Source organism: Chiloscyllium plagiosum, unplaced genomic scaffold (assembly GCF_037043375.1).
Source record: "Chiloscyllium plagiosum isolate Xiang-an unplaced genomic scaffold, Cpla_swu_hap1 HiC_scaffold_19, whole genome shotgun sequence".
Lineage (NCBI taxonomy): Eukaryota > Metazoa > Chordata > Chondrichthyes > Orectolobiformes > Hemiscylliidae > Chiloscyllium > Chiloscyllium plagiosum.
Window position 1 is genome coordinate 64,747,823 of NW_028270157.1, and position 62,267 is coordinate 64,810,089.

Below are 62,267 nucleotides of genomic sequence, written 5' to 3' on the forward strand. Positions count from 1 at the left end.
CCAAAACGTCAATTTTCCTGCTCCTCAGATGATGCCTGATCTGCTGTGCTTTTCCAGCACCACTCTAATCTTGACATGAATATTCCAGTCAAGGCGACCTCCTGAAAGTGAAGAGGTTCAGTCCAAATGAATTACTTTCTCATGAAAGGCTTTGTTTGGAGTCTGACACAGTTTGAAACCACTGCAGTCTCATCCTTATCTACTTAAGAGCTAAGAATAAATACCAGCTCTTTGAGAAAGATTCGTTGGTCTCTTCAAGGGAAGATAGCAGAAAAAGTGTATTTGGATAGCAGACCTCAGATGTTTTATTCCCTGTCATGATAGAACAATAATTTCTTGGGGAAAGTCATGCTCCATGTAAAAACTAATTGTTTTTGTAAACAGCTTAAATTATTTACGTTAAATACAGTGTTTTTTAGCCAGCTATTCTGTTGCTACTGCATCATTTCTTGCCACAGCACACTAAAAATTATGGATTTTGCATCATAGTGGATACTGTACTTGCTTACCTCTGCAAATGTGCACAGTAGTAAGCACGACCGAACAAAGCTAGGAGAGAGTCAGATTTTAACAGAGCTTAAGAATGTATCTGAACTGGTGACATTCACCCTCAGTGGTCAGTTTACCTCCTGTGTGATGCATTTTCCTTTGTGCAGAGAATTCATTAGTCCTGCCGTGCTGAGACTCAGAGGGATGTTGTGTTTAGAACGGGTTTGTGAATCTCCTGTTCATCACCCTCTCCTTGAAGTTTGGTAAAAAGTGGAAAAAGTCCACAAATTTCCTCTCTTGCCAGAAAATGGCAATATAAACGGCAATAGCCTGTGTGGAGTCTCTGAAAATGCTTTCCATCCCATCAATGGTCATCGCTCCCTTTTTATTCAAGGAATATATGGGCAAATGCAGAGCTACTCTGGCAAGGCCAGCATTTACTTATTCATCCCGAACTGATATTGAAAAAGTGCTGGTAAGTTTTATTCTTGAATCACTGTAGTCACATGGCAAAGGAACTTCCTATCATTCTTATTAGGTAATTGTTGTTAAGTTCCATGATGACAATAAAGGAATATATTTCAAAATCAGGAGACTTGTGAGGTGAACGTGGAGGTGGTGTTCCTCTGCACTTGCTGCTGGGTCCTTGTAAGAGGTGGAGATCAGGGTGTTGGAAAGTACTGTTCAAGGCACCAAGTTGCTGCAGTGCATCTTGTCGGTGATAAACACTGCTTCCACTGTGCGTCATTGGAAAGGAGTTTAATGTGACAGATGGGGGTGCCATTCAAATGGGCTGCTTGCTCTCAGTGGTGTTGAGCTCTGACTGCTGTTGGAGCTGCACTCATCCAGGCAAATTCCATCACACTCCTGCCTTGGGTCTTGCTGGTGGTGGAAGGCCATTGATCTGAAATGCCATCTCTTGTTTCTCTCCAAGATGCTGCCTGACCTGCTGAGTTTTTTCAGGTGCCTTGAAAAAAATTATAACTTTTAGCAAACCAGTTAAAAGTACAGTGCACATGAATGCCGCTTGAAGCATTTTACTGAAGCCGACAAAGGTAGAAATGACCACTAGAAGGCCTATGTGTATGAAGTGTAGGACACAAAAAGTCAAGTTTGTTGAGATGTTTATGGTGGAATGGAGAATAAATGGAGTGGAAATAAAGATCTGTCCTAATCTCCTTCAATGGCAGAGCAGAGCAGGTTTCGAGGACTGAATTGTCTTTCCGTGTTAAGAGTGTTCTGAAAAGCAGATAATGTTTGCTGTTTTGGCTGCTTGCTGAATTTCCAACCGGCGTAACAATTTCTATTTACATCAGGGCAGAACAGAAATGATATCCTAAGGAATCACAAATCTAAAATTCCCACCTTCTAAGTCACTAATTTAATTTTTAAAAGAAAAGAATCCTCCAAAGTGGTCCACTGAAAATTCCGCAGTCAGGTATGGAGTCACATTTCATCCTGGATTATAAAAGGCAATTCAAATTGCAAAAGACAGAGGCAAAGTGAAAAATCAGGGAGCGGGGTGGTGGGTTAGTTTTATTTCTGCTACAGGACCCTAATTTTTGAGAGAATATTTTATTGTCTTGTTCCAAACATACATTTAATGGCTATAAACATAATCAATGTACATCCAGAAAACGGTGATATACCATTTCATGTAAAATCTGAAATGTCTCAATAGCAGAGTAAAACTGCATCCCTACATATTGCAAATTGACACAACTCACATTCAATGCAGATTAAACAGATGACAGCATAGAACACATTCCCCGAGGGAAAAGAGGACCGTACGAGCTACCGTATAATTAATAAGATTGTTGCCCTTCTCATTTCATAGCTTTAGTAAAAATACTTTAAGTGTTTGAATGTAAGCAAGGCATCAACAGTGTAGCTGTCTTTACAATTCAGACACAAAAACATTTCCACAATAAACATCTTGAGCAATTTAGCAATGATTGTACCACTGGCATGATGTTCCATGCACCCTTAAGACACTGCTTTTCTCAGGCTCCCAAACTGGTTCAGCAGATGAAGTTCAATTTCCCTGAAGTCTGAGATGTAATGAGAACCAGCATAAGGACATGTCTCTGTACAGAATATAATATGCAAGAATGTGGCAGTGTTACACACACCACCAAGACGGTTTTTGTTTGTATATTTTATCAAGACTGTGAGAAGTATGTATTGTAAACTGCAAAACTGTGCAAACTTGATTGTGGTAGTAATTTACTCATGCGTCTGCCTCATTTGTGGTAAGATGCCATGGCCTGTGAAGAGAAATGAGCCCAAGTCAGTTAGTTCAGCTTTTCTGTTCAGGGTACCTTGTACAATCCATTAAACTGAAGCGGTCAAGTACTGTGTGCAAATGTCCTACTGAAATATTCTGGCCAACTGTCATTTCCCTCAAGCCAGTGATGGGCCATATTGTCAGAATTAAGCAAATACCAAACGTCATACTCCAGAGATGTGCAATCCAATGTAGGACTGAGGGAGTGTTACTCTGTCAGAGATGCAAATCTTTCAGTTGAGACATTAAACCAGGTCCCACCTGCCTTATGAAGTGGAGGTACAGATACTACGACACTATTTCGGAGACGCAAAATTCCCTTTGTCCTGCTCAATATTTATCCATTAATTTTTCTGTGCAGAAACTGACTACATTTCCTATATTACGATGACATATTGTAAGTGGTCAATTGGCCATAGAATGCTTTGGGATGTTCCAAGGTTGCAAAAAGACCTTCTGGTGCGCAGCTATGTGTTCTGTGACTCAGAATCATCTGTAACTGCGTGTCTGTGCATTATATTGGCCATTATGTTTTCTTCATGGGAAGTTTGTTTGTTTAAGATGGAACATGTAAGAGGAAACTGTATAGGAATGTAAATATAATCTAAACAACCACGGTTCAATTTATGATTCACTGCTTTTGTGAGACCCTCCAAATTTGAGAGTGCGACACATGTCCAGGAGCACAAATCTGATCATTGCAGGGACAACCCAGGTCACCCCAAAGGGCTCACAACCACAAAGAGCAAGTATGGAACCAGCACATTTGAGCTCATGGTGCATAAGTTAAAAAATAATTGCACCTCTATTTCCAGCCATTAGCAGCAGCTTCTCAATTCTTAAATTGCTGAGGAGGCTCACATTTTCAAAGTTTATATGGCTTGATATTTTAACATATTTCTTGTTGAAAAGTTGCATCAACAACTATTATTTAAATATCACCCTTTGCAATTGCTCTGTTGATCAAAATGATTGCACTTTAAAAAAGACTGAATTTTAATTTCAGTTTAGCCAATTTAATAGAGTCACGTTGGACTCAAAACATTAACGCTGTTTCTCTGTCCACAGCTGTGGCCAAACCTACTGAGTTTCTACAATACTTCTTGCTTTCACTTCAGATTTCCGGCATCTGCAGTATTTTGTTTTCGATTACATATAAAAGCCTCAGGATGGTTAGCTGTTGAAGTTTTGGCCTCTTCACATGTTTCTACCTAAAATCAAGGGACTGGTGTTTTTCATCTTATTGACAGCTGCACCATGGCTCTGGCCCCATGATGCATGTTTCACTCACTCAATATCTGGAACTGGAGTGGTTGAAGCAAGTTGAAGCAATTATGGCAAAGCTACATAAGTACACAAGGGATGAACAAGGGATTTGCTGATTAGAAAGGAAGACAGGTTTATATAATGCTTTTCAGAACCACAGGATGTCTTCAGGCACCTTTTTTTTTGTTAGTTTGAAGACCCAGCCCATTCCTAATTTTCTTGAACTATGTGGCTTGCTCAGCAGTTGGAGGGTAGTGACATTACTGCAGGTCTGGAGTCACATATACTGAATTAGTGATTAATTGTAAGATATTAGTGAACCAAATGTATTTTTACAACAAGCAATAATGAGTGCCTTGAAACCTTTGCTGGAACCAGGCTACACTGGTGGGATTTGAACCCACATTCGCCAGAGTCTCTGGAATAGGAGGTCAGTGACTCAAGATGTCACCATCTCTGCTTTTAAGAGAAAGTCAATGTTGTAATGTAGCAAACATGGTAGCCAATGAGTGCCCAGCAGACTCCCACAGACAGCAATGAGACCATCATCAAATAACATCTTATTTTGGTGATGTTGCTTGAAGGTTAAGTGTTGGCCAACACACGGGGGAAATCGCCCCTGTTGATCTTCAAAATAATGTCACAGGATCTCCGACACCCACCTGAGCAGTTAGTTAAACTTGGTTTAATATTTCATGCTAATGAATGCACTTCTGGCAGTACAGCACTCATTCAGTACTGCCCTGCGTGTGTCAGCCTTGATGTGTGTGCTCAAGTCCTGGAATGGGACTTATATATAGGACCCAGTGAATCAGACTTGCTACAATGTAAATACTACGTTAAACTCAAGCAGTGATTTTCATTAAATCTAGTGACTAGACCAATGCTGCAAGACAGCAGTTATGCTTTGATCTACTCCAAAGATTAAAATAACCGGGCAACCACATCCAATTTTCCATCTGCTCATCCATATTGGAAATAAGAGCTATTGCTTTTGGAAAGCGTGAGGTGGGCGGGGGGGAAATAGATGGGAGAGGTATAATAGTCGAGGCAAAACTACTGCCAGACTAACATCAGAAGCGTTGAACTGAAAACATAGCTGCATGAGGAAACCTCAGCGTTGGGGGATTTTTTTGTTTTTCTCACAGTACTCCGCATTCCACCAGACAAGTTGCTTAGATCAGCAGTTTGAATTGAACAGTTCTCTCCATTAATAGCATCAGATGGCAGATAACCATTCTACCCGTTTCACCAGCTCCCTGGTGAATCTGCTTTCATCACTTTTTCAGCCAGTGCACTCCAGCTAATGAGATCCTAGCACATTTTCTTTTCCCCTTTTAAAAAAAATACTTCCCAGGTTACTTGTGTGAAAGAGGTTGCAAATTATAGAAATGTGCAGACCTTAAAGTTTGGTTTACAGTCAGAACATATGTAGAGCTATTTACAGAACAAGGATTGCAGCACATCAGCTACAGTGATTCCTGAGGAAGGGCTTATGCCCGAAACGTCGATTCTCCTGCTCCTTGAATGGTGCCTGACCTGCTGCACTTTTCCAGCAACACGTTTTTCAGCTCTGATCTCCAGCATCTGCAGTCCTCACTTTCTCTCAGCTACAGTGTGACTTATTGTCCAATCGTGATGTATTTGTACTGGTGTATCGGTTTACTTAGAGTGGGCTTTTGTTTTGAAATAGCCAGATGGAATTATTTTAGGATAGGAGATTATACCTAGATGCGTAGGTTGATTGGTCTGTTTTGTTTCAATCCTCAAACACTTCCATTATCTTTTGCCCCTTTTTCTTGCCCTCTATTATAACTGACACATACAATCTTTGCTCCTCAGTGTTTGAACTGGAGCAACAAGGAGGCATTGGCAGGCTTTTGAGTTATTTTTTTTAAAATCTATTCTAATCTAACCTTCCAACTCTCAAAGTGGAATGTTTTTAAATTCTGTTGATGTAAGCACTGGTAACCTCTACTTTGATATAAATACTATCTTTAATTATGGACACCACCAACTTCTTGAGTCTAGTCAGCAATTTAATTCTTTATATTTAGACATAACGGCCATTTTGTCTGACTGCGACAGGTCAGAAAACCAAGACCTTCAAAAATATCTCTAGTGACTATCACCCAGAAGTAAATGGTTGATCTGGAAAAACCAGAGAGAATTTTCAAATTAAAAGCTGCTTAGTTAAACTAGGAAATTAATTTAAATACTGGAGTTAATTTCTCAGTTAAACACATTAGAAAATGACTATTTACAGAATTTATTGCATTGATAAATCTGATCTGAAAGCAATGTTTTAATGGAGGTGTTTAAAAAGGTTGGACAAAGAAGAATCATAGTAAACTCAATCCTGACTCTGTTTCTCACTTCATTGATGCTGCTAAGTTTCTCCAGCACATATAGACGTCGAATACTTACAATATCATTTAGCACGATGCTACAGCGTAGACACACAGCTAATATCAGAGTAGATGTGCAACATTTATAGCGAACTACTGACTTTTAAAAAATCGCTAAAACAGAAAGTGAATGATTTTAAGATGTCATAGGACTATAGTCATGTCACATGAGCAAGCAAATATTTGGCAGCTAAGAGCACAGTGGGTGAATATCAACAGAAAGATTAGAAAAGCAAAACCTTACTTAAAAAGTGGGGAACTACAGAACGCTGTAGTTGAAAGATCTAGGTGCCCTCACACATGAGGCACATTAGCATGCAGCTATAGCAAATAATTAGAAAAGCAATGGAATGATATGACCTCTGATGCAAGGCGAAGGATTAACAGTAGGGAAATCTTGCTTCAATTGCACAGGGTATTGGAATAGATCACGCTGAGGGAGCTGACCATATTGTGTCTCTAATTAATAGGCATATGGGTGTAGCAAGCCATTTTGGAAAGGTGCTATTATATGGATTGAAGTGGCTGCCTTCTCAGGAAATGTCATGTTGGGTGGTCAGAAAATACTGGAATTTAAGAGGAATGAAAAGGTGATCTTATTGAAACATTAGACACAGAAATCTTGTATCTTATGAATTATCATGAAACTCTACTCCAGAAAGTTGTCAAAGTGGACAAAGATCTTTGAACTATGAAAGGGGACAGCAAGAGCATGATGCAGAATGATGGCAACAACATAGGACTTGGAGACTGGTGATCCTACCTTACCTTACTCAAAATGTAAAGTACTATAGATGCTGGAGAAACTTAGCAGCATCAATGAAACGAAAAACAGAGTCAGGATTGAGTTTACTACGATTCTTCTTTGCCCAAAAGAAGAGTCATGTCAGACTCTATAATGCTACCTCTCTCCGTAGATACTAGAAGACCTGCTGACTGCCTACAGCACTATTTTGATTTCACCTTGTCTTGGTTGTTGATGAGCAGTGGTTATCCTCAAGCTATAACAGATTGTCTTCCTTTAATGGAGGGGTTTGGTTACAGCCCTCTGTGGACCTAGAGCTAATTATCTAAAATTAGGGAGAGAGTAGAGGGTGATGAGAAACATGGGAGACAGGTTGCTGACCAATGATTATCTTACAACTGAGAATTCTGAGAAGAGAATGCAGCAGGTCAATATGGACTCGTTGGGCCACACTGTAGGGACTCTATGCTAGGAGTACAATACTGGTAGAGGACACTCTTCCGGATAGCAATTTAAGCTGTTTCCCCATGACAGCACAAAAGCTTTCGGAATTTAAAGAACAAGGGAATTATCCATTAATCAATGTGAAATAAAAAAAAACATTGTCACATTATGGTTTGAGAGAGTTTCCAAGATTACAATTGTAACCACTCTTCAGGAGTTTCACTGGCTACGAAAGGGCTTCCTGAAGACAGGACACTTGCATAATAAAAAGGCAGACTTATTTGAACTAATTGGACCCAGATAGGAGTATTCAAACATCTCTCACAGCCAAAACGATATATGCTCAGCTGGCAAGACGGAGTTTAGACAAGTTTAAAATACATATAGCAACTTTACCTCTTACTGCGAGCTGAAATTCAATTATTCATTCAGTTAAAGGGCTTCAAGATCCTATTTTGTGTATTGCTTAAAATTTATTTTCAGAATGTGAAGGACATCCTGGCCACTAGCTTAAAACGTAAATCCAACATCAAATGAAAACTCTTGTATGCTTTGGGGGAAAAAGGATAAAAGGAACAGAGAGAGAAGTAGTCAAGTGTAGTAAAGATGCAGTAGATGGATGGGGGTCTTAAAATGTTTTGAGTCAACAATTTTTCCAACAGCACCGGTTCACAGTTTCAGACGTTCTAGTTTGGCTTTCTTTTTAGTTTGCATCATCGTCTCTGCTAGTGAGAGTGAGTGGGAAGGAGGGCATGCCTACAGAAACCTGAAGGAACAATGCTAATGGAGAAATTTCAAAAGATTATAAAAGATACATTAGCAAAGATCTTTTGAAGGATTGGTCAACATTGAGAGATTTGGCAAATTAAACATTGTTAAAGTTGCAAGTGATTTAATTTCTTTTTTATCCTTCTAGAATTTTGGTCATCTCAGCTGCTATGGTGGAATTTATCACATCAGTCAAAATGCAAGCAGTATGTCAGAGCAGGTTGAACATGGACGGGCCCAAAGTCTTATCAGTGATACAATAAAATCTGGAGGAATTGATCTTCAATTAGACCGGGAAAAAGCAAAAAGAAGAGTTACATAATTAGATAATGTTGAGTAGTTTCTGCATTTGTTACCCTGACTTTAGTCACCTGCTCCTACAGTAACAATTAAATGCTCAAGTTGCAAAGAAGTAGGTAGAGATGTACTATATCTCTACCCACTGCCTTTCAAGCATACAACACAACCATTTAAATAGTTACTGCAGCTATACAAGAAAATAGTATCCTGCAGTTTTTTGTCACATTGTTGTTTTTAATATTTGAGATTTATGTAGATCCTGTAAGAACAAAAAGGCCGACAAGAAAGAAGAAGAATATTTTCCTTCTCTCTCTCCACAATTGGTTTGTACTCTGTTAAACTACTTAGCTGCATTGCCACACCTTTGGAACATCCAAGCTGTGCTCCAAGTTGCACACACAGGATCTACAGTTCCTATCGGCTTCGGGCAAATCGAGCAAAGTGAGAATGGTATGCACCCGAGCTAGAGGTTGAGTTTTCAAAAAGGAGGAAGAATGATCATTCCTTAAGGTGGAATTGTCACGAAATGATGCTAGCCCAGTGGAAAAAAAAATCAATGCTGGAATCAAACAAGTCTATTACACTACCCAAGCTCAAAACTTGAGCTAGTCAGTCAATGAATAAACCACTAAAATCAAAAATATATAGCCAACTTTTGAAAGGGTGACATCGGATGCTACCTATTCCAGGCCTGGCCAAAAAGGAATAGACCAGAATGCTTAAACCTGGGAAAAGACTGACGCAGCTGTTCTTGTTGTTCAGCCTTCAAAATGTTTAACCTTACTGTATCCACTTGTATTTCCATAGCTTTAAATGAATAGCAGGGGTGCTTCCCTGAAACAAAAAGTGAGTGGCACACAAGGAGATATTGGATCAGATCATCCTAAAAAAAAAAAAAAGTAGTCAGTGCTAGATTTCGCTCAAAAGGAAAAAGTGAAGGAGGCAGAGAAGTGCAAGGAATAAAAAGTTCCGGCCCTTGAGCTTGGGGTTTGGGAAAAGGACAGCACAGGCAATGGTGGAGCAACTGTAATTGGGAATGCATGAGAGGCCAGAACCAGAGCGACGAGTCAGACGGGGATTAGAAACAGGAAGGAGATCTTTAAAAATAAGGGCCAAGCTCGGAGAAGAATCAATCCTAGAAGGAACAAAGAATTGCAACTGTGCGTATGTGCACATCAAGTGTGGAAATGCACCAGCCAATATAGATAGGGCACAATATGACCATGCACGTTTGTATTTTAGTTGTTTATTGAAGGAGCACAGAGACAAGAATAGCAACTCAGCACTTATTTTCTCCTGCTGCCACCCCTACAACATCTGTAGGCTATCCTACAATTTTTTTTAAAAGGAAAAATACAGGATAGACACCCTCCTAGAGAGCATGGCATCACATCTGTATGACTGCTCCAGACCTTTTCATAAATGGATCAGACACAACATCAGGTTCCATATCAGCACAGACCACATCCATCCAAAACTGGAAAGGAGTCTCTCTCTTTTTGGGGAAGGGGAAGGAAGAGAGAGACAGGCAGGGCAGCAGCAGTAATTTCCTGCAGCACAATGAATTGATCACTGGGGAGCTCTTTAGAGAAAATGGTGCCTTCTCGATGCAAAACCAAGGGACTTGGGAAACAAGGGTGACAAAAGATGGAAGAGCATGTCTAGTTTTCCATAACTTTTTAAAACCTGAACTCATTCTTACAGTTCTGTGCCTACTGGTGCTAGGACTTATGGAGTCAGATGTACAGCATGGAAACAGACCCTTCGGTCCAACCCATCCACGCCGACCAGATATCCCAACCCAATCTAGTCCCACCTGCCAGCACCCGGCCCATATCCCTCCAAACCCTTCCTATTCATGTACCCATCCAAATGCCTTTTAAATGTTGCAATTGTACCAGCCTCCACCACATCCTCTGGCAGCTCATTCCATACACTTACCACCCTCTGCGTGAAAACGTTGCCCCTTAGGTCTCTTTTATATCTTTCCCCTCACCCTAAACCTATTCCCTCTAGTTCTGGACTTCCTGACCCCAGGGAAAAGACTTTACCTATTTATCCTATCCATGCCCCTCAATTTTATAAACCTCTATAAGGTCACCCCTCAGCCTCCGATGCTCCAGGGAAAACAGCCCCAGCCTGTTCAGCCTCTCCCTGTAGCTCAGATCCTTCAACCCTGGCAACATCCTTGTAAATCTTTTCTGAACCCTTTCAAGTTTCACAACATCTTTCCGATAGGAAGACGACCAGAATTGCACGCAATATTCCAACAGTGGCCTAACCAATGTCCTGTACAGCTGCAACATGACCTCCCAACTCCTGTACTCAATGCTTTGATCAACAAACGAAAGCATACCATAACACCTTCTTCACTATCCTATCTACCTGTGACTCCACTTTCAAGGAGCAATGAACCTGCACTCCAAGGTCTCTTTGTTCAGCAACATTCCCTAGGACCTTACCATTAAGTCTATAAGTCCTGCTAAGATTTGCTTTCCCAAAATGCAGCACTTCACATTTATCTGAATTAAGCTCCATCTGCCACTTCTCAGCCCATTGGCCCATCTGGTCCAGATCCTGTTGTAATCTGAGGTAACCATCTTCGCTGTCCACTACACCTCCAATTGAAGTCCATATAGATCACATTTATTGCTCTACCCTCAATCTTCTTTGATACTTCTTCAAAAAAAAACTCAATCAAGTTTGAGAGACATGGATTTCCCACACACAAAGCCATGTTGACTATCCCAAATCAGTCCTTGCCTTGCCAAATACACGCACATCCTGTCCCTCAGGATTCCCTCCAACAACTTTCTCACTGGTCTATAGTTCCCTGGCTTGTCTTTACCACCCCTCTTAAACAGTGGCGCCACATTTACCAACCTCCAGTCTTCTGGCACCTCACCTGTGACTATCGAGGATACAAATATCTCAGTAAGAGGCCCAGCAATCACTTCTCAAGTTTCCCAGAGTTCTCAGGTACACCTGATCAGGTCCTGGGAATTTATCCACTTTTAACCATTTCAAGACATCCAGCACTTACTCTTCTGTAATCTGGACATTTTGCAAGAGGACAAGAACAACTGCACTTTGTATTTTTTTTATTAAAAATTCAGGAGGAGATAGTCACTGTCCAGCATTTATTGCCTGTCCCTAATTGCCCAGAGGGCAGAGAAGAGTTAACCACATTGTTGTGGGTCTGGAGTCACATGTAGGCCAGACCAGGTAAGGATGGCAGTTTCATTGAGATGTTCCTCAAAATAAAAAAAAAAAAAAAAAAAAAAATCGAACAATAGATTCATCATCATTACACTCTTAATTCCAGATTTTTGTTGAATTCAAATTTCACCATCTGCCATGGCAGGATTTGAACTTCGATCCCCAGAACACTAACTGGGTCTCTCACTTAACAGTTCAGTGAGAATTAGGTCACCACCTGCCAAGGTGATCAATACATAGATTCTAACCTGCTGAGATGAGTCCAGGACAGACAAGTAACTTTAGCCTGTTCATTTTATGTTAACTCACTCCTCAAATCTGAGGAGACTAAAGCAAATCCTTGAAACAATTGATCGGATATCTTCCAGAAGATATCCAATCAATTGTTTCAAGGATTTGCTTGCTAAATTTAATATGCTGGAAGATGTTCAGTGGCCAAGCTGCTTAGCTCATTTTAGGTGAAATCTCTCTCAAACTGTAAGGCAATGTTAATTATACAATCTTTGGCTGAGGGGTGTTACCTTCAAGGTCTTTTTTGAAGGAGAGGAATGTTTAATGAGTGCACAGATTGTTCCCAAAGCAAGCAAGGTTAACGTTTAAATAATGGCCTTTAACATCTAAGTAAAGTTTTTTTTTCAGTAACTTTTTGGCAGACTCCATTTTATTTCTGTATCTGAGGCATTGGGAGCATTTATCAAAACTACTGTAATGTTTGTAATGGCATTTTAGAATGCTGTGACAAATGTTTCACCCTGGTAAATTTTACATTTTTGGTTGCTGTGTTTGCTTCTGATGCATAATAGCCACTTTGGCCCTTTTTTAAATATATCAACACTAGCTCAGGTAAAATTCAGTAAGTCAGTCAACATTAAAATTGTGAAGGTGCAAAATATTCCTTAAATTTTACTTGTGCTGATAGTGGTTTGCTGCAAAATCTATTTCACTTAACATTTGCAGAGTTGTCAACTAATTTGTCAAATGCACAGGATTTAGCAGCTATACTGTCCATTCAAAACACCAACCAACAGTGCAGAATATCTTTATTGAGGCACCATGAGGCATTGTAAATAGCAGGATATCTTGCTAAGGGAATCTATCCAATTCAAACAAACAGTCACAGAAAGTTGTCTTCGACTGACAAGTGAAAGTCATAACATTCTGTAACAATATATTCACAATTCTACCAGCAAGGCATCACAGGTTAAAGTGCCCAATCAGTGCAAACCCAAATTCCACAAAACCACTGCAATAGTTTAACAAGTCATCTCTGGCAACTCTCTTCAGTGACCCTTAGAGATACAGTGATCAGAGTGCAAAGCATTTTAGCTATTCAAGCACATTGTTTCAGTCCTGATACAAGAGGTAGCCAGAAAAGGTAGAATACTTCCAACTGCTACCGTAGATGGCACCTCTGTGCAATCGAAGCCAAATCTGATCTCCCTGGAAAAGCTGCAGAACAGCATGGTTGCTGGCAGTCTCATGATCTGGAGCACCATCATTGGCATAAGCTGAGCACAGGACTTCATCATTCTTCATGAGGTTTACATAGAGTGGGACATTCACAGCTAGCTTCAGCATGTGAAAGATGAAGACATAGGTGCCATTCACAGGGCAGGTAAATCGCCCCAATTGAAAATCAAATGTTTCTCCAAGGTTATTGAGCAGAAGGTCAAAGATAATGGGCTGGTCCAGGGATCCAGGGGTAAAGTTAGAGGTCCTTGCAGTGGAGAAGGCCACTCTCATCTGCTGAGGAAGAGGGTAGACATGTACAGGCAAGAGGGTGGCAGCTTGACTGGTCACTGGCATATCCACTGGAGTAATGCTTCGTGAGTCCCCTTGTCCAGAATCCCCACTGTTGTTGAAGTGCTCACTGTCTTGCTCTGGACTGCTCATCTGAGATGAATCGCTCCACCCTGCAGTTGAGTAATTAGGACCTGCTAAAGGTTGAAAAATCTTCCACTCTGCTAGACAAGGCAATAATCACATTCTGATCCAGAAACGTTAAACCCCCCACATCCCAAAAAACCTTCCAATTTGTCCCATTCCTCCACCCAAATCCTGCCCACCAACCACCCTCCTCCAAAGTTAAAAATCAAAATATAACTGCTCACTAGATTTTAAAAGACATCTTTCAGAAGCAAATCACTAAAAGCCCCTTTGGTAAAATAGATTTCTTGCAAAGACTGAAAAGGACACTTAAAAAACCCAGTATTCATGATTTGCTTCCTGCATCATGCTAGAAAATTCAGTCTTAGTCTCACTGGCTATTAGCAGCTAATTCTACAAAAATGTAGACTGCCATTCAAAAGTACACACAAGGGTTCAAAGGACAAGAGCAATTCTTGCTGAATGGTGGAGTGGGCTCAAAAAAAGGGCCAGATGGCCTACTCTTGCTCAGCGTTCATGAGCAATTTGCAGAAAGTGGCTTTATGGAGAATAGTGCAATTCATCTTAACTTGCACTTTAGCAATATTTGAATATGGAAATTTTCAAACCATGCTATATACTAGCAATTTGTTCAGTAGAACTAGGGGCAGTTAGTGTTGAAATGGTCTGCCTACCACAATTGGTACCAGGGCCAAATACTGTTGCACAACACAAATCATTTCTCACTAAACAGTCATGAACATATATTCCTGGACAATACCCCAACAGGAACCAAGTTTATTTCCCTGATGTATTGATAGTAATTCCACTGAGATGAAGACTCACTTCTGAAAGGAATTGGGTTACTTTCATGTATGAAAATACTGTGTCAACAGCTGCAATGAAAGCTTCAAGAGATTTAGTATACATTCACAGAATGAAGAATAAAAAGGGAGAATTTGATCTCTAAAAATCTGGCCAGGGACAACTTCCAGAGTCATAGTAATAAGGGATTTATAAAATCAGGCACAACTGGTGATCAAAGTTTAAAACTTGCTTCAGGTAGAGGGCAAGAGAAAGATGCAGGCAATTCACAATCCAGAGCTACAGTGCATTACCAGTGGAGGCAGCAAACAGTTAACATTTGACTAAACAGCTCATATCCCAAGTTCAGAAAACAGCAGAAGTGGGTTCAAGTATGACAGTACAAGTGAACAATGTATAAGAAAGTTCAAAGTTGAAGAAAGGTCAAATCAGATCAAAATAAAATTGACAGCTCTTTCAAAGGCCACCACTTTTCTGGACTGCATCACTGTTTATCCAAGGCAATTGCTCAAGATGTCCCAAATGATCAGAGCCAGAAGATCCAACTTCCTTCCCTTCAAGAAAAGGTGTGGAGGGTTGATGGATTCCATATAAAACCATGAAAGCTTACAAATAGATTTAAAATCAGACACTTATCAGCCTTATTCAGGAATAGTGCATACCCCAAGTAAACAGCAACTCCTGGAAAGACGGAAAATCCTCGATGACAGCCTTGATCAGGCCAAGATAAGCTTCAAGTTAAGTAATTCATCAAGGATTAATAAGATTTAGAGAATGGAACAGAGCTCACTGACTTAAATGGTATTCATTTTTTGGTATAGATGCACAATCCTGCACCTTCAGAAGTTTTAAACACTACACCTTGTGGTGCAGAGGGACAACCAAGCTCTGACTGCAACAGGTCTTCAGAAAGTGGGGAGCAGACAATATAATAGCCTAGTTAGTAATGGCATTCTGGGCTCAAATCAAAGAGGTCAATTTTCAGGCCAAACAGTATGTTGCAACAACAAGGCACAGGCTATTTCACGAAAGGGTGTTTCCACATGCATTTACAGAAACGAGTCAGATAGCCACAACTGCCCTAGTTGGTGCTTGAAACTCTAATGAAATCCTATTTACTAGGGGACCACTGCGAAGAGGGTGTCTGGCAACAAACTAAATTTGAGATTGCTCAGCTAAAACCTTAGTGACAAGATGGCCACACCAATATAGATGTCAAAGCGTCCAAACATTCTCAAAACACCCAGAAAACCAGTGATGCCAACAAATTCAATTACATGAAATCTTGCATTCTACAAGCCAGATAGCCAGTATGCTAACTGCATCACATGGATGATGTTGAATATCTAGATCTGCAAATTAGTAGCATTCAAATCCAGAGTTTGAATCAGAATTCACCTGTAGTTTGGACACCAGACATAATTCTGTGAAATAGCACCATTTTCCCCTTGGAGGTGTTCTGTAATTCAGTTGGAGAAATAAAGAATGTCTTGTTCAAGGTCAGTTTGTTATTAATCATCCACTTAGAAATTAGATACTGGTACAAATATCTACACGTGATAGAAAGAAGAACTAAATCAGGAGTCTGCACTGATCGCATTCAAGTTCAAATTGAACACTTACTAGTTTAAAAGTTTCGTAGTTTCATCCTTAAACATGCCAGACTTCTGGATCTTTAAACTGCTTCAAATTGCAAAGAAAAAAAGCAGTAGAAACACTAAGACAATAACTGGACATTTGAACATAAATAATTTATATGTCCAGGGCCCAAGTCAAAAATTGTGCAACTAAGGGAAATATCAAATTCAGCTGTCATTCCTGCACAGATTTATTGTTCGAACATGAAGTCAGAATCTTCTAAATACTAGAAATTCCAAGAGAAGGAATTGTGGGAGCTGTAGATAAGAGTGCAAGCTGCTACCAAACTGTGCCACCACCTAAATGCACACAAGGCCAAAAGCTGGCATCTAACAGCTTGTTTTTGAAGCATTTGCAGGAAAAGATTTCTTGGCGCTGATCTTGAAATTAAAGTCACCGAGTAGTACAGGAGGGGGGCATTTCACTAAGGTAACTGGACCTGTTGCCCAAAGTGAAAGTAGCATATTATGGAAATACTACTGTGCTCAAACTAGCGACTCCAGTTGGATTTCTACTAATGTTTTGGCAAAGCAAGAAGCTTGGTACATTCAAGGATGAGGCGATACCACAAGACAAATCTCAATGCAAATATTCCAAGCAAATGGAAGCCAATAAAACGGATGTGGCTTTTGCAGACTCCAGGTGACTCAAAACTGCAACTTGATTTTCCTAAAGCTTTTCATATGCAAAGTAGTTTTACCAACTAGTCACGTGCACATTAAAAATTATTCTACTAATTAATCCAGCATTAGTTTTCCCATCTCCATATCAAATAAAAAGTCAGAAATAAACCAGATTGGTCCCATTTAGTAAAACTAGTAGATTTTTTTAAAACCAACTTTCACTTCAATATCTATTCAAGTTGGAGTCGGAGGATTCATGAAGCCTTGTTGAGGGAAAATCCTCAGATTATTAGGATGCAGCTATGTCTCCATTTCAGCTTTTGTTAATATTTCAATGCTTTGTAGAATAGATGGCAGGCAAGTGCAGATGAGACAAAACCAGACGGACTTTATAAGAGAAGAGGAGGTAGTGATCTTTACAAATGATACTTTTCCTGGGACAGGTTCAACTTACTTCACTGATTTCTAAGAGGCATCTAACCTAGCAATGGAGCTAGTTGAAACGATAAAGAGTAAAAATTTACATTGCGCAATGTGTTGGCATGTAGCCAGGATGAACATGTTGCTGCTGTCACATCCACCCAATGATATGGCAGGGGTGATACCAAAGAGAAAACAGCCTAAAATAATGTTAGCCAACAACTCACTCAATTTGTCCTTTTTTCAGGAAGGATTTAGAGAATTGCACTACTTGGTTACCATATAGTTGAGACCAATTATTAACCTACTTAGGTTTGACTACAAAGCAACTAATATGGTTCTTAAACCTTAGTCCCAAGGATAACATTAAGCATTACATAATTACCTCCTCTCATGGTCCCACGAGGCCCAACTCCTGCACCACGTTTGTAGTTCTGCTGGTAACCAGACTCCTGCAAAACAGCAGACATTGTAGTCAAACAACGGGGAACAGGCCCATCCAAGATTAAAACAGAATTTGGGGAGCAGAAGACCTTGTTGATCATCATCTGCAACATATTCTGCATTAGTTAATGCAAAAACTCCATCGTCTGATTCGATGCTTTCCAGTTTACACTGTAAATGCTGTGAAAACACCTTCAGACACTTTAAAAGGCATGGCATCAAAATCCAACAGTAACCCACAAGACTTATTAGGAAAGGATGAACAAAAAAGTTGGCCAAAGTAGTCAGTTTTCAGGTAGCACCAGCAATAGTATTGTCACAATGAACACCCTATGGCATGCAGGTGTATGTTGTCCTTTTTCTGGACGTTCAGAGGTTCCAAGCTGTCTATTTTAACCCAATGAAGGCTTGAGGCACCTGAAGATTTTTTTTAAAAAGAAAAGTTGTAACAATTCAAATAGCAAGCTCTCACCCAACCAGGATTTTGAGTTTGAGTGTAGTTTTAAAGCAGTTGTTGGGGTCTTGAAGCTGGATGTGGAAGCAGTTTTGCCTGTTCAGCTACAAGCTGGAATCCTCTCCGTCTTGCATGCACTTTTAGCAGCAGGAAGTCTGTATGACTATGTGCCTTTGCAAAGTGTTTTGATTGGACGTTAACATTTCGGAACAGTTACTGTTTAGCAGTTAAATCAAAGTTTTCCAATATATAGTTAATTATTCCATTTTTTGTTGTATTTTAATGGTAAAGAATACACTTTAGAGTCAGAGACCAGTAGTTTCACCAATTGAATTGCATCCAGAGCAATTTCTGGCACATGCCTTTAAAATAAGAAAAAGTTTCAGGCCAGGCTATTTTGATGGGCTTTACTCGCTCATAACACTATGGATGGAAGCAGAAGTGAAAAATTAGGATGGGGTGGGGTGTCAGAATGCAAGCACAGATCCAGATAAATTTGGATGAAAAACAAAAAGATAGTGAAGCCATGGGAGCAATTCCTAAACACAAGGACAGAGCATCCTAAAATGAAACGTCAGATTGGAAACCTAAGAACGAGCACAGTCACAAGCAAAAGGCAGGCCAGACGATGGAGTTAGAATTCTAAAGGTCCCCTATGATTTTGCATTTCAAATCTGTCTGTGTTGGGTTTTGCCACATGGCTGGAATTACGATTCCTTTCCAGACCACCTTGAAACCATCACCAAATAGCTTCAATAGACTTCACTGCTCAAGACCAAAAACAACTTTTAAAAACTGCTTCCAGGAAATTCGACTCCATTCAAAAATTTCTTGGGATGTAAAGATAAACACAGCAAAATAATTAAATTGTCACATTCGTGTTAATATCAATTTTTTGCCAGTTTGCAATAAGGCTAAAGTAGGATTATCAGTCAATTTTTAACGTATTGATAGTACACCAGCGGCATCCAGAGATTAAGTTTCATTTGGGAAGCAAATGATACAAATCCAAAAAATATTGGCATCTCAGACAAAATATATTTGCTTCTAGAGATGGAGTTTAAAATTGGATTGTCAAGTGGAAGGAACCAATATAGTAAAAATGGATTGTTCCTAAAAAAGATAATGAAGTAAATCGGACTTTCCATACTCTTCACAGTAATTTAACTAGAGATATTAGTGTAGAATCTACCAAGCATTTCAAATCTTCAGCAATATCCAGGATTTATGGCAATTTTGTAGGAATGATCACAATTGAAGGAGTGAAAGAAAGAAAACCCCTGGAGCACATAGAATGGCCTTCTTTTGGATCTGGTCAAGCAGCCTATTTTTAACACCTTAGAATATCTGCAGTATTAAGGACAGTTAATGACACTGCAAGGCAACAGAAAGATGGATGGCAATATCTGCCTTACAAGTCACAAAATCAAGACAGCATTACTGCCAAGCTGCAAATCACTTCAAGATTCCAAAACAGTTTTTGGCAGTGTTGCAATCAGTGGTGAGAACTGGGTGCAGAAAACGTTAAAATAGATGACTGGGATCTGGATTTAAATCAGTGCAGAATCAAAAAGTCACAATATATACAACATTGGAAACACTAGGATACTTGGGCAGTGTAATACTTTAAGATACAGCAGGAATAAATGGACACAGACAAGAATTGAACCCAAGACTCAAAAGCTCCTCACTTTAGGGGCTGGTTGCCCTCATGTCTGCACCAGTCAATAACTTAAATAATCCTATCATGTAAAATGGAGTGCCTACACATTAGGAAGGAATCAAAGCATGGCTTTACTAGAGATACTGGCTCATTTGAGATTTGACAAACCAGCGCTACATTACCAGCACTGGCATTTAACCAGCTTAAGCACCTAAGAGCAACATTGAAGAATTTTGAATTCTACAAATTATTAAATTTTAAAGTCTGCAAGAAGCCTCTTGGATAGAAAATTGGATGGAGAGAAAAAGGCAGGTGAAGCAGCATTAGGTCACAGACCAGCCATAAGCTTATTTAATTGCTAAACAGGCTAGTGGACTGTAGCATGCCTCTAGCATGAGCCAGAAAATTCAAAAAATCTAATGCAATTTATGCATCCTAAAAAAAGTCGACTTGAAGATAGAGTTTAAAAAAAAAACAAGTGAACAGATGCAAGTTATACTGACTGAATCAAACTCAATTTCTACAAGTGGACTTTGTACCAGGAGTAAAGAGGAATGTAATACAAGTTAAGTGGAAGTAGCCCATTTGGCCCAAGCAGCCTTCAATTCTGTCCTAACTGATTTGATTGTGAACTTTAACCCTAGGCTCCACTGCAGATATAAAATCATGGGTCCAGCCTCCAATCCATTGTTGTGGATATTTTTAGAATCAAGTACCTCATCGCCATGTTAAAGTGGGGGAGCTATTACTTTTAAAAAGATGTGCCGCTGTTTTAGATACTTCTAAAGTAAGCCATTCTCAGCATCTGCTGTGTCAAGCCATCTACTAACATTGTCACACAAGAATAAATTGATAAGGCAGGAGGGCCTAACATTTCCTGAAAAGGCACCAGCCAAGGTAGGAAATCAGCAGAGAGAACCTTCTGAGCCATTCCCTATGCAAATCTGTCCTCAAGGATGAAAGTGTACATAGTACTGTTTACACCTTTGCCCCGTACAGGTGTACTACAATACTTTTACACAAATGACACCTGACATGACTTCAAGGCCCTAGGGAATCAAAGACCCTCCAGTGGGTGTTTGTCAAGTACAAGCTCCCTTAGTAACAAGCAATACCTGGAATTCACTACTTGAATCCTCCATACAGGAGACTTATCGGGGCCCTCTTGTGGCACAGCAGTAATGTTCCTACCTCTGGACAGGAGGCTAGGTTCATCTGCTGCAGAGGTATGCAGTAACATCTCTGAACAGTTTGAAAAGTGAAAAGGATAAAGCAGACCTATTTGGCCTTAATAGCCTTTGCACATAATATCTAACTGGTTATACAGTGTTATTTTAAAAAAAATTGGTGGTTAGTCAGAAAAAAACATGGAAGTCCAATTTGGGTGGTGGGGAGTCACTCAAACATAAACGCTGGTTGTGGTTGTCCAATATGGGCTTTGCTTCTAAATCTGACTAGATAGGTGTTTTACTAATGGTGGTGGGGCAGTCACTCAGTTGAGAGTGAGACCACTGCTGGGTAAAAGAAAAAAAGAAGAGACCCAAAAAGGCTTGTGGCAGTGGTACTATCCCTGCCTCTTGACTATGAGGCCCAGATTGAAGTCCCACACCTTCCAAAGAGGTGAAATAGCATCTGGACAGGTGGATTAGAAAATAAAGCAGACCCATTTTACTGGCTAGTGGTTAAAAAAGTCAGTGATTTGGCAGCAGGGAAAATTCAGCAAGAACACTTATTTAAGTAAAAAAGTGCAGATCAATGGGGGGCTCTTGTGATGTAATGGTAGTGTCTCGCATGTGAGTCAGGAGGCCTGGTTTCACATCTCATCTGCTCCAGGTATGTATAATAACCTTAGGTTATTTTAAAGTCAACCTATACAGCAGACCCAGGGATTAGTCTGCAGAACTGCTTGTACAAGGCTGCAACTGGTCCAGGTACACCACTGTTAGTGGCTCTATTTCAGTGTTGAGAAATTAAAATGTTCCTTTCTAGTCAAGCTTCTAGTTTAAGATTTTAAGAATTTGCAATTCATATATAAAGGAACCTTTGATCCCCACATCCTGTTGTTATCTAAATATTATACTTCATCTGATTTTTTAAAAACCTGCTTGCTTAAGCAAATTGTAGACTGTATCCTCAATTTGCTTTCAAACCTTCAGACCATCAGTAGACTTTGTTGCAATCTACAAGGGGCCCTCAATATTAACATGGATAGTAAATATTGGAAGCCCCAGAAATGCTTCTGGTCAGAAACTGGAGCACCATAAGGATTGTACATTTAATAAAAAAACTATTTAGACTGTATTCAATGGTCCATTGCAGACTATGTTACATACAAGTGAATTTGTTCACTGTTTGAAAGACAGGGTATTTTTTTGGGGGGGGGGGGGGGGGTGATGAAGAAGGAGGAGAGGAAAAGGAAAGTGGGGGGGAAGGAAGAGGAGAAGCAGGCATGCTACACTTGTGGATTCCAATGCGGCCCTTTTTAGAAGGAATAAAAAAGGCACAGTTCAAAAAAAAACAGGACTCACTGTATCATGAATTCAATAGATTGATCTAACCAGTAAACAAATCATCTACAAAAACTAATTTGTCTTTTATTCATTCTGGGCTCGAGTTGAGAAAAATGAAGTTTGCAAACGCAGGCAGAAAAGTCTACAGAATTGTTAACCCAATTTGTTATTTACAATGGTATATGGCAATCCTTACCCTTGGAGTATATGGCATCCCAGGGTACTCCCTATTTGGAAAAGGTCCATATGTTCCATTGCCAGGTATGGGAATTCCTCTGTAGGCATCAAATCCTGAAAAAAAAACAGCGACAAAGGTAGTGCTAAACCTTTAAGTAAAACCAACTTAATGCATACACACAAAATCAAGGTAGTTCATTGGGAGCCTTTAAAAACTAGAAGTCTCCTCAAACATGTTTCACTTTTTGAACAGCAACCCATGGTGCAGCTCACCATTGTCTGAAAGGGATGGGACAATTTTAATAATATCCAACTGTATTCTGCTGCCCATCCATAACAGACCAACTTGCCCAAGTTACTTAATGCGTGCAAAAGAATTCCTGCATCCTGATCGTCAGCTGGATAAGTTTACTGCAAATCATTATGCTACCTCACCATAACAGCAAGGAGAAAATGATTTGTTGAGAGACAGTATTATCAGAACCTGCTTTCCACAAGATGGCAGGACACCAGAACAAGTTTACATGGAAGTGAGCCAAACCTAGAAAACTCAAAAGAAGAAAGCAAACTGGCTTGAGCTAAAGTGTCAGTGACACAGATGTAATACATATCTTGAGTAGTTTCGAAGGCCATGGAGGAAGAACAATTTAATTCATATCACAGCTAAGGGGGAAAGCCTACTTCTCTACCTATTCCTAAAGACTGTATTTTGCAAGTTAGAAACGGGAGACCATTCAGTCAACAATGTAATTTATAATTTATTGTTATTTGTTTACATTCCTGACCACCACTGTAATCTTTACTTTCCTTGACCAATCGACACCGCTCTGCCTTATGAATCCAGGGCCCAAGGCAGAAGAACTCCAAAGTCTTTTAACTCAAACTCTCATGCCCTGAAAAGGTGACACCCACCCTTTCTAAAAAAAAAAAAGGGGCTCTAGTTCTGGACTCACCCATGAGAGTAAACATCACTTCCATTGCTATTTGTCAAGGTTATTTAAGATTTTTTATACTTCCAATCCATTCCTCCTTCACTCCAATGCAAAGTAGTTCTCAGCCAATCTGATCTTTATTAGATTTAAGGAGACCAAAACATCTAATTCAAGATGCAATCTCAATGCCCTGGAACTGAAGCACATCACATCCTTATTTTTACATTCAATCCAACAGAGCCAGCATTGCATTAGCCCTCAATTACATGAGGTGCCACCGTACTTTAACTACAGCATCTGGATCCTCCATCTCAGCCACGGTCCATTCTTTTCCATTCAGGTCAGGCTGCTTTTCAAGCTCTTAGTGCACTACTTCACATTTTTTTCCACATTATATTCTGCCAGATTTGTACTACCACATCCCATAATGCATCTGCACCATTACATCATCTTCACTACATACTTCATTCGTTTGCTAAATTTAGTCAATGTCTCCTTCACAATTTATATCAATGAATTAGGTGAAGGGAAAGATTGAAGTCAAGACAGCTGTGGGACCCCATTGGTCTCATGCTGCCAGATCAGGAAAACAAAAATCCACCTATGCATAATCCAGCTGCCTGAGAGCCATCTAGTTATGCCAGTCCAAAGCCCATTACATAAACACAACCTAACTTGGATGGCAACTTGCCTTCTGGAAATTAAGATACAGTAGAATGTGTTCATCATCCACACTGCAAGTTGCTTATTCAAACAACTTACTGACTTTTTGAAGACAGGAAGTGGCTTTGTGAAAGAAACATAACCTTGCAGTTTCTCTTCACCCTATTATCTCCTTACAGAAACTTCAATACCAGCACCATGATAAGACAACTGAAATGGCTTTCCATCACCATCCCTTTTCAAAGAGGCATTATATTTGCCTCCAAGATGGAACATTTCTAGAATGTAGTGAGTTTTGGAAAATTAGCACTAACACACCATCACCTCATTGCCCTAGAGTTTTGAAGATGGCTAAAGTCCATAAAGACCTGAAAAACTGATGAACCCTCAAATCCTACTTGCTGAGTACCACTTCCCTAGGAGGTAATGTCACCAAGTTCCTCTCTTTCCACCTCTTAAATATACAGCTATTTCTGGGACATTGTGCAGTCATGGCAACAGACATTACAACTATCATTTCCTAATTGACCATTAACTCTTCTCAAAAAGAGAAGACTTCCTATTCAGGTACAAACCACCTTCACTATTCATATCTTTCTAACCTGCTTAAAATTTGTCAGATCATCAAGAATAGAGTCATTTGACATGCCAGCAGTATTCCAGTGAATTGATCTGCACTGACCTTGGAGATTCATTCTTTCAACAGTAACTTCCTGAATCAAAAAGATAATTAATATATCCACAGATTAGAGTATGCAGCCTAATCAATAATCTTTACTAGTAGTTTTTCCTTCCAGTTTGAGGCCCTCTTTCACCTCAATTAACCAGAGATCATGCACCATCACTTTGGATTACAGGAGGATGATAGTCCAAGGGATGCTTCTGAATACTTTATCAGTCTTTTAGCCCAATATCCCAGCACACTTCAGGGCAACTATTGTGAGGTTTTAAGGCTTAGCTAGCTGAAGTCTAAAAATATTTGACTTCGATCAACATTTCCACCTTTCAGAAAGTGAAAAATTTGTATGATTACTTCTACCAACAGGTAATGAATCAAATTGTGCAACTAGTAAAACAAAATACTCAAGTGCCCTTACACCTGTAGGCAAATGGATAATAAGTGTAGAACAATTGTTATTTTTGCCTCAGGCCTGTAAAATAAGTCATCTTCGAGACTGGGAATGTGAACTGCAGAACCAGCTAGTACACCAACAGGATAACGCATTCACAACTGGCACTCTATTGTCTTGTCTACAGACTGAAGATGGGCAGGCCATGGATGGAGCAAGAAGTTTAGTGATCAGATGAAAATAATTTTGGGAATTCATAAAACAGGTGCAGAAAGCATTGAAACTATTAAAACGTTAAGCTCGCCAAGTCAACATTTGAAATAGCAGCTCTGGGTAATCCATAGTTTACGTTTGGAGTAAAATTATCACTGGTTATTTAAAACTCCCACAGACCTTACATAATGTTGGATAGTGCTACACAGAATTTGATGTGAACTTTAGAAATCAGACACGGAAGGTGCATGTCAGCAGTAAACCCTTCTAAATATTAAATTCTACATACTCCACATCAGAGGTGAATGTCCAGGGCAAGGTACAGTTAGAAACTCAGTCAGTCCCCATGACTCCACAACCACTTATGCACATTAGCAGCTCCACTCCAGTAACTGAGTCAGTTCAGTTCAAAGGCCAAACCAGGGAGACCAGCATTCAGACTGGTGTCCACAAGGCTGACCCATCCTTTTTCCTCAGACAAAAAGGGATTGACAGATGCATTCCTAGAGACTATGGGAGGTGTGCAGGTCAGCATCAATTACTCAGCAGAATAGGAGGCCGATTTCCCTGTGAACAGTGGTGGTGGCAGACAAAAACTGGTGGCAGAGCCCCTTCATCCTATTCAAAGATATTACACTAAAGAAAAATAGGTAGGTGATTGGTAGGTATTTTATGTCTCAATTAAACTTCTTAAGAGAAAAGTTAGCAACGTCACTTTCAAAATATTTAACATGCAAGTTAATTAAATAGGAAATGGTTGGGCAGGTAGCAGTGTGTTGCTGGTGGACTCCAGTGCACACATTTGGCTGATCAGGAGCCTCAGCTCAATTATAAGATTTGTAACAGTCTACGATGGACAAAACATTTGACAAAAATCAATGGGACTTAAGATAGACAATTCAGCAGTACCTGATGGCCTGAAATCAAAAAAACGTTTCTAAAAACAAAAGAAAGTGGCTAGAGCTTGAGGGAATTGGTTGAAACATCCCACAACTCTCAGGGAAGGTTTCAGTGGACTGGAAAATTGCTAATGTGACCTAACATTCAAGACAAAGCAGGAGATTACAGGTTAGTTGCTTAAATCTCATGTTGGGACAGTGCTGGATTCCACTAAAGGAGATGGCAAGGCATTTACAAAAGCTAATACAATCAACATGGTTATATTAAAAGGAAGCCATGTTTGACATTCATTGGATACTGAGGATACAAGCAGAATTGAAGCCGAACCAGTAGATTTGCATTTGGATTTCTAGAAGCCAAAAATAATAGAAACAAAAGATTTTGCCAAGGATTAGGGTGGTTAGCACTGCTGCCCCAGCGCCAAGGACCCAGGTTCAATTCCCACCTTGGGCAACTGTGTGTGGAGTTTGCACGTTCTCCCAGTGACTGCATGGGTTTCCTCCCAAAGATGTGCAGGACAGCTGAATTGGCCAATCTAAATTGCCCATAATGTTGTTAGGTGCATTAGTCAGGGGTGAATGTAGGGGAATATGTCTGGATGGGTTGCTCTTCGGAGGGTCAGTGTGGGCTAGTTGGGCTGAAGAGCCTGTTTCCACACTATAGGTTATGTAATCATTAGAGCTCTGTTTGGGGTAATGCACCAACTTGATCAAAAATTGTTGAAGACTAAAGAAAGGATGGAGCTTAAGATGTGAAAGATGAACTGGTGTAATCACGCAGCCATCATGAAATGCTGAAGCATCTGTACAGAACACACACACCTTCCAACCAATTGTCTAACAAGCCAGTAAGGAGATTCCAACCAGGCTCCATAATGCTTTAAAATAAATCAAGGCCATCAGTCACATATGAACATCGATACTTCAAAACTGAAGATAGGTTGCACAAGAGTTTTGTTTTTACAAACTGATGGGTAACGTTAGAATCTGTCATCAAATTATAGCCAATTCAATTAACATTTAACCAGCTCCTACCGTCAGTGTGCTGCACTGGCAATTCTCTAAACATGGTCAAGTCAAAGTCAAAACTAAAATATTTCCTCACCCAATTTCAATCTTCATATGGAAACCAGCACATCCTCAAGACTGGTCTTAAGGTTTTCCATTCCAAAAAAACTTTCCTTTTTGAAAAGAAATTGTCCTAGCATTTGATATTTTGTCTCGGTCTTCAGAGGAAGGAAGAGTAAAATCTGCTGTTTGATTTCCAACTCACTGCATCACCTACATTTATGTTCCACTTCAGTGGAAAGATTTTTACAAATAGTGAAGAGAATTGCTTAAGGGTGCCCTCCTTGAGATCACCCAAGGATCCCTTATGTCCTTTTCAGTTTGAAAGACTTAGATTGGTTGTTCTGCATCCATCTGCAAGATCTTATGCTTGTACTTCTACAAGTCTTTGTAATGTTATTCTCAATTAGAGAATTGAGAATAAGAAGTCATCTTAGTTCAGCAGTAAACTTGCGCTCGAACTTTATCCAACATCCTGCTTTACCCATTCTGGCCAATTCTTCACTTTCTGTATGATGGACATCTATCCAAATTCTACTCATGAAAATTAGCATCTTAACACTTGACAAATATCTTCACATTTTGGATTGCTGTTTGGGATGAGGGCATTTGTTTAAAGCTAAATAGTGCAACATGCCATTCTACAACAGCTATACCGCGAACTTTGATCCACCTCAAATCAGATGTCAAACTATTTCAACATGCAAAACCAAAACTGGGGACCAATATCCATTCCTCTGTTGCTTAAAACATGGAGTAATTAAGCAACCTGAAATTCTGCTGGTTTATCACACTGGTGAAATGAAATTTCACAAATGCAGGCCAGTGAAACAAGAGTGAGGGGAAAAAAAAAACTAAGTTCATTCTATAAATCAAACCACAAATCAAACACAAAAATAAACATATTTCATCTCAGCAGGGTACTGAATTACTCCCTCCCCCACAAGTGGCCATTCTAAGACAAACAGGCGATTCAACCCTCATAGTTGCGACTACTATAACTGAAAATCCCTTCCCACTAAGCGATTCTATCCCAAATATATCCTTCTGTCCTTTGTTCCCTCAAATAAAAAAAGTGTCTGCTTTACCCCATACACTCCCAACCCAATATAGTCTTAGTAATTTCCAAGTTTTTCTCCATTCCTTAGCTAATGAAAGTTATCCTTAACTCGATCACACTTTCTGATACTCATACTTATGGCCTCCAGTTCTGGTCTCTCCACAAGGAAGAGTGGAAATTACTCCGTCTTAAACCTTTCACTTAAACTGCTATCATGCGTCAAAGATTTGAAAGTTGACTGGCACGGTGCACAACACAATGTGGGTGATGCCACCAAACACCAAGTGTCGCAAATAGTACCTGCTGGTTTCCTCTGGATGCTCCAGTTTCCTCCCAGTCCAAAGATGTTTGGGGAATGTGAATTGACTATGCTAAATGCTAGGTTTCAGGGATAGAGGGCTAGGTCTGGATGGGATGCATAGATGGTTGGTGTGGACCCATTGAGCCAAATGGCCTCTTTCCACACTGTAGGGATTCTATGAATCAATTTTATGGTCTGACTCCTTGCTTCGGAATGAAGTAACCAAGGAGTAAAATATCTCACCCTGAATTGCACATAATTGAACCAGAATGTCATTTCAAGCAAGGAAATTTGCCAAGTGAGACATTTTTAGTAAGTACATTGCAAGTCAAACAGTACAAGTACCAGGACTGCTCAAGCCACATTTAAAATAAAATGCAATTCAGGAGAAGAGCAAATCAGGAAGGAGAATGAGACAAATTAGAGGTGACAAAATACATGGCAACCTTGAGCAAAAATAAAAAAAAGGTGAAGTCACCTACAGCTTTTGTAATAGAGAATGTAGGATTCATAACATCCACTCAAGGCCTCGGTTTAAATGTTAAGACTTGTGCATCCTATGTAGAGGATCAGATCTCTAGTGGGACTTGAGCACTGACTCATAAGAATTTTAACAATTTAGGTTTAGTAAAACAAAATTAAGCAGCCATTTTGTGCTACACATTTTATACTGTACCTATTTGTACACCTTTATATCCATTACTGGAACCACGGTACGCATTAACGATTCCTCTGCCACCTCGTGCAGCCCCCCTTACAGCACCTCTGCTTCCAAAGTAGGGTTGGCTTGGTCTTGGTAAAGGATTATTTGGCTGACTGTGGGGTAGAAAAACGGGGGTCCCATTGGCAACTGATGTAGGTTCTTCTGACGAGAAACAAAGCCAGGGTCAATTTAAACAGCACTCGAGCATAAATCCTTAATTGACAAAAAAACAACCAACCACATTAGTGCATCTAACTAGGTCAGTAGGAAGGAATGTTCTAAAGATATGTTATAACTATTTCATGAAGTTAGACCAGAGAGATATTCATGTACACTTTCAAACAGAAAAATTTCCTATAAACTCAAATTCAATACCTGTTAAAGATTCCTGCGTCAGAGCATTTTGCTCTACAGCATGTGAAGATTGGACAGACACAGGCTGAGGTGGAGTCTGAGTACTTGCTGTAATCAAACTTTGATTAAAGGCAGGTGAATATGGAGCATCAGATTTCACTTCCTGTTCACTTCTTGGAGGAAGAGGAGCATTCACATTGAACACCTGCAAGACAACGAGTTTTGTTTTTCATTTCATTATGCATTTAAGTTAAAGTTAATTGTGACTAGGCTGTGAATTGAACTTTGAAGCCATAAGGATAGGTAACACTAATCTAGCCAACAATATGGTCATCCTGTGAAGGAACAAAACCTATCATAACATTAACATTTGGGGCAGCAACGTGGCTGTGGTTTGAACTGCTCCCTCACCGCACCAGAGGGTCTGGTATGATTGCAGCCTCATGTGACTGTTTGTGCAGTTTGCACATTCTCCCAGTGTCTTGTGGGTTTCCACCTGGTACCATGATTTCCTCCCACAGTCCTAAGATGTGCAAGTTAGGTAGATTAGCAATGCGAAATTGCCCATTGTGTGCAGGGACACAAGTTAGGTGCATTAGCCATGGGAAATACAGGGATAGGGAATGGGTCTGGGAGAGAAACTCCGGGTCAGGTGTGGACTTGTTGGGCCAAATAGCCTGTTTTGATACTGTAGAGATTCTATTCTATAATTCTTAACATTAACTCTAATGGGGTGTTGGGGAACCTTAGAGGTTTAAGAAAGGTTGAGGGGGTGTGGACAGGGTGGATACAAAAGCAGCTGTTACCTTGTTAGCGACCTTTCAATTTCATAAAAAGGTGAAAAAGCAAGAGATGAGGACAAAAGAAGTTTCACCAACGGTAGTTGAACTCTGTAATGGAGTGTGCAGGAAGGGTAGAGAAAGGAAACCTCACCCTCTTCACAAAGAAGGAACCTGGACAAGCACTTGAAGTGTTACAGTATTCAAGACTATGTGCCAAGTGCTGGAAAGCAAGACTAGTGTAGGTGGGGATTTTCTTTTTATAAAGACTGTCGTCAGAGGAGACATTGGGCTAAAGGGTCTCTTCAGTTATTGGCCATTGAAACCAAGTGAGCTTCAGAAATGCTGAGCCACCCACTGTTCATTTATGCCTAGGACATAAGAATTTGACACTGCAAGTCTGTCCACTCCCATTATTCAATTTTGGAAGAGTCTTTGCAAAACCATGAGTCAAGTGAAGACCAAAAAAAAAGTACTTGAACATGTTGGACCCTTGTACAGATTAGACAGCAGACAGCATTAGTCCATACAATCACAGCAAAATTCTTAAGTTAGCTGATGGTTTCAGTATTAAAGGTGTACAATTCAGTGAAGTTAGATTTGCCTCAACAACCCCCCAAAAAAACCAAACAAACACATTCCAAAGGAGACAGCAAAAATTCTATCACACCAGGATGGACAATTCAGAAAAAGTGACAACTTTCACTGGCTCTGCAATACAAAGTGGTCAATTAAATTTCCCCCACTCAAACACTTCAGGATTTAAACATGCTGTTGAGTCAAAGAAACCCCTAACGCTTGCTTCACTACTAAGGTCACAGCAGTGCAATTTGAAAGAGTAGACATCCTAAAGCTGTTCCAGTCCCACAGCCTCCTCCAACAGCTCCCTAAAGTGTGCTTTCCTCTACCTCAGAATCCCTGCCCTCTGATGGCTCAGATGGTCAGTTGCACAAAAGTACTTTATAAAGAAAAGATCAATGGTCACCAGCAAGCTCTTCTAGAAGCTTACTTTATTAAAATCAAAAAAAGGTGCAACTAAAAACCAAATGTGTTATTCATGGAACTATTAAGTGCCTCAGAGATGTATATCCCTATACCAGAAAGCAAACTGATGAAACAGCCCACAAACATACTTGGAGCTAGAGAGGGTACCCTGTTTGATAATACAGTTGCCTCTGAATAAATTCAGTACCTCTAAAGTACAAACAGATGGAAACCCACCATTTCCTTTAAGGCAGGAGTGCCAAATGTCTATGCAAAGAAAGAGAAAGGACAGTTTGTCCAAGTTAAACCAGTCTCAGCCACTCACAGTCTGCATAGCCTGAAAAGGTGTGGTCTTCATGCTAACTGGAGAATTGCTTACTGGAGTCTGGCGTCCCAGTCCTTGGGGTGTTACCATTATTGCATCATACACAGCAGTCTGGTTGTTGGGCAGAGTAGTCACCTGGTGGAATTGACAGACAAGCAATCAAGAGATCCTGTAATAATGTTCTTTCAAACCCACTCAAGCCACTGCCAGGTGTCAGCATTTTTAATTTTTTTTAAAAAAAGCACAAAACCATTAGTCACCAGTGTCAGAAACAAGTGCATGCTGACTGCAAGCAACCAGAAAATCTATTTAATGCTGAGTTAGTTTGTTTTCCTAAAGCGTCAGAAGTGTGAACAGTCGACTCCTGTCCTGTTAAATGTTGAAGGGAAATGGATATCCTGAAGCTTCTGACATGATTGCATAGGGGAAAGATGCATTGAACAGGAAAAGTCAGAATTCACTAGATCAAGACTTCACATGTGTTTGAATACAGGGCAGGGCTGATTTGTTACACGAAGAGACAGTGCTGCTGGATTCTGCAGAGAATCAAGCTTGTACTTCAGACAATATTCAGTAGTTGCTGCATATAGCATATTAGCCAACTGTGGGGTCAGGACTAAATCAATTGGCAACAAAAACAAAGATTCACGGTGATCACCTAATGTTTAGCCTGATGGAAAACCTGAAGCTACACTGCCCCACCCCAACATCACTTTTACACAAACTACACAGTTCTTAAAAATCAACACAGTATACCAATGTGACAGACTAGCCTATTTGAATTGATTCACTTGTGATGGATACTTTCTTCAGCCATTTATTGCAAGTTTGGGCTCTCAGTTAGAGTTAGTGAACTGTGGGTTTTCAGCGTTTGGTTAATAATTCACATGCAATTATTTCTGCAGCCATGGAGATTTATTTTCAAGTAGGAGGGGGGCTAATTTTAGAAGAAATGAATGCTCGTGCGATTTTTGTTTCAAAGCTTTAATTGTTTTGCAGTCCCACAATTTTAAATAACAGGACCTCCGAGAATTTTGAAGCTTCAACCGTGAGGTAACACCCATCACATGGGCAGGAATTTTCTGTTTTATTAGGTTGGGAGCTCCAATTACTCCTTGGAAGATTAATGTACAGACTAGTACTGAGAGAAACAATGAACTAGGTTACATTAGAAATGTTAACATTAATGCCATACAAGTAGTATGAAGAAAACTTGAGGTTACTGGATGAGTTTAAACTCAAGTAGATAACTCCATGCAAAATTCATCTACAGTTCAACCTACACTATTGGGACCATCACTTCAAAAATGAGAAAACATTGAATTACAGTCCAGAATCTGAATTTAGAACAACAGCTGATTTTAAAAACAAAAGACTGATGTTTGCTGTTGGGAATTGGCCTAAACCATAAGAATGCAGGTTAGATTTCTGCTCTAAGGCACTGTAGAATTTTTGGCATTAAGATGTTGCTGTGCACATGGACTGGCAGCTGGTTGTATGTTACACTGGTTGGCCAGCATTTGTTCTCATTTGATTGACCAACCACAAAATTGAAGGAAAAAACCAAAACAAGTGAACTGGCTCACTACATTTTGGGCAGGCAGTAGTTCTGTACTGGAAGCTTTCAGATGGAGTTATCCACTTGCTGAAAGTTAGGAGGGAAAAACCTCAGGTCTGTAAGTAGTAATTTGCATGTATTTACTGTGGAGAAGGACATGGAAGATAGAAATGAGGTAAACTATAGATGGTGACATCTTAAAAGTGTCCATATCACAGGTGGTGGTGCTGAATGTCTTAAAACACAAAAGTAGGTAAATCCCCATGACCTGATCAGGTGGACCCTAGAATTCTGTGGGAAGATAGGGAAGTGATTGCGGAGCTCCTTGCTGACATTTATATTGATAGTCACAGGCGACATGCCAAAAGACTGGAAGTTGGCTAACAGTGCCACCATTTAAAGAAAGGTAGTAAGGAAAAGCCAGGAAACTATAGACCAGTGAGCCTCAGTGGTGGGCAGGTTGGAGCAAATCCTGAGGGATAGCAGTGGACGTGATCTATATGGACTTCAGTAAGGCATTCAACAAGGTTCCCCATGGGAGACTGGTTTGCAAGGTTAGATCTCAGAGAATACAGGAGAACTAAGCATTTGAAGATCGAACTGGCTCAAAAAAGGAAGACGGCAGAGTGGTGGTGGAGGGTTGCTTTTCAGACTGGAGGCCTGTGAGCAGTGGTGTGCCACAAGGGTTGCTTTTCATTTATAAAAAATGATTTGGATGTGAACATAGAATATACTTAAGTTTGCAAATGACACCAAAATTGGAGGTGCAGTGGACAGCAAAGGTTACCTCAGTACAGCTGGGGTAATGATTGGATGGGCCAATGGGCTGAGTGGCAGCAGATGGCGTTTAATTTAGATAATGGAGAGGCATTTTGGAAAAGCAAATCAGTGCAGGACTTCTGCACTTAATGGTAAGGTCCTGGAGAGTTTTGCTGAATAAAAAGAGACGCTGAGTGCAGGCTCATAGTTCCTTGAAAGTAGAGTCACAGATAGGATAGTTAAGGTTAAGAGAATGGTACTGGAAAAGCACACCAGGTCAGACAGCCTCAGAGGAGCAGGAAAATCAATGTTTCAGGCAAGAGCCCTTCATTATGTTAAAAAAATCAAAGTGTCAATTCTCCTGCTCCTCTGATGCTGCCTGACCTGCTTTGTATTTTCAGTACCACACTACTGATCTCCAGCATCTACAGTCCTCATCTTTCTCCATCATGAAGGTGGTGCTTGGTATGCTTTCCTTTATTGATCAGAATGGATTAAACTAGTTGGGGAGATCATGTTGCAGCTGTACAGTACATTGGTTAGATGACTTTTGGAATACTGCGTACAATTCTGGTCTCCTTCCTATCAGAAAGATGTTGTGAAACTTGAAAGGGTTCAGAAAGGATTTACAAGGATGTTGCTAGGTTTGGAGGATTTGAACTACAGGGAGAGGTTGAATAGGCTGGGGCTGTTTTCCCTGGAGCATCAGAGACTGAGGGGTGACTTAGAGGCTTATAAAATCATGAGGGGCATGGATAGGATAAGTAGGCAAGGTTTTTCCCTGGGGTGGGAGAGTCCAGAATTAGAGGGTATAGGTTTTTTGGGGGGGGGGGGGGGGGAGGAGGGGGGGGGGAGGAGGAGGAGGAGGAGTGGAAATATTAACAAAAGGAACAGCTCTTTCATAGAGGGTGGTGTGCGCAATGAATAAGCTGCCAGAGGAAGTGGAGACTGGTAATTACAACATTTAAAGGCATTTGTACACGTATACAAATAGAAAGGGTTTAGGGGATATGGGCCAAGTTCTGGCAAAAATGGGACAGATTTGGTTATGATGACTGGTCGGCATGGACAAGTTGGGCTGAAGTGTCTGTAAGATTTGGATTCTAAAATGAGGAAATGTCCAGAGGACAGCCCAAGCAATACAAAGTTACTTGAGAATATGAAATACACATTGTCCAAAGATTATAATGCCTGATATTACTTATTGAAACTACTACAATCGATCCAGCTAATGACTATTTCTTTCAAACTGATCTCTTAACTGCATCTAGAGAGAGAAGGAATGTCAACTTTTCAAGGAAGACAGATTTTAGATTGCAAATAAATTGCCTTGTAGTTTCTAGTCTGTTAAAGTTAAATGAACCTAGTTTAAACTATATCCTTTTCATAAAAAGGAGAAAAAGGATTGCAGATACTGGAATCTGTACTGAAAACTTCAAATACTGGAAGAGACCCACACAGAGAGACAAGATCTCCAGCATTTGATGTGTTCAGCTCACTTTATTTATTAAGTAGAGTTAGGAACAAATTCATTGAATGCTTTATTTTTCACTGTTGCTGAGGTGGATTTGGTTTAGCTCCTATCCACGTGTCTAACACTAACAGTGAGTGACATGAGTGAGAGTGGACTGTACAAGGGGTGTTACAGGGTACTGAACTAGGGATCTGTTAAGTGCTAAAGCGGTTTTTCTTTTCAATTTATTGAAGTGTTGTACTTTTAACTGGGCATTTACAATGGTTTGCTGAATGTGTTGCAAGTAGTTTAGCTTCTTCTACTAAGCTTGTTAAAGCAAATTATGTAGCATTGCATAATGTTCGAGACAGACCACTTTGTAAAGCCAAGAACAAAAAAAAACCAAGCCAGGTTTCAATCTGGGATCTGACTTGCCCAGTAACATCAGCTGGGATCATACCATGATAGAGAAAGGCAGCTCAACATTATACAAGGGCAACCCAAGTAGTTTGGTGCAACAGCCATTTCACTCAAGCAGAAGTTAGTCCTGTAGCAAGGTAACTACCTTTTGGATTCAGGAATCCTCTGCCCAAGGGTCTCACTATTAGGAGCATACCCACTTGTGGCCATTACAACTCAAACAGTACTGAATCACCAAATCACCCAACACTTCAGGGTATCACTGCTAACCAGATCCACCAGGCAACCCATGTCCATTCAAGATGGAGTCGGAGGACAAAACCCTCAGATTTAGAAGTAGTGTCAGCAGAGTCACAAAAGAAAGTGATCAAAGTTTCAACTTCAGAGAAGTAACTGCTCTCAATCTATACAAATAACGGAGAATGGTAACAACTTAAAACACTTCCTGGAGTACATCCCTCCCAAAAGGATAAAGCAAGTCTTCATATAAAGTAGTGTAGAGACTGAGCCTATTTGGATTATAAAGAACTGAATCGAAGTGAAGTTAGCCAAAATAATCAAGAATCTGAACAAGAGGGACTAACCGCTTAAAAAGCTGAACTGTCAACATGTAACCCATTTTTCAAAATGAATTCTTCTTCCTCCCCATCCAAAACCCAATTTTCTAAATTAGACGGTCAATAATCAAATGTTGAATTAGGATGCTGGTTCGTAATATGCAGCATGAGAAATGCAACTTGTCAGACAGCTCAGATTATACAGTCTGAATTGCAGAAGAGACTTTGAACTTATAGTAAAGCCACAAGAGAACTCACCTGATTTGTCTCCAAGGCCTTTTGTGTCAGGGACTCAGTAATGGGTGTACTTGTTTGGTATATCTGCGGTGGCGGAATGTATGCTTCACTTTCTGAATTGCGTGTAGCTGAACTCTAGAGTAAACACAATAGTCAAGGCCAACTATTCTCAACATTTGTGTTTCACTTCAATGTTAACAGGTTTAATTACTTGACTACATCCAAACTTATGGCTGTGTAGCCGTGAGCTTGTTCATCTTCTGGCAAAAGCAGGAATATAAAATGTCAGTGTCCACCCTGACACTGATGAGCAGGAGATTCAAGGAAAGGAAAACTTAAATCCTCAATCTGGAATGGCTGCTCCAAGATAATGCTTTGACAGATGACAGAGGCGACTAAAAATAAAAGTGAGCAGTTACTAGATTTAGCTGTGGCTGCATTGAAAGATGCTTCAGTAAGTGTTCCTTTCATAACACTTTACTTCCTGTCTCTCAAATGGTGGGCTGCTGATGAGATGCATTCATAAAGGGTGCAGTTTTGAAAGGGTAACTAATTTTTGTTACATGCATCAACTATAGGACAAATACATTAGCTTGCAGTTCAGAGCATTTCTTTTGAACTCCAAGTTTTACAGAACACTTATTTTGCACTTAAAAACAGTATTTACAATTCTTGCGTTTTATTTGATTGAACCTATTACACAAGGCATCTTGGGTTTGGTTAAAAGTTGGTAGGCTTGATGAGAGTAAAAGTGGGCTTCATGGTCTAAAGTGACTCATCCATTCCACAAAATCAACTGAGGAGTGTCATGGCAGCAACATGGTATACAAAAACCTGACTTTCCTCCTTCCAGATGCTGCTAGTACTAATATTTATTGTCATTTAAAAATGGGTTCTCCAAAACAGATGGGAGAAACTCACATACCTTTCCAACACCGAGAATGGCCAGTGAAATAAGCTAATTAAGATGGATAGGAAATGAAGCACATCACTCTACATTTAGCAAAAATATAGAATCAAACACCCAATAACTGTTTACTTACTATGAAATGGTTCAGGTTGCATCAGGTCTAGAAAATTAGAAGTTAGCACATGGGATACTAGACAAAGTACTTTATTGATAGATACATGGAGATTGCATTATGTCACGTGCCTGGGTTTTGCTCATGTATAGAAGAAGAGTCGACTGCTAAAAGCACTGGCAATCCTCTGGTTGATGGAAACAGATCATGCCACAACCAAGTACCACAACTATAGTAGTGATTATTTGCAAGGATTAGGCAGGAAAGTTGATCATTTACAAAGATCTTACCTGCGGAGTTTGCCCTGAAAGATCGTTTGTGGAACCAGACAGTGAAGACTGGTCATCAGAACCCGAACTACCCCCAACACTGGAATGGACAGTCAATTCTGAAGTAGGCTGTCAAAGTGGAAACATTAGTTCTTAGTAGACTTTTCAATTAAAGCAAAAAAAGGTTCTTTTGTGGGGTCAGGGCAGCACAAACAGTTCTCACCAACCCATTTAAATAAGCTCCAGCTAACATACCTCAAATCTGGGCTAGTGAGAACTAATGCAACATCTTTGCATAACCCAGGTAAGTCAGTAATAATCAAATGCTATTTGCCCCTCAGTTCAAATCACTTGCCAGTACAATGGCTATCCTGGTGTACATACTGGCTGCAAAGAGCCATTCAGTTGGTTACTGTGAAGACTCCTTAGCTACTTGCCCAATAAGTTTCAACTAGGAAACAAAAAAGCACGCACAAGAAACAAAAAAAGCAATTGGTCAAAAAAAAAGTCATTTTGATCAACTGAAATAAACTGGGCATTTTGTGTTTGGGTAAAGCAAAATAAATAATATTTTCCTTTCTAAAATGGGAGTGGCAGAAGCAAGATACATCAGGATTTTCAGCAAACCAAGTCAAACAAATGCACCCAGGGAAAAAAAAAGTTATAGGAACAGGAGGATTGGTGGATAGCTTGAGGGCCAATATGCTAAATGGATGAAACAGCACTACTGCATTTTTATAAAAAAAAGTGCAAATATTTTAAGACACTGATGACATTTTACATTGTAGTGTCCAGTTATTGTACTGTGATTAACACCACACCAATGCAAGAGAGCTTTCATAAACATGGACAGAGGCTCTACTTGGGAGGGCAGAGTTAAAAAGCACTTCCCCTGCACCCCCAAAACTTAAAAATCACCTTGAACTTTATAGTGGGAAACTGCACTTTAGCCTAGAGATTGTTTGAGCATCAAGGGCAGCGAGTTGCCAAGTGTTCACTGTGCTCCAGAAGGAGCCAGTTAACAGGTTGCTCTAACTTTCAAAGAGAAGTATTGCAGCCACTTTCAAGAAGTTTCAACTGTAGTAAGTAAGTAGTTCCAAAGGTTTGAAACATGAACTGCTGCACTCTCCACAGATGCAACCAGACCTGGCAAGTTTCTCCAGCACTTATTTCAGGTCCCCATCATCTGGAGGTATTCCCCTTCCATTTCAGAGTATCAAAAGAGACAAAGTCCCAAATAGCTGTGAGGAAGAGACTAAAGTCAAGTTTCATGATATGAACACCTTGCTGGATTCTGAAATTTTATGTAGTTTGTCCATAGTTAAAAAAGACACAGTAGAACAACTGCTTGAGGGGTACATGGAAACTATAAACCTGAAAGGATCATGAATGGGAGTGGAGTACACCCAACAGCTAGCTTTGCATTCATAGGTCAAGTGAGAGCTCAGTGCAAACAGGTTTAAAAGAATTACTTCTAAACAAAACTACTTAACCCAAAAATCAAAATACCAGCAGCTCCCAAACTAGCATTTTAGTTCCCAATGAAAAGGCAGGTAATACTATATCCATTGAGTAGCAGGTCACTGAAGCCACTGTCTGGGAAAAAAAAAACGCCTTCCGCTCTTTTAGCGAGTCAAGCTTATCGTTCTCACCTTGGGTGGGGATGGAATGGTGTCATTCTTTTGCTGCTTCTGTTGTTTTGGAGCTAGAAGAGAAACACATTAAACTGTTATAGAAATAAGAGAAGCACCCAAGACTTGTTATAACCACAAGTCACAGCAAGAAAAATGTAGCTTCCACACAAGAGATTTTAAAAAGAAAAGTATTGTCAGACAAGTTAAACATTTGCCTTCAGGGTCATTGTAAAAAGATGGTTTAAAAAAAAAGGATTGCGTTCTTGTGTTATGTATTATTTAGATTAGAGAGTGGTGCTGGAAAAGCACAGCAGGTCAGACAGCATCCAAACAGCATGAAAAACGACATTTCGGGCAAAAGCCCTTCATCAGGAATAGAGGCAGGGAGCCTCTGCGGTGGAGATAAATGGAAGGGGTGGTGGGGCTGGAGAGAAGGTAGCAAAGAGTACAATGGGTGAATGGGGGTGGGGATGAAGGTGATAGGTCAGACAGGAGGATGGAGCAGATACGTGGGAAGGAAGATTGGTAGGTAGGACAGATTAAGGAGGATGGTGCTGAGCTAGAAGGTTGGAACTGGAGTAAGGTTTTGGGGGGGGGGGGGGGGGTGGAGGAGAGAAAGGGAGAAGGCCCAGTACCTGCATGTTCTCAGCAGAGTAGGAGGGGGAGTTGAAATATTAGACCACAGGGCGGTGGGGTCGATTGGTAAGAGTGTCCCAGAGAGGTTCCCTTAAACACTGAGAAGGGCATCCAGTTTCCTCAGCTTAGAGGAGACCGCAGCAGGAGCAACTGATACAATAAGTGGCATTGGTGGATGTGCAGGTGAAACTTTGATGGATGAGAAAGGCTCCTTTGGGGCCTTAGATGGAGGTAGTGTGGGTGCAGGTTTTGAGACCCCTGTGGTGGCAGGAGAAGGTGCCAGGAAGGGAGGGGGTGGTGGACCTGACCAGGCAGTTAGACGGAACAGTCTTTGTGGAAAGGAGAAAGGGGTGGGGAGGGAAACATATCCCTGGTGGTGGGGTCAGTTTGGAGGTGGAAATGTCGGTGGATAATACAGTTTATGGGGAGGTTGGTAGGGTGAAAGGTGAGGACGGGCGGGGGCGGGGGAAAAAAAAAAAAGAGGTGTTCGGTCCTTGGTATGGTTGAGGGGTGGGGTTTGAGGGCAGAGGTGTAAAATCTTCAACCACGTGGGAAGGAAAATTGTGGTCATCTGGTGTGTTCTGTGGTGGAAATTATCTTCCTTGAAGCAGATACAGTGGAGGCAGAGGAATTGGGAATATGGGATGGCATTTTTACAGGATGTAGGGTGGAAAGAGGTATAATCCAGGTAGCTGTGGGAGTTGGTGGCTTTGCAAAATAAAAGTCAGTGTCAAGTCGGTTGTCATTGATAGAGCTGGAGGTGTCCAGGAAGGGGAGGGAGGTGTCAGATGGTCCATGTGAATTTAAGGTCAGGGTGGAATGTGCTGGTGAAGTTGATGAACTGCTCATCCTCCTTGTGGGAGCACGAGGTGGCACCAATGCAGTCATCAATGTAGCGGAGGAAGAGTTGGAGAGTGGCGCCGGTGTAACTACAGAAGATAGACGGTTCTACGTAGCCGACAAAGAGAAAGACATAGCTGTGGCCCGTGGCTACCCCTTCCATCTGGAGGAAGTGGGAGGATTCAAAGGAGAAATTGCTGAGGGTGAGGACCAGTTCAGCCAAACGAATGAGTCAGTGGAAGGGTACTGTTGGGGACATTGGGAGAGAAAGAAATGGAGGGCTTGGAGGCCCTGGGCATGGCAGATGGAGGTGGAGAGGGATTGGATGTCTGTTCTTAAAAGGCTAGTTAATCTTTACTTTCAAAGCCTTATAAACCATAAAAGAAAATGAAGTACTTCACAGGTCTGGCATTTAAGAAATTAATTCACCCTCAAAATGGTGCTGCCCAACACACTTTCCAGTATTTGTTTCAGCACCCCCCCCCCCCCCCCCTCCCCCAGATTTGCCAGTATTTTAATTCTACAGAATTTGGGACAGTGGTCACAAAAAGGCCCACTGCAAAGCTAATGACTGTCCACTTTTCACATCAGGAAAGTATTGCAATGCCACATGTCTAACACTCCCAATGCATTCAGAGCACCATATGTACAAGATACCAGAGCTAGTGATACTGATCAAAGGGAAGAGATTAAATTGCACAGGAGTATCGAAGGGATTCGCTAAATTAAAAGGCACAAGTTGATTTAATTTGTCAAAAAAATCCATCCTAGATTGAAGGTCAAATGGTCATGTTTGACATTGGAACCAAGGAGAAAGGAGAGGACAGTTTAAAAAAAAAAGTGTAGCGCTGGAAATGTGCAGGTCAGGCAGCATCCGAGAAGCAGGAGAGTCAATATTTCGGGCATAAGCCCTTCATCAGGAATGTGATGGAACCAATATGGCCATTAAACCAATAGAGCAGATACACTGCAAAAAAAAAATGCAATAATGTACTTTTTCATATCCTGTACTGAGAATTCAAAATAGACAAGCTTCAGAAGACAAGATTCTGGCCATAGGAAGGATTATCCTGACCTAATGTATAGCCAACCTTCCTTATTTCTTTCCCATAAGGAAAGTCACCCAAGTGTCCATTAGAGGTTTTTAAAAAGCAACTGAACATACTTGCAGGTCAACTGATAGAAACAAAAACCCAACAACCTTAATTGAGGTTAAGACAAAAGGAATTAATAAAGCACAAGTTAATTAGGAAACATGGAGGAGTCAAGGTTGTAGAAGATATGCAGCCTGTTAGCAGTGCAGAGCGGCCAGTGATTCGAGTGTACATGCTGGCAGGCCAGATGACAGGGAGGAAGCAAAGTGTGGAAAGTTTGAAAAGGCATTGACTGTTTTGCTTCTAGCTCCTCCAACTGAGTAATATATAAAAGAAAAGGCCCTTGGAAGCTCAAATATTATACGGATCCTAGCTCAAGCTTTATATTTTATCAATTTAAAAAAAGGGCCATTATGTCACTCTTGGGCTTATCTACCCATTCTATAAATACTAAACCTCTCAAATCACATGAAAAATCAAGTCCTCCGACCATTTAGCTGCTGAAAGACATTAAATCTCCATCGCATTCCTTCTGGCAAACAACAGTTCGCTAAAAATACATAATTAGCAGACACTGCAACACTCCTTTTAGGGGGATTTCTGCCGACTAGTGTCACCTGGAAACAGCTCAGTCATTCCTGGTTAAAAAAGCCTAAACAGGTTGAATGGCAAACAAAGAGGAATAAGCAAAATATACTTGTGTCTTAACAGCAATTAAGTCCACCTGGTAGCTTAACCTGTCACAGCTTTTGATTCCAAGACATTACCATCTCCCCATTCAAACTGCAAGCTTAATTTCTAGTAAATTGGACACATTGAGGTCACATGTCAGTAGCAACTGGCACACAGCATAGTAAATTAGGTTACAACAGGAGACCATGTCAGTGTTTGACCAAATCTGTCGCCACTCCAAATAAAGGACACTTCAAGTGTACAATTTGACACCAAATGCAGTGTTACCGCACCATAAAAAGTGGTGTTAACCAAAGACATTGCACTGGACCACTAACAGAAAACCCAATTTCTGATATCCAAACCTAAAAGGAGTACAGCTTTAATCAAAATTGCTGCATGTTAGTCACTTCACTGCAGGTGAAACATGCATTTCTGGGCCAGAGGGATAAAGGGCTCATACCTGCAGCATTGAGTGATATTGTAGCCTTCTGTGATCCAATAGCACTTTGTGAAGAGTCAGAATCCAACATAGAATCCTATGAAGTTAATTAGAACATTCGTCAAAATGGAGACCAAAGTTACAATTTTGGTTCTTCACTAGAATTTCTGCATACTACTTGTAGAGAGCCACTGAGAGACTAAACAGCAGCGCAAGACAACCTCAAGTTTTTGGTGAATGTAATTTGTCTCTTCACTGACCTTCAGTGGGAAAGCATGCAAAGGGAAAGGGAAAGATTAATTTAAACAATTAACATTTAAGTGGATTCTAGAGCACTGTTACTGTCTTATTGGCTGTGAGGTTTAAGAGACTCAAAAAAAGTGAGACGTATTCAAATTAATTTGGACCAGATAAGCAAATAATGTTAGTACTAAAGAATCAGTGAATCAAGTGACAAATATGAAACTCAAAATATAGGCTGCCATTCAGCCCATTGTACTCATGCTGATCTTTGACAGAATAGCTCTGAGCTAAAACTAGTCTCCCTTTGTGATCAACCTCCCTATGGTTTCTGAATTCTGGAAGCTGAATTCAGGAGTACTCCACCCAAGACTAACTACTTTTGGCCAAGCCTTCACACATGACCACTTCAATTTCTTCGATTAAAGACAAGCAACACTGACAAGGCTGACATTCAATGTCCATCCATCAGTTGCTCAAGGATATGGCAGTTGTTTAATTGCTACATGCCACATAAATGTGGCTGTACTGAGAGCACTACACTACTTTAGAACACAAAACTAGGAAGTTGCTCATGCCTGTTTCAATTTCACATTTCAGTAAGTCACTAATTTGGTCTTACCAAGGTCAGAGTTCAGCATTCATTTGCTACTTTTACGGGATGTCACTTCAAAAATATCACTGCTTCCGTTTCCTAATCTCATTCTTCCTACAACATAACCACCTTGCAGCTCAAATTAAATTTACCATTTTAACAGTTTATGCTTTACAATTGTTCAATGTTCATGTCATCTACCACTTTTGAAGGTACAGCCAAACTTCAGGTGTCCCAACAGACCAGAGGACTATTACTGCATAAGTCCTGACAGCCTGAAAACCAACTATTTGTCACTACTCTGAACTCTGTCCCTTCAATTCCCTGCACACTAATCACTGTCCCTCTAATCCCATGGGCTTTAAATTTTGCTAACATTTGTCATTTGAAAATGCCTTTTGAAAGCCTGTACAGTGGTGCCACCACAACCTCATTTACAAAAGGAGGAACTATGGTCAAAAGGAATAAATTCCAAAAAATAAAAAAGGACACTTTATTAGAACACGGAGAGAAATCTGCAGTGTACAAAGAAAATTCCACATGCCTGAATGAAGTGACACGTCCCTTGTATCTGGGACATTAGGTCTTGAAGCTTCTGCCTCCTGAGTTCTGGATCCTTTGGCAGTGAGGAGGTCGAGCAGAACTCTGCAGCAGCCTGCTGCACTACCTTCGACACCTAACGAAGGATTAGCCAGTACAGAAGATTAGTTGGCCTTAAAATCCACACCAAGATGCAAGCTGCTGTTGTCATGCACCTCAAATTACAGCAAATGCTACAAGTAAGCATCTTCTGCAGTTACCAGAATTAATAGAATGCAGGTGGCATTATCAAATGCTCAAAACAACACTGCCTTTTGTAAATTCAGAGCCAGTGCTGTTGCACTGCCAATAAGTGTTCTTATTCCTCCTACAGTTGTAGGAACCAAAGAGGACAATACAAGCAGTTTATGTTACTTCAAATCCCATTTAACTGGATTAAAATGTATGACAATGCCTTCAGTAGAAAACCTGAAAGGAGGATGTTATGGTAGACAAAGACCTGTATAGATTTAAGCATTTCACAGCTGGCTCCATTTGGTCAGTCATGTCAAGTCAGAGACAAGCAAAAGTCTAGGAATTAAGTTTAGCTACAGAATGTCCCTGGAGGTAGTGAACTTTCCCCAAAGAGGGTGCAACACACAAGCCATCCAGAACCCTGTTAGGTTTCAATAATCCCCAAACCATTTCTCCAACCTTCAGTGCAAATTCAGCTACCGTGCTAATTGGCTGACTAGAACTGTCAGTGCTGACTAGAACTGAAAACAAGCCATCACAACTGACATGGACAGTGGAATACAGATTTTCACTTCAGAATCGAAAAAACATAGGGTGCTGGAAAAAGCACAGCCGGTCAGGCAGCAGAGCAGCGGGAGAGTCAACATTGACTGTAAGCTCTTCGTCCTGATGGGCTTTTCCAGAACATTTTTTGACTGATCTCCAATCCTCACTTTTTCCTTCCTAGTTTTTCACTCCAGTTAGGCTCACTTGTCCTTCAATACATGACCTGCACGAACAGTAGGGTGAAGAGCTATTTTGAAATAGTCAAATGTTAAATTATGCTGCCCAAAAGTATTATGTCTTAATTCTCCCCCAATTCTAAAAAAATGCTTCTCATTTAACTCAATTAGTGCATGAAGTAACAGCAAATAGTCTTTGATCACGTTTTGATTAAAAGCAATACCACCACTACTTGAAAGTTCCTCTCCAACTATCCAGAATTGGAAATACAATTGCTGTTCCTTCACTGACAAAAAGAAAATCGGTCAAAATTCTGAAACTCCCTCAGGACACTGGGAGTGTACCTACAATACTCTGGCAGTTCAAAGCAGCAGCTCATCACCTTAAATGCTGGCCTGGCCAGCATCACCACATCCCACAAGTGAATTTAAAAAGCTGGTACTCTCCAAAGCTTTGCCTACACTAAATGCCAACATCCAATTTAGAATGACTGTGCCACCTCTACAAACAAGTGCCATTAACCACCACCACTGCAGTCTGATTCAAGAGCAAATATGTTTCACCCACTTGCTTCACTTCACTTTGTTTTGATGTACGATCCCGTTTCTAAAAATAAGGGGACAAAAAGGGACCATTAGTCATTACGTGCAAGTATTTCCTGGCAATCGCAGTCTATCACCTTCTCACCTCTTTGGGTTCAGGCAGAATTCTCTTTGGTTCAGCAGATTCTTTCGGGACAGATGGTGCTTCCCATCTTTTAGTCTCCTGGACTTCAGCATATTGTACATCCCACTTTTTAGGCTGCTCCTCCAACTTTCTATTGTTGACATATTCTGTATCCCTTTTTTTGAGAGGCTCCTCCTGTTTATCAACATACTCATCATCCCACTTGGTTGGGGGCGTTTCCTCATGTTTTCGACTCATGTAATCAGCATCCCATTTTTTGGGAACATCTTCTTGCTTCCTGCCAACATACTCGCTTTCCCAGTTCCTTGGTTTTTCAGGCTGTTTTACAGCATAGTCAGTTTTATTCACGTACTGCCTATTCAAAAACTAGGAAGAGATGAGAAGCAGGTTTCATTACATTGTCACTTACTGCTGAGCCAAGCATTGAAAATAATGACGACAAACTCCTGATGGCTGGTCAGCATTCTAGAAAAAGATAGACTGCTCACCATGGGCCATTCAGCTCATTGAATAGTCTAGAGTAAAAAGATATTACTGCTCAGTTACTGCAGAGATAAGCTCATGTCAGAAGAGTGATTTCACTAACAAAACTTGCCACATTGAGTTCAAACACCTCAAAAAATCAGAAGAGAATAGGTTGACAGACAAGCAACTGGAGGTTCAAAGTCTACTGGTCATTAATTTCTTACTCAGTTCACATTACCCCAAAAGCACTGGCAGGACAAAGCTGTGTATGCAATCCTGGGAGACAAAGTGACCACACAAGTTTCAGATTTGTGAAGTTAAATGTAAATATTTGAATGTGTACAGGCAAAAATTGATTTTTTTCCACAGTAAGAATTCACATTAAACTTTGAGTCATTCTAGTGGATATCAGCCACTGCTCAGCAACAGAAATGCTCCCGTTTCAGAATTGTAGGTTTGAAAGTCTTAAAGACTAACAAATTCAGCTGGCATCAAACCATCTGATAGCACTGTATTACTGTCTTGCCATAATGATCATTTTGGCCACCCTGCAAGATAAGATTCATGATATGTCACAGACCAAGAGCAGAAAGGTTTTCTAATAGCCTGGCCAATGGTCCAACAAAGAAAAAAAAAGCAAAAAGGTTTTCCCTCATTCGTTGTGAATCTTGCTATGTGTAAACTGGCTGCTGCATTTCCAACACAAAGTGGAGACTCCAGTTAAAAACAAAATTTGTGGCTATTAGTACCTGGGTGCTCAAAAGCAATTATGTTAAGACACGTTAGTTCGCCATAGCTCAAAATCACTGATTTCAAGTCACTAGACAGCGCAACTAAAGACAGCTGAAGTTACCGCACAGCTGTTTTCAACAAATGCTTTCAATTTGCAGTCTAAAAGAGGCTCAAAGATGGCTTGAGGAAAATCAAAACTGTACCTCTCTTGGCTGCACATCATTGGAGCATAAAAAATGTAGATCGGATTCTGTAATGAAAACAGCACAATCAGGAATGTTAACATGTGCACATTTGCTTTCAAGACTAAGAAGCTAAAACCTCAACTTATAAAGCGTCAATAGCTGACCTTTGACCTCCCAAGGCAAATCATGCTTTTGAAATTTGCTCCATCATTCGGAAGCTCTGAAACTACTGTTTAAAAATGGGTTCACATCTGTAAATAGGCTGCGTATATAATGAAGAGTACAGAAACCTACAAACGAGGGCAAGGGATCCTAAGGCATGGTCACTATGACTGCTTAATTTAGCTGCTCAAAATGTAATTGCAAAGCATACCCAGGTGTAACAAACCCAAGGGACAAGACAAACACCGGAGGCATCAATAACTGGGCACCAAAACCTTGTAGTCACTAAATGCTAAACACAGAAGTAGAGGAGATAATAAGCAATCCTAGGCTTTTACTTGCTATGCAAAAAAAACAGTAGACTACAGACACAAGTGCTGAAATATGACCTATTGCAAAATCATACCCTGCATGTGGTTTTCACTTCCCACTAAACAGCAACTTGTTTCATTTCAGTGGAAAGAGTAAACAAGTTTCTTAAAATGCACTTTTAAGCCAGAGCTGCAACTTCTCCCCAGCTTAAAAATGTGTGCTATATCAATGACAAGCATCCAAAAGAAACAAGATGCACATGACAAGATATCAAGCTCCATGCAAACACTTTCCATTACCAGTCTACACAGCATTAGATCAGGGAGCTGCTCAAAAGATCAGAAACTACTTCCACTTCCAAATGCTTCCCCACTGTAATGTCTATGCACCCGTCATTCAGCAAAACAGTTCTTAAATGACTGCAAGTACAGATGTTCTCTACAGAAACCTAGACAAATTTTAAACCAAATAACCAAATAAAAATACACTAATATTCCTTGCTGCTGAATTGCTACTTCCCACAAGGATATGAAAAAGAAATATTACTGCATGGATTAAGGACAGCTTTTCCTGACTGTATTTTATCTACAGTAACAGTGCCATCTAAACCAGTCTTCTGCCCAAAAGGTTTGCTATAAATTCAAATCTCCTCCATCTAATGGAAGCATAAGTAAAACATCCCATCACACAAAAGTGAATAACATTCCCAGAAAAATGTGACATTATAGAAACCTGTAGGGTATATGGAACTCATTTGGTTATACACACACCAAAGGTGCGACCTGACTAGTAATACAGTTTCTCCATTCCTTTCATTAAAAAAAGACAGGGGATGGAAACCAAATAATTTTAAATCAAGCTGTGAACAATTACTTACACGCAATTCAAGGACAGATCCACCATAGAACTAATTGTACTAAGAAAAACTGTGGTGATAGCTTGCCACTCAACAATGACAACACCTCCCAATGATAGCTAAAGCTTACTCTACTCTTCCAGAAAGTTAACTGGGTGTTGGTATTATAGACAAGTTCTGCAGATAAAGTCATGCATGCTTGTATTGATTTAATATTCCAGCAAGGTACCAAGAGGCTGATTGGACAGGCAGATGTGTTCAAAACAGTATAGAAGCAGAGAATCTTGAAATTGATTGCTACAAAAATTTCAAAAAGATGGATCAGATAGTGGCTGCATTTACAGGTCATGGGGGTGGAGCAGAGAAAGAAGGTCAATTAAATAGTCGTGTCCATGATCAGTGTTAATAACTGCCAAGTTCATTCCAACAATACATACAAGAACCCAAAATTAAAACCTAATAGGCCATCAGGTGCTGATTTCAGCAACAACAGGAGGAGGGGGGCAGGCAAGTCACATTAGCCCTTCACAACAGGCTGAAGGCATCTCCAAACCAAAAGGTTCCAAAAAAAAGGTAGGCCAAGAGACTGCATCTACATTTCGCTCAACAATAGACATGTTTATATATACTTTGTCATCAACTGTTCAGGTGGGACTTTAACTCAGACCACCTGATTCTAGAGGAAGGGACACTACCATTGTACCACAAAAGCCTCCCCCACACCCCCAAAGACATGTTTGTATATGGCAGAAACATTTCCTGTTCAATTTAAGTCCATCCTTGTTAACAAGCCCCCATGTCTACAGATCATCTCCACATCCTGCTGAACCCAACTAGACTTCTGCTAGCCCTCAAAACAAGAGGTTTCATGCGCCAGATTGAAATTTAAACATTCCCAGTTTTACAGAATTTAAACCGAATAAAGAGGGCTGTAAACAAAAATAAATCCTCCTGGATACTGGTGTTCTGCGGTTTCACAGGATCTAGTGTTACTTCTGCCACCACAAAAACTTACCGGTATCCTTTCCAGATAGGGTCTTGGAAGTTACTGGTACCTCTTTAATTTTATCATCTTCAACATCATCCAGCAAACCATTGTGAGGGACAGGAATACTATCAAAGTAGGCACAGTTCAATAGTCTGCTTATTGTTTCCTTCAAGTGTTTATCTAGAAGAAAAAATAGCTTTTGGCATCATGAGTCTCAAAATTCTGAAACAAGTGTATTCACGGTAATATCTAAATGCCAGGCTCTATATACAATGGCAGCCCACCCTCATTTAGAACAGAGCAAGTTTGAACTTACAGGTGCTACCAGCCACTATTTTATCACTTCCTTCCAACAGGTCCCACATTTGATTTGACACCAGTTCAACCTGATCTTCAAGACTGAAAACAAAACAAACAAATTCATTCAGATAAATCAAGACCTTTCTGCCCAGAACAGGAGGCAGCCTACTGCAAGCAATACCTCACTGCCTTCAAATAACAATGTACCCTCAATCTGAGGTAGCAGCAATGCAGTTTCATTCCAAACAGAGGTACTTTTATAGACGCTTGGGTTATCAAAGGCATTATTGCCAGGCCCATCAAAAACCCTTCTTGCACTTACTGAGGAAATATTAAGAAATGAGGACACCATAATGCAGAGTTTTCTTACTGCAAATTTAAGATTAGCAATATATTAAAAGAGGGACAGTGTGCCAAGTACATTGGCATCCCAAGAACCACTCCAATTTATGGCAATTCCAACATCCTTCAGCCTCTAAACAGAAGTCAACATACCAGGGCAAAACTATCACCACTATCTAGAATGGTCAAAGGAAAAAAAAATCCCTTCCAAAGACATATTCCCAGAAAAACTGCAAGCAAATGAAAGGTCTCTTGTACCAGATAGTCAACTAAGACCTATTCTAACCCTTTGCTGTACTCCACACCAGCTGCATCAAGGTCATCCTCAAAGTGGTCTTAAATAAGTTACCTAAGTATCATCATATGGGCTGGGTGCTAGCAGGTGGGACTAGATTGGGTTGGGATATTTGGTCAGCATGGATAGGTTGGACTGAAGGGTCTGTTTCCATGCTGTACATCTCTATGACTATGTGTCACGGCAGCCAACCTATAATTCTTGGCTCAAGTTCATGCAGCACAATTTTATATTGATAAATCCACACTATTTACATTTAAAAGCAGACTGATTTGTCATCTACACAGTTCAGAGATCCATTTTACCAGGCCTTTGAGTCAAGATCCTAGATCCTGAGTCATTAAACAGACTGAACACAGGGCAACTAATAACTGTCAGTGGTAGCTATCCAGCAGATGATAGATTAAAAAAGACACTGCAGACGAAGTATCAAGTCATTACTTACGACATTCTTTCATCCCTTTCAGGGCAAACAAGTTTACAGAAGTCCTTGAGGAGGCTGATTTCCTTTCGAGAAATAATAAATGCACCATTAATGCCATCTCTGAAGTCATTTTGAACATGCTCCTGCTTGAAGTTCTCCAGTACATATTTAGCATGCAATACTGTACGAAGGCGTCTCTTCTCCATCTCTGTCCTCAGTAGTTGCTCACGTCGTAAAGTTTTCTTTTGTGCTTTTAGCAGCTGCTCAGAACAAAACCAGACAGACCTATCAATTAAGTTTAGATCAAGGGCTGTTGCTGTCTTTCATTAGGACTATTTAGCTAACTAACCACATCAGATCAAGAGGACCAGGTGATAGAATATAGAACAATACAGCACAGATCAGGCTCTTCGGCCCTCGATGTTGCACTGACCTGTGAACTAATTGAGCAAATCCATGTGCTTATCTAAGGATTGTTTAAATCTCCCTAATGTGGAGTTAACATTGGCAGGCAGGGTATTCCACACCCTTACCATTGAGTAAGAACCTGCCTCTGACATCTGTGTTAAATCTATCACCCCTCAATTTGTAGCTATGCCCCCTCATACAAGCTGACGGCATCATCCTAGGAAAAAGACTTTCACTGTCTACCCTATCCAATCCTCTGATCATCTTGTATGTTTAGGGTGTAGGTTTGCTCGCTGAGCTGTAGGTTTGATGTCCAGACGTTTCATTACCTGGCTAGGTATCATCATCAGTGGCAACCTCCAAGTGGGGACCCCATCCAGGAGAAAGATATAAATAGAAAGCAGGAGACAACAGCTTCGCTTCACTTGGAGGTCGCCACTGATGATGATACCTAGCCAGGTAATGAAATGTCTGGATATCAAACCTACAGATCAGCGAGCAAACCTACACCCTAAACCTCAACCTGAGCTACAAACCTTCACAAACCTTGCATCTTGTATGTCTCTATCAAATCCCCCCCAGCTGCCTTCTTTCCAATGAGAACAGACCTAATTCTCTCAGCCTTTCCTCTTAAGATCTTCCCTCCAGACCAGGCAACATCCTGATAAGTCTCCTCTGCACCTTTTCCAATGCTTCCACATCCTTCCTGTAATGGGGCAACCAGAACTGCACACAATATTCCAAGCGTGGCTGCACTAGCGTTTTGTACAGTTGCAGCATGACATTACAGCTCTGGAAACTCAACCCCTCGACCAATAAAAGCTAACTCACTGTATTGCCTTAACAGCACCATCAACCTGGGTGGCAACTTTCAGGAATGCACATGGACTCCAAGGTCTCTCTGCACACCCAGACTACCATGAATCATTCCATTGACCCAGTATTCTGCCTTCCTGTTATTCTTCCCAAAGTAAATCACCTCATTTATCTGCATTGAACTACATTTACCACCCCTCAGCCCAATTCCTAAGTTTATCAAAGTCCTCCTGCAACATTCTTCCACACTGTTCACTACTTCACCAACTTTAGTGCCATCTGTAAACTTACTAACCCATCTATCGATGCCTGCGTCTAAGTCATTTAGAAAAATGATAAACAGCAGAGGTTCCAAAACAGATCCTTGTGGCACACCACAAGTAACCAGACTCCAGGCTGAATATTTTCTGTCAACCACCATTCACTGCCTTCTTACAGAAAACCAGTTTCTAACCCAAAATGCTAAATCACACTCAAACCCCACACCTCTGCATTTTCTCCAGCCTACCATGTGGAACCTTATCAAAGGCTTAAAGGTAAACACAATTTAACCTGCACTTATTCACTACAGTTTGGAGTATCACAACAAGTTGCGTCACTGTACTTTTGTTCTGGAAGATGGGAAGGGGGGGAAAGGAAAGGAGAAAAGTACATTTTTTTTCAAAATCCACATCCATTCACCTTGATAAAGGATATGTTGTTAAAGGCAATGAATTTTAAAGAGTTAAAAATGGTGCTGGGACAATTTCAAATGTCAAGATCACAAGGATTAGCCAAATTAAACAGTAGTAACTAGTTTAAAAAAAGTCTGAAAAGTCTCTGTAGTCATCTAAGATCTGTCAGGTACATCTTTGTTCAATTCACTTCTGAAAGCGTGATTGTTATCTGGTAGTGATGCAAATTTAACAAAAATTGCTTAAGTCAGTTGGAATTTTACATCAAAATAGCAAATTTGCACAAGTCCAATTTGCCAACTGGAGTGGAGGCAATTTAAATGAGATTGAGTGATAGTAATTAGCATCAGTTTAGTGCCATTAACCAATTAAGAGGTTTAGCTATTCCATTTCCAACAGATGAACTTCACCTCTTCAAGTGACAGACTTGAAATTCTAACACTGTTCACCTCCAATGCTTCGAAAGCAGCCCTGTTCCCTCCCCACAAAACCATTAGCAGCAAGGGTGAAGATCTTGCCTCTTGGTTGAGTGCAACAAAGGTTTTCTGCAGCTCCTTAGCAAACTCCAGATTATGAATTACTTCTTCATATTTGGCCACAGCATCCTGTGAAAGACAACATTTGTGCATTATGGTTCAGGCATTGTTAAAAATTCAGACTAGACATCAAGCATTTAAGTTTTGCTTACAGTAGCCAGCTTAATGAATAGTTGAAATAACTGTACATTTACACATTTAAAAAGCAAACTTCTGGTACCAACCTGAATGTTCTCTCAAAAACAATTCAAGAAATGGGCACCGAAGTTGATTTTAGTAAAATCTTGGCTTCTTACCAGGTATTTTGCTACCACATTGACATTCTAACTAAACAATCCAGTACAGAAATCACAAATTACTAAGTGGTAGTGTTATGAGAGCTCAAATATTTTGATAGGGGTAGGAAGGGGCAAAAATCTTATTTTAATTGTTTTAAGACCTCTTCATAAATTCTTCACTCCATGTATCAAATTCTCACGCATTCACTGAAGGCATGACCAAAATGCTGCAATGCAATTCATCTGGGAAAGGAGCAACTGTTTCTCTTCCTTTGCTTCCTCCTGCAATATTGCAGCAGCAGGTTGGGGGGGGGGGGGGGAATGGGAAGGAGTGGGGAACAACATTATAACAAGAAAAACTTCGAGATTATGTTTTGGATGCATGCTGGATTTTTGCTCATGCCTCTTTGCCCAAATTCTCAAACTCAGATTGCAACTTTATAGAACCAGCTGTTCCAACCATCTGAAAAAGGATGAGCAAGTCAGGAGGTGTTGATAAACATGCATTTAAAAGAGTTCATACTGCAAAGTTAAAATGGGTGCTGAAAGCTCAACCTAAAGCTTGAGACAGTTAAAATTATGCTTCATATCTACATCCAATTTACACTAGCATACCCACAATAATTTGCCAGTTTAATTAATGCAGCTGACAACAACACTGGACAAACACTTCAGGAAGCAGTGCAGAAAGCAGATTTAAGTTTTAACACTAGTTCACCTTAAAATAAAATTCTATCTCCCACCTCAGATTCCTCTGAAGTGTGGGGAGGGGGTGCCATTCAGCCCATCAAGTCCACAGTAACCCTAGAAACAGCATCCCACCCAACCCCTGTAATCCTGCATTTCCTGTGGCTAACCACCTAGCCTGTACATCCCTGGACACTGAGCAATTTAGCATGGCCAACCTACCTAGCCAGTATATCTTTGGTCAGTGGGAAGAAACCAGAGCACCCAGAGGAAACCCACAGACACCAAACGAATGTGCTAATTCCACAGACACCCAAGAATGGAATCAAACTCAGGTCCCTGGTGCTGTGAGGCAGCAGTGCTAACCATTGAGCCATGCCACCTCAGGTAGTCAAGATACCTTGAAAGGTCTCTTGAAAAATATTTTCTAAATCAACCTGTTCAGAGATACTACTACACATTTCTGGAGGAGTGGGACTTGTACCCAGGCCTCATGGCTCAGAATCTTCTATCTTAAATGCTGTTATTGCTTTGACTGCAACCAAGAAAATTTACAATCAGTTTCTTCAAGAGTAGACAAGCAAAGGTGTCCTTACTATGAAATTAATCCAACAAATTTTTAATTGATTCATTTTTAAAGACTAAATACAGAAACAAATGCTGATTAAAAAGGTCATTTGGAAGCATGTTAAAGCCAGAGACAAAGTAAAGATGTTTGGAGGGGGATTCTAGGCCACTCAAGGCTTAGCCACCACAAAGACAGTGGCAATCTGAGATACACTCAAGGCCAGAATTGGGAGGCTGGTAGCAGTGGAAAGAAATAGGAGTGGTAGAGCAGTGATGCCAAAACAATTTTAAACAAGGATACAACTTTTTAAGCTTCAGATGGCACCAATGAGGTGTCAATGTGCATGAGCACAAGCTGATTGCTTAACAGAACTGATAAAAGTCCTTCCTTTCCAATTCAAGGAATTTAAGTTCCCTACCCCTCCAAAGGATCTTTCCTAGACTCTAATCCATGTCATCCATATGTTGGATCAAGACTTCAGATGTCACATGACACCCAGCTCCATTTTGCCAGAACCTCTTGAGTCAGTATTTGCAACATCAGGACTCCAGACAAAAATTTCCTCCAACTGAAAGCCAATTATATTTGGCCCTTTCCTCAAACTCCAATCCCAACATCAGGCTTCACAATTTCAGCATCCTAACTGACCCCCTCCCCCAGAATGTCTCAACCCCATATTCCATTCCATCATATGGAGGGCCATCCGCTTTCACCCCCAGACTCCATCCTTTGTGGGACAGCCATAAAACACTTAGTAATTTTAAGACTCTACTGGTACAAAGTTCATAGAGACAAATCCATCCACGTTTTCATCTTTAAAATGCAGAGTCATCCAGACTCCACCCATATCTTACTAACCCCACTGATTTATTTCTGTACAAGAGAATCTCATGTGACATTCCAATGGTCTCAGTCTTGATCATAATTTTGGTTCATTTGTCCAAAGGTTCATGCTATGGTTAAATTTTGACCAATTAAAGCCAGAGTCTTTGGGGTACTTTAATCTCAAAAATATGCTATACAAACCAAACTGGTTTTGGGCAGCAGAATCTCAGATGTTACAAATTGAGATTAAAGGGTGGGAGGGGTCAGTGTTAAGCATCATACAAAGAAACAATCAGCTTTTTCAGCTTGAAAAGAAAAACATCTAAATCTAGTTTCATACAGCAAGATCACAGCCACCGTTACAGTAAAAGCAAGCAATGCAGTACTTGGGTAGTACAGCTCAATTCAACAGCAAATTGAATGGATCTAAAGAATCATCAGTTTGAGAGTTTACCAGCTTTTAATATTAATTGAAATTTGCATACCAACTGATCCTGATTGAGTTCTTCTCTGTTTAGGCGTTCCTTATAGTCATCCAGTTTTGCCTTTTTAAAAAAGAAAGACCACCATAAGGTCATGCATTGCAAATATTTTGACTCAACTTTATAAAGGGTGAATCAACTGCATTTCCAGTGCTACATACACAAAATATACTCCATTAGAGTCAAATTCATGTAGCGTGGAAACCTTCCCCAAACTAGACTAGGCCCACTTGCCTGCATTCAGGCCATATCCCTCCAAACCTTCCAATGCAAATACTTATCCCAACGTATTTTACATGCTGTAGCTATTCCTGCAACCACCACTTTCTTTGCCAGTTCATTCACAAACCATCCTGTGCAAAAAACATCCTTCAGGTCCCTTTTAAATCTCTCACCTTAAAAGATATGCCTCCTTGTTTTGAACTGCCCCACACCGGGGGGGGGGGGGGGGGGGGAAGAGAGACCCTGTCTCTTCACCTTATCTATTCCCATGATTTTAAACACCCTTATTGAAAAAAGTCAACCCTCAATCTCACATTACACAGTGAGGAAAGTTCCGGTCTATCCTTATTTCTCTCACCCTCCATTCCGAGCAACATTGTGGTAAATCTTTTCTGAACCCACTCCAGTTTATTATCCTTCGTATAGTAGAGCAACCAGAGGCCTCATCAAATCCTTTACAACCTCAACATGACTTAACATCTTCTATACTTAAGGAGTGAGCAATGAAGTAAAGAGTGCTAAACTCCTTAACCACCCTGTGACATTAAGATATGTCTGACCACAAGTCATCTTCACTCAATCTCACAATACAACTTCAATGTCAACGGAGGTCACTTACTATCCATTAGAGGTCAGGGTGTAGGGTGCATAAGTGCTGCATAAAACAAGTACATTACACGCTTTACTCCAAGTGGCAATGGCAATCTATTGCTTCATAGATTTGCAAAAAAAAGTCACAGAAAAGCAAATAAGCAACTTTCGACGGTAGTCGAAGTTACATTACTAGTGTCCAAAAAAGTGCCATATCTACGTAAAGAAAATGAGTTACTAATAAAATTATTTTTGCACCTTGGAAAAGCGATTGCAAAAGCTCAGGCTCACCTGAAACAGAAAGAGGTTGAAAACTAGCATTTCATTGTGCGTATGGAAACTTATTGAAAATTTAAAACCAAGGCAAAGGCCAAGTTTCCCCATTTGAAACTACGAAGCGCAACCGCATTTTGATTGCTGGCGATACGATTTTGCACCGTTGAGGGGTGATTGGGGCGATGAATGCAACTAAGGGCTTCCCTATCCGACTGCAACACAGCTTGTTCTTAAAACAGCTCCAGGCGCTGGGGTCTCCAATTTTATTCCGTAAGCGCCAGGCTCAAAACGGGACATTTGCCTCGTCACCTATGCTACGAAACGGGGGGGAATAAAATAGTGAATATTTGAGCACTCCAGGTTGAGGTGAAAATCCAACTGCGCAATCTGGGCGCTGTCCCTTTAAGCAAACATAGGAAAGTATCATGAAGGTACTCATACCGTTAAAAGCTGCACGAATTGAAAGAGAAAAATAGGAGGTGAAAGATCAAAAATAAATGCAAACTTTAAAAAGTTGAATGGAAGGGGGGGGGGGGGAATGAGTGCAGGGGAGAACAAGACAGGCACAGATGATGGTGTAACCCAATGCAATGCAGTTAGACTGCAGCAAGGGCTGTGCACTGCAGAATATCCAGGAGCATCTCATGGACTCAGCGCCAGTAGGTTAGAGAGAGACAGGGAGAGGGAGAGCGGGGTGCGGTGCAGGGTTGCTTTCCTGTTACCTTCCTCTTCTCAATATTCCGGATCTTATGCTTGAGGCAGATCATGCCATTCTCCAGGTACGTCTCGTACGCCTGATACTGGCTGTTGGCGGCTGCCAGAGCCTGGATGAAGGGGGCCGGCCCCTGAACCGCGGGCCCTCCGCCGCCGCCGCCGCCACCTTCCCCGCGGGAAGGCGACCTCTTATCGGTTTTCATCTTCATCCCTGCACCGCTGCTAACTCCGGATTCCCGAGCGAGCACACAAGCTGCACCATGGGATGGGGAGGGAGGTGGAGGCTGTCCGGTTACCGGGCGCCTGCCCTCTGCCGCATCCTCCGCCCGCCGCTTCTGGCCCGAGCTCCGGCTCGCGCCGCCGCTTTTATGTCACCGAATCCTGGGGTGTTTTTTTTTATCTCTCTCTCTCTGCCCAGCACCACGTTCCATTGCGTCCCGCGACGTTCCAATCACACGGCGCGCGCTTCCCTCCCTCCCTCACACCCTCCCGCCCATCACCTTCCATCGCGGCCGGGCCACGCTGTTTGCACCGAGTGTCTCGCGACTGAAACAATAGGAACTTGTGAAACGTCTCGGTGCCACTTATTGCAAATGCCTGCGCGGACACACACGCGGTCCCTCTCTCCCTCTCCCACCTCCCACTCTGCAACCTTGTTTTATTCCCAGCCCCCGTCCCTCCGCGCGTGGAGGGCAGTTGCAACGTGCACACTTCCAACCGGCGGGGATGCAGAACGTGGCATTGCCCAAGTGCTGTTGTGGTGTTGGATGGAGATTGCGTTCGTGCACGGGTTTTGCGCTGTTATGTGGGGGCACTGCATCGCGCAGCCGTCGCGTCTCGCTGTGTTTACTGTCGGAGGCATCATCGTTAACCAGGGAAGACGGATCTTAAAGTGCAAGGTGCATACTAGCTCTGTAAATAAAAGGAGACATTTCGGACAGTCTGCTGTTTGTCCCGTTTCTTGCACCAAATCAGAAAGTGCTAGAGAAATTCAGCAGGTCTGACAATATCTGTAGAGGGATACACAGACTTAACGTGACCCTTGGAATTGCATTTTGATCTGACGAGAATGAGGAAGATCAGTATATAAATCCAAGGGTTAGGCAATGCAAGAGCTGCAAAAAAATGTGCTGTTATTTAAAGGGACAGGTTTAAATGCAAAGACAAATGGTTCCATTTGTAAATAATCATCACGTGATGACATCAATTGTATCAAAATAGGCCTTTGCGTCATTTACTGACACGTGATAATGAGCGTTCAAAATAATATTTTGTTGCGCCAAGTTGAACAATTCCATCATCTGTATCAAGCAATTGCAAAGAATGGGAAAGTGCGGACCTGTGGGTAATAATAAATACATTTTGGAATATTCTCCCACTTTTTTTCTGGCCCATATAAAGAGAGCCCTGAGTATCCCCATATTGTTCCTTTTTCCTAATAAACTGTTTCACAACTGGCTGAAAGATACTTAAGTCACATCTCTGCACTTCCAACTCTCCAAACCCTTCACCCACCCCAAAAAGTTCCGCTTCAACTATAAACATTTTGCTGTTGACATGACAAATGGTTTTTCCTGTTTTCTTCCCCAAATCAATGATCCTTCCCTTCATCAATAGAACACGAGAGCATCATAGGAGTGGCAGAAGGTCAGTTGGTCATTCGAGGCTACAACATTATTCGACAAGTTACACGGATTGGTGATACCGACAGAAGTGGGCAGAATCTGATAACCAATACTAAGGAGCACTTGACATTTCAAAAGAATATGGCAGAAAGTAAAAGAGGTGGAGGTAGCTCTTCTCATAAAGAAGTACAATCGTGAGAAACTACTACACCCACCAGTATAAATCACAAAATAATGGGCGCTCATAAGAAAGGTAGTGGAATAATCATGGGCAGTTTTAATATTTGGGCAGTTTGGGCAAATCAAAAATAACCATCAGGATGACTTCATGGAGTGCATTTAACAGCTAAAGCAAAGCATTGTTCCCTCGGGGAAGTAAATAGAGAAAGATTTTGAACAAATATTTCATCCTGATCTTCATGGCAGAATGTATCAAAAGCAAGTCAGCTATAGTATCAAATCAAGAGATAAAGGGAAAGTGGAACTTTAATAATGAACATTATAGAAAACAAAATCTAGGCAAACTAATGAGACTATAGACTGACAAGTACTCTGGACCTGAGGCCCTGCTTACTGAGACTTTAAAAGACTGTAGAAATAGTGAACACATTGGCTGTAACCTTGCAAAGATTCTGAAAAGTTTTTAGTGGATTGGAAAACCATATGTGTTTAAATCAAACAGAGACAGAAAGTAGAAAATTATAGGTAAAGTTGTCTAACATTTGTTGTTGAGAAATGACAAGAATTTGAGATTAAATAAGTGATAGCAGGACAGTTAGAAAATTGTACTGCAATCAACCAGAGTTAGCATTTTATTTTGAATGGGCAACATTCATCAAATTAATTTGAGAGCTTTGAGGATGCAAAAATCAGGATCATGTGTATATTTGGACTGTAATGCTGCTCTCACTATTTTAGACTGTACCAGAGGAGTAAGGGATCCAGACATGTTCTTTTGGACCCCAATTTTTAAATTGTATTCCTATCCCCACCAATTATTAGAAGTTTGACCCAAAGAATCTGGATGGTTTCAGAGACAGGTTAAGTGAGCAGCTAAGCGGTTGGCAGATGCAGTATAATGTGAGAAAATATGAGGTTATCCGTTTCACTGGAACAAACAGAAAAACAAAATGTTAATTACATATTTGACAAGTTGTGTGAAAAGCAACTGCAGAAGGTTTCACTACAGGAGGATCTGGCTGTTTCTAAACATGAAACAATCCTTACAGTGTGGAAACAGGCAATTTGGCCCAGGTCCACCCAGACCCATTCCCCTATCCTACATTTACCCATGACAAACACATCCCTGAACAGTATGGGAAATTTAGCATGGCCAATCCACTTAACCTGCGCATCTTTGGATTGAGGGAGGAAACCCACACAGACATGGGGATAATGTGCAAACTTCACACAGACAGTTACCCGAGGCTGGAATCGAACCCAGGTTCCTGTCATTGTGAGGTAGCAGTGCTACCCTCATGAATCACAAAGTATTAGCATACAGGTACGGCAAATAATTAGAAGACTAATGGAGTGTTGGCCTTTACTGCAAAAGGGATGGAGTATAAAGGTAAGGAATACAGAGTTTTAATGTGACTGCACTGCACACAGTCATGGCTTCCTTATTAAAGGACAGGCAGACTTGAATTGGAGGCAGTTCAGGGAAGTTCACTAGCTTAATATCTGAGATGATGGGACTGACTATTGAGGTGCGATGGGGAATATTGGGCCTGCACCAACTGATATAGGAGGTGAGCTTACTGATTCTGAAGGGGCTTGATGGGGTGTGGTGAGTTCTAAAATTAGGAAGCGCGTTTTCAGAATGAGAAGTTGCCCATGTAAGACAAATGAGGAGGAAAGTTTTCTCGCAGTGGTTTGTGAAATCTTTGCAATTCTCTACCTCTGTGAGAGCTGCGTGGGCCTGGTCATTTCACTCAATATTCAAGGCAGAGATAACTCCGCCTTCAAGGGGAATCAAATGTACGGGGCAGGGGC

General features: G+C 40.7%; 1 protein-coding gene across 15 annotated transcripts; it reads right to left on the bottom strand.

Moving 5' to 3' along the window:
- Nucleotides 1-2,007: 2,007 nt before the first annotated feature.
- Nucleotides 2,008-59,029, bottom strand: caprin2 (caprin family member 2). 15 transcript variants are annotated; one of them, XM_043709008.2, is made up of 20 exons: nt 58,656-59,025; nt 56,848-56,907; nt 53,987-54,073; nt 51,592-51,830; nt 50,526-50,608; nt 50,237-50,389; nt 47,910-47,956; nt 46,510-46,875; nt 46,390-46,428; nt 44,870-45,001; nt 43,512-43,587; nt 39,825-39,877; nt 38,194-38,301; nt 36,903-37,016; nt 31,898-32,032; nt 29,831-30,014; nt 29,429-29,617; nt 22,566-22,660; nt 17,684-17,750; nt 2,008-2,756 (listed from the first exon to the last, which is right to left on the bottom strand). In XM_043709008.2, exons 1-20 carry the CDS (start codon nt 58,854-58,856, stop codon nt 2,716-2,718), a joined length of 2,469 nt encoding a protein of 822 aa, XP_043564943.2. In that variant the 5' UTR covers nt 58,857-59,025; the 3' UTR covers nt 2,008-2,715. The 15 variants fall into 15 exon arrangements, with proteins under 15 accessions (XP_043564943.2, XP_087853613.1, XP_087853612.1 ...); XM_087997487.1 differs by lacking the exon at nt 2,008-2,756 and adding an exon at nt 12,950-13,887 and having other exon boundaries at nt 29,429-29,614; nt 58,656-59,028; XM_087997486.1 differs by lacking the exon at nt 2,008-2,756 and adding an exon at nt 12,950-13,887 and having other exon boundaries at nt 58,656-59,028.
- Between the last annotated feature and the right edge of the window lie 3,238 nt (nt 59,030-62,267).

Coding starts and splice junctions, on each gene's coding strand:
- caprin2 (XM_087997486.1), bottom strand. CDS start 58,856: ATGAAGATGAAAACCGATAAGAGGTCGCCTTCCCGCGGGGAAGGTGGC. Junction 50,390..50,525: donor AATAGTGGCTGGTAGCACCT/GTAAGTTCAAAC, acceptor TTTTTCTTCTAG/ATAAACACTTGAAGGAAACA. Junction 38,302..39,824: donor CCATTCCATCCCCACCCAAG/GTGAGAACGATA, acceptor CCACTTTGACAG/CCTACTTCAGAATTGACTGT.